General features: G+C 46.6%; 2 protein-coding genes and 1 pseudogene across 9 annotated transcripts; all 3 read left to right on the forward strand.

The window, feature by feature from the left end:
* The first annotated feature begins 18123 nt into the window (after positions 1–18123).
* Positions 18124–21115, forward strand: LOC140734083 (uncharacterized; annotated as a pseudogene).
* Positions 21116–38435: 17320 nt separating this feature from the next.
* On the forward strand, positions 38436–56664 carry gla (galactosidase, alpha). 8 transcript variants are annotated; one of them, XM_073058509.1, is made up of 9 exons: positions 38436–38644; positions 41509–41683; positions 42129–42306; positions 42602–42693; positions 52481–52642; positions 52769–52966; positions 53905–54940; positions 55043–55552; positions 55604–56664. In XM_073058509.1, the coding sequence occupies exons 1-7, from the start codon at positions 38469–38471 to the stop codon at positions 54229–54231; spliced, it is 1308 nt and encodes a 435-aa protein (XP_072914610.1). In that variant the 5' UTR covers positions 38436–38468; the 3' UTR covers positions 54232–54940; positions 55043–55552; positions 55604–56664. The 8 variants fall into 8 exon arrangements, with proteins under 8 accessions (XP_072914610.1, XP_072914611.1, XP_072914613.1 ...); XM_073058510.1 differs by having other exon boundaries at positions 55655–56664; XM_073058512.1 differs by having other exon boundaries at positions 55706–56664.
* LOC140734490 (uncharacterized) lies at positions 54710–56664 on the forward strand. The gene is made up of 2 exons (XM_073058514.1): positions 54710–54991; positions 55094–56664. Exons 1-2 carry the CDS (start codon positions 54710–54712, stop codon positions 55877–55879), a joined length of 1068 nt encoding a protein of 355 aa, XP_072914615.1. The 3' UTR covers positions 55880–56664.
* Positions 56665–72089: the final 15425 nt, after the last annotated feature.

The raw sequence follows: 72089 nt of genomic DNA on the forward strand, positions 1-72089 counted from the left end.
ACAGTTACATCCCTACAACATCGTGTCACAAAGAGCTGGTCCCGACACAGTTACACCCCTACAATATCGTGTCACAAAGAGCTGGTCCCGACACAGTTACATCCCTACAATATCGTGTCACAAAGAGCTGGGTCTGACACAGTTACACCCCTACAATATTGTGTCACAAAGAGCTGGCTCTGACACAGTTACATCCCTACAATATCGTGTCACAAAGAGCTGGTCCCGACACAGTTACACCCCTACAACATCGTGTCACAAAGAGCTGGTCCCGACACAGTTACACCCCTACAATATCGTGTCACAAAGAGCTGGTCCCGACACAGTTACATCCCTACAATATCATGTCACAAAGAGCTGGCTCTGACACAGTTACACCCCTACAATATCGTGTCACAAAGAGCTGGCTCTGACACAGTTACACCCCTACAACATCGTGTCACAAAGAGCTGGTCCCGACACAGTTACACCCCTACAATATCGTGTCACAAAGAGCTGGTCCTGACACAGTTACATCCCTACAATATCATGTCACAAAGAGCTGGCTCTGACACAGTTACATCCCTACAATATCGTGTCACAAAGAGCTGGTCCCGACACAGTTACATCCCTACAACATCGTGTCACAAAGAGCTGGTCCCGACACAGTTACACCCCTACAATATCGTGTCACAAAGAGCTGGTCCCGACACAGTTACACCCCTACAATATCGTGTCACAAAGAGCTGGTCCCGACACAGTTACACCCCTACAACATCGTGTCACAAAGAGCTGGTCCCGACACAGTTACACCCCTACAACTTCGTGTCACAAAGAGCTGGTCCCGACACAGTTACATCCCTGCAACATCGTGTCACAAAGAGCTGGTTCTGACACAGTTACATCCCTACAACATCGTGTCACAAAGAGCTGGTCCCGACACAGTTACACCCCTACAATATCGTGTCACAAAGAGCTGGTTCTGACACAGTTACACCCCTACAATATCGTGTCACAAAGAGCTGGTTCTGACACAGTTACACCCCTACAATATCGTGTCACAAAGAGCTGGTCCCGACACAGTTACATCCCTACAACATCGTGTCACAAAGAGCTGGTTCTGACACAGTTACACCCCTACAACATCGTGTCACAAAGAGCTGGTCCCGACACAGTTACACCCCTACAATATCGTGTCACAAAGAGCTGGTCCCGACACAGTTACACCCCTACAATATCGTGTCACAAAGAGCTGGTCCCGACACAGTTACATCCCTACAACATCGTGTCACAAAGAGCTGGTCCCGACACAGTTACACCCCTACAATATCATGTCACAAAGAGCTGGTCCCGACACAGTTACATCCCTACAACATCGTGTCACAAAGAGCTGGTCCCGACACAGTTACATCCCTACAACATCGTGTCACAAAGAGCTGGTCCCGACACAGTTACACCCCTACAACATCGTGTCACAAAGAGCTGGTCCCGACACAGTTACATCCCTACAACATCGTGTCACAAAGAGCTGGTGCTGACACAGTTACATCCCTACAACATCGTGTCACAAAGAGCTGGTCCCGACACAGTTACACCCCTACAATATCGTGTCACAAAGAGCTGGTCCCGACACAGTTACACCCCTACAATATCGTGTCACAAAGAGCTGGTTCTGACACAGTTACACCCCTACAATATCGTGTCACAAAGAGCTGGTTCTGACACAGTTACATCCCTACAACTTCGTGTCACAAAGAGCTGGTCCCCACACAGTTACACCCCTACAATATCGTGTCACAAAGAGCTGGTCCCGACACAGTTACATCCCTACAACTTCGTGTCACAAAGAGCTGGTCCCGACACAGTTACATCCCTACAATATCGTGTCACAAAGAGCTGGTCCCGACACAGTTACATCCCTACAATATCGTGTCACAAAGAGCTGGTCCCGACACAGTTACACCCCTACAATATCATGTCACAAAGAGCTGGTCCCGACACAGTTACACCCCTACAATATCGTGTCACAAAGAGCTGGTCCCAACACAGTTACACCCCTACAATATCGTGTCACAAAGAGCTGGTCCCGACACAGTTACATCCCTACAATATCATGTCACAAAGAGCTGGTCCCGACACAGTTACATCCCTACAACATCGTGTCACAAAGAGCTGGTCCCAACACAGGTACATCCCTACAACATCGTGTCACAAAGAGCTGGTCCCAACACAGTTACATCCCTACAACATCGTGTCACAAAGAGCTGGTCCCGACACAGTTACACCCCTACAATATCGTGTCACAAAGAGCTGGTCCCGACACAGTTACACCCCTACAATATCGTGTCACAAAGAGCTGGTTCTGACACAGTTACATCCCTACAACATCGTGTCACAAAGAGCTGGTCCCGACACAGTTACACCCCTACAATATCGTGTCACAAAGAGCTGGTTCTGACACAGTTACATCCCTACAACATCGTGTCACAAAGAGCTGGTCCTGACACAGTTACACCCCTACAATATCATGTCACAAAGAGCTGGTCCCGACACAGTTACACCCCTACAATATCGTGTCACAAAGAGCTGGCCCCGACACAGTTACATCCCTACAACATCGTGTCACAAAGAGCTGGTCCCGACACAGTTACACCCCTACAACATCGTGTCACAAAGAGCTGGTCCCGACACAGTTACACCCCTACAATATCGTGTCACAAAGAGCTGGTCCCGACACAGTTACACCCCTACAATATCATGTCACAAAGAGCTGGCTCTGACACAGTTACATCCCTACAACATCGTGTCACAAAGAGCTGGTCCCGACACAGTTACATCCCTACAACATCGTGTCACAAAGAGCTGGTTCTGACACAGTTACATCCCTACAATATCGTGTCACAAAGAGCTGGTTCTGACACAGTTACATCCCTACAACATCGTGTCACAAAGAGCTGGACCCGACACAGTTACACCCCTACAATATCGTGTCACAAAGAGCTGGTCCCGACACAGTTACACCCCTACAATATCGTGTCACAAAGAGCTGGTTCTGACACAGTTACATCCCTACAACATCGTGTCACAAAGAGCTGGTCCCAACACAGTTACACCCCTACAATATCGTGTCACAAAGAGCTGGTTCTGACACAGTTACATCCCTACAATATCGTGTCACAAAGAGCTGATCCCGACACAGTTACACCCCTACAACATCGTGTCACAAAGAGCTGGTTCTGACACAGTTACACCCCTACAATATCATGTCACAAAGAGCTGGTCCCGACACAGTTACACCCCTACAATATCGTGTCACAAAGAGCTGGTCCCGACAGAGTTACATCCCTACAATATCGTGTCACAAAGAGCTGGTTCTGACACAGTTACATCCCTACAATATCGTGTCACAAAGAGCTGGTTCTGACACAGTTACATCCCTACAACATCGTGTCACAAAGAGCTGGTCCCGACACAGTTACACCCCTACAATATCGTGTCACAAAGAGCTGGTTCTGACACAGTTACATTCCTACAACATCGTGTCACAAAGAGCTGGTCCCTACACAGTTACACCCCTACAATATCGTGTCACAAAGAGCTGGTTCTGACACAGTTACATCCCTACAACATCGTGTCACAAAGAGCTGGTCCCGACACAGTTACACCCCTACAATATCGTGTCACAAAGAGCTGGTTCTGACACAGTTACATCCCTACAACATCGTGTCACAAAGAGCTGGTCCCGACACAGTTACACCCCTACAATATCGTGTCACAAAGAGCTGGTCCCGACACAGTTACACCCCTGCAATATCGTGTCACAAAGAGCTGGTCCCGACACAGTTACACCCCTACAATATCATGTCACAAAGAGCTGGTTCTGACACAGTTACACCCCTACAACATCGTGTCACAAAGAGCTGGGTCTGACACAGTTACACCCCTACAATATCATGTCACAAAGAGCTGGTCCCGACACAGTTACACCCCTACAATATCGTGTCACAAAGAGCTGGTTCTGACACAGTTACACCCCTACAATATCGTGTCACAAAGAGCTGGTCCCGACACAGTTACACCCCTACAATATCGTGTCACAAAGAGCTGGTCCCGACACAGTTACACCCCTACAATATCGTGTCACAAAGAGCTGGTCCCGACACAGTTAGATCCCTACAATATCGTGTCACAAAGAGCTGGTCCCGACACAGTTACACCCCTGCAATATCGTGTCACAAAGAGCTGGTCCCGACACAGTTACACCCCTACAATATCATGTCACAAAGAGCTGGTTCTGACACAGTTACACCCCTACAACATCGTGTCACAAAGAGCTGGTCCCGACACAGTTACACCCCTACAATATCGTGTCACAAAGATCTGGTCCTGGCACAGTTACATCCTGACCTCAGCACGTGTCATTTCATCTTATTGAATGCCGGCACTGCACTTTCTCTGTATTTCCAACGTTTTGCATTCTGTCATTGCTTTTCCCTGTACTGATGTGATGAATGAACAGATGGAATGTAAAACTGTATCTTGGCACATGTGACAATATAAAGCAAATCTATCAAGACGGGAAGAATGAGCAAGTTATCTGTTGTTGGAGAATTCTGCAGCCTGCAGTAATGCTCGTTTTAATAGCTTAGCTCACTCTCTGTTTTTATATCCTTCCTCCTCCCATCTCTCTTCCCTCCGGCTGTGCTTCAGTCACTCTCACCCAGACACAGGAGTCACTTTTGCTCGCAGTGCTCAGGAGGTGCTGCACCTCCGGACGATCAGGGTAAGAGGACTGTGTGCAGGATATGAGCAGAGGTAGAGTCTATTCTGTCATCCAATTGCATCGTACTTTGCTGCATCAGAGCCAGTCTCCCACAAGTCTATCAGCCTCAGGCATGGGAGCTCCAACTATCCCTGTGCAATCACAGACATATCCAGGCTTCCAGCTGTCTCTGCAGATACGCCTCCTGACGTCACCCTCATTCCTTAACCACAGGCCATCCCGTCCTTTGGACCCACTGCCTCACAATTCCAGAAACCCAGCTTCAATGTTTCCATTTAATATCAGAGAATGTATACAGTATACAACCTGAAATTCTTACTCTTCACAGACATCCACGTAACAAAAAAAAACCCACAAAGAATGAATGATAGAAAACATTCGAACCTCAAAGCCCCTCCCAACCCCTCCCAGCACAGGCAGCAGCAAAGCAATAACCCTCCCCTTCTTGCTCCCGCAAAACTCCCACTACCCACCATGGAAGCAATGGCAAATGCCCCAGACACCATGATCTAGAATCTGTCAAAAACTACTGTTCAACCCAAAGCACCAACAGATTCAGCAGCCCCTCAGTGCAAGTGGTGGCAATAATATCTTACATTGCAGCAGTTTCTTATAAAAATCAGAGAAAGAGGTCACTGAGCAATGTGGCTGTGGAAGTTGAAGAGCAACAACAGTTACTGTAGAAAGAGCTTCGCTGAATAAAGAACAGTGTAGCAGTGATAAAAAATCAATGAAAGTGAGTCTGTTCCTTACCTTGTTCATAATCTCCTGGGAAGAGGTGCATCAATCCTTCAGGCACTACAATAGCAAGTCATCATGTGACACGGAGCTCCTACTCCATGTCCCTGCTCCAAAAATCAATTATATATATATATATATATATCCCCAATTCAGATAAGAACAATCTGATTAAAAAAAATATCTTCCCCTTTTTCTATAGAATAAACAGTGCAAAACCCTCTACATTCTTAAACACGGGAAAGTCTGCAGGTACTGGCAATCTAAAGCAACACACACAAATTGCTGTAGGAACTCAGCGGGTCAGGCAGTAGCAATGGAAATGAATAAACAGTCGACATTTTGGCCGAGACCCTTCATCAGGGCTGGAAAGGAAGGGGGAAGATGACTAAGTGAAAAGGTGGGAGGAGGGGAAGGAGGAGGATGACTAGAAGGTGGTAGGTGAAGCCAGGTGGGTAGGAAAGGTAAAGGACTGGAGAGGAAGGAATCTGATAGGAGAGGAGAGTGGACCATTGGATAAAAGAAAGGAGGAAAAAATCCAGTGGGGTGATAAGCAAGTGAGAAGAAGTTAGAGGCCATATAGGGAAATAGAAGAAGAGGGGAGTGGGAGGGAAAAAATGTGTTTACTGAAAGGAGAAATCAATGTTCATGCCATCAGATTGGAGGCTCCCCAGACAGAATATAAAGTTTTGCTCCTCCACCCTGAGGATGGTCTCATCTTGGCACAAGAGGAGTCCATGGACCAACATGTCAGAATGGGAACATTCGTAGTGTTATTTTGTCAGTACAGTCAGCAGAGTTAACAGATTTTTACAAACAAAATATTGCAATTGATGTGACTCCTGAGATGATCATTTTTTCTTTTTCAAAAACTTTGAAAAATAAACTTTATTCATAGTAAAATATATAGCGTACAGAAAGAAAACATACAGTGCAAATGCCTTTAGATTGTTCATGTCACTGGGTCAGTACATTCAGTAGTGTTAACACATTAGTGTCCACAGCACTGTTGACACGTGACTTTCAGGGTGATAGACCCTTTCTACTTAGCCCCTCCATGTCCAGGCTCTGTCAATAAGGATCCCACAGAGCCTTTGCATTGGCTACACCGAGCTTCAGTGCATCCCTCTGCACATCCTCGTGCAGCCTGGACTACGCCAGTAAGCGGCATTCCCTTATTGACACCCTGTACTGGAAGACCATCAGAGTTCAGGCAGACCAAAGAGTATCTGTGACTGAGCTGATGACCCTCCAGCAGCTCTTGATGTCTCTGTGTGTGTCCTTGGGAAAAATATGTATATCAGAGTCCTCTGTTACATAGCTGCTCAGGATGAACCGAGACAAGGATCCCTACTTCCTTTTCTACGCTCTGTCTCCTCCTCAATGCAATCATCTGCAGGGCAGTGTGCACTGAGTGATATTCTGACTGCTCAGGAAGGCTCTGACCAGCCAAGTCAGCTCCTGGTGCTTGTCCGTGAGTCCCGGCATTGAGGAGCTCTGCAGATGATTTGGATAATCTGCTCTGGAAAACTCCCTGACAGTCCTTTTCCTGCCATTTCCATGCTGACCACTGCCTGATGAGCTTCTGATCAGAGGGAAGAACTTTTCCATGCAGGACCACATCCAGCTGACTGGGATGTTGCGCAGCACCAGGGCCAAACCCATTCTTCGCAATAACAGGGAAAGAACGTAATGCACTTGGTGCCTATCTACTTCAGATCCACGCACAGCCGCACATCAGAACGTGGGCAATGGTGGGTACATTTTTGCCCTATTGTCCACAGAGTTGTTCACCAGCAACCATCGGACTCATTCCTTCTCGAATGCCCAGATGAACCAGAAGATGGTACGGGTGATTTTGAAAAGAGCAGTGGTGTTTGGGCCACACCTGCATCAAGTACCGCAGCCCAAGAACACCTCACGCCTTATGATCAGATATTGAGAAGGTGCACCTTTCACAGTCTCAATTTTTGCTTAGCTTTTCTTGTCTACTGTAGCCAATTCTTGTTACATTCCTCAGCCGCTCAGAACCATATCCCCAGCACCTTCATGCAGTCAGACCTGATGATGAAAGGGTCATTAGATCGAGGACCAGTCGCTGAGGAGTCTGATTTCACTCTTCCCCCAATGGCAACCCAGAGTGGTCGCCGATACTGATCAGTTAGTGAAGTGACGATGAATCTCAACAGATGTTGCTGCTCAGGTACAGGGAGATTCTCTATTGTCTGGCCACATCACCCCTCTTTTGCTCTGTTCCTTCCTGTTGGATTCAGCAAAGGTTCTATGGAACAAGTAAAAAGATAGAAGACAACCCAACCCTGCCTTAGTCCACAATTGAGAAGTTATCATCAATTGAGGAGGAAGTTATCACCAGTTGCAGAGGAAGTTATCATCAATTGTGGAGGAAGTTATCATCAATTGAGGAGGAAGTTATCATCAATTGCAGAGGAAGTTATCAGGTTCCCACCCATTGATTTTAGATTCAGATTCAGATTCAGTTTATTGTCATTTAGAAACCACAAATGCAATGCAGTTAAAAAATGAGACAACGTTCCTCCAGAATGATATCACAAAAGCACATGACAAAACAAACTACACCAGAAAATCCACATAACGTTTGGCAATCTCTAATCCAGAGTCTGGAGAGGCTGCCGTGTATTAATATCGCGCTACCATCTTAGCACCTTCCCCAGAAAGGAGCTCCAAATCCACCAGAGAAAACAAGACCAAAAACTGTTCTACAGATTTAATTCCTGATTTCCCTGCTAAAACCCATTTTGGAGAGCACATCCATCATGTACATTTGGGATATGCAGGTAAAGGCCTTTCCTGGTGCAGGGCGGTCAGGAAGGTATCCACTCTCTGTCCTGCATGTAGGCTTTGGTATCTCTGAGCAGTGCAAGGTTGCCAAATACAGCATTGGTTTGGATAGGAAGTTAACCTGTTCAGAATAGATTTGACCCAGATAGCAATGGCTTTGGACAGGATCTTATAATCCACATTCAACAGTGAGATGGGTTTCCAGTTCCTGAGGTCATCCCTCTCCCCTTTCTTCTTGATGAGAGTGAAGACACCTTACCTCATGGATTCCAACATGCTGCTAGCCAGCAGCATAGCAATGTATACGGCCAGGAATTTAGGACCATCCACCACACAGAGCTGAGTACAACTCAATCTGTAGGCCATCCCTTATTGGGGTTTTATTCAAGCCTAAGGAATGGATGGAGTCAGTCATCTCCTCCGAGGTCAATGCTTGGTCGAGAACCCAACACCCCTCTTGTTGTTGTCAAAGATGTTGTGATACAGGACAGGAATTTCTGGGATCTGCACCATCCTGTGTCCTTTCTGTCATACAATAGGGCATAGACAGATCTGCAGATCATCAATGTGATCAATGAACGGAGATGTACTCTGCATGGAATTTTTTAAGGCCTTTGACAAGGTCTCTCATAGTAGGTTTATCGGGAATATTAAGAAGCACGGGATTTTGGTTACTTGTCTGGATTCAGAAATAGCATGTTCATTAAAAGAGGGTAGCAGTCCAGGGGTCTTACTCCGGCTCAGGGTCCTGGCTAGTCATGTACCATAAGGATCCTCACTGAAACCTCTAAATGGTTTGCATGAGAATGTGGATTGGTGGGCTAGTAAGTAGCAGATGACACAAAGTTTGTGGCCTTATGGATCATGTAGGTTGCTAAAGGATATAGTGGGACATAGATCATTTGGAGACCAGGGAAAAGGCAGATAGATTTTAATAGTGCCACTCTTTGCGAGATCAAATGTAGAGGGAAGTCACAGGACCCTCAACTTCACTGATGTAAAGATGGATCACATGTCCAAGTCCATGAAAGTGGTTGTACCAGTCAATAGAGTGGTAAAGGAAGCACATGGGAGGCTTGTCTTTATCAGTGGAAACACTGAGTAGGTCAGGAATTGGTGTCCGGATAAGATGGCATTACCGACCGTGTGTGACAGCTTCCTGGTAGTTGAAAAGTAAGAAGTCCAAATAAAAACGTCACTAAAATATCTTTCCCAAAGTAAATTGTGTTAAATTATTGCCACAAACAGTGAAGGGGGAGTGATGGGGAGGCAAGTTTGGGGGATGAATCATTGTAGATAGAGTTCCGATGTCCGTACAGCTGGCCTGGGTGCAAGGCTGGATTGCACTGGGTGCCAGAAGGAGAAGTTGGAACCCAGGCAGAGGAAATTTGACTTCAATGCTCGGACAACTGGCCCAGGTGTGAGGTAGAATCACTCTGGAGCCAAGCTGATTTGAAGAAGTTGAGAGTGGCTTCAGGCTGGATGACGAAATGTGGGCCCAGAGTGAGTTGCTGGGCAGCTTGGTGTTAGCCTGGGACCCATCTTTGCAACATTGTCCAGGTCCTAGTGTGAGGTACCTTATGCCATTTAGACAATTTAAACACCAGCCCACATCCAAGGGGAGAGCCAATTTTGCTTGCTCTTTGCAATCCTCAGTCCTCTCTCCAGAGTGTCTGGGTCTTTCACTGTTCCATTGTTAATCACCGGCCCATAGATTGAAAAGACAGGGTGTCGGTCGGGATGAGAGCCAATTTCACTCATTCTCCGCAGTTGTCATCTCCATGGTGCTGAGGCTATGAAGACTGGCCCAACTGCTGTGCTCCATGCCCGCTAGTATGATGAACTGAGAAGCGAGGCTTTGGGCCTACTCCGGCGTTCCACCCTGAGGATCAATTTTGGTTTGGAATGCTGTTGTTCACTTCAATTGTTTGCATGAATTTATTTTGCTTTCTCTTGTTGATCTTTTATTTTTATTTTATATCTTTTCTTTAATTGGGTTCTTTCAAGTTTCTTGCTTTGTGGTTTCCTGCAAGCAGACAAAACTCAAAGGTTGTACAATTTATACATACTTTGACAATAAATGTACTTGAATCTTGAATTTAGGTTGCATCTTCATAAAGCTCTGGTTGGGCCATATTTGGACTATTGCATTCAATTTACTCAGAACACAAACAAAGGAAGAGAGGGGAAACACCCACAGCCCTGTTGTTACGTTCAGTTTATAGTATCTGCTGTCCGTAGAGGAAGGATCTGACCGCGGGAGGCCACTCACAGCCAAACAAGCAAGATCTTGGTGCTTGTGAGCTCTGGCCATGGAACATTTTGAAAGCTGGTTTGGGCAGTCCGCTCAGGAAACCACTCCACTATATCAATAGTCTCCCAGTGCCACTGTTTATCTGTAGGATGCTGCACACTGACCACTGTCTGGTGGGCAGATGGAAGTATCGTCCACAAAGGGAAGGTGATGCAGCAGGCTGGGATGTAGCGCGGTACAAGGGCCAAGGTTTATCTTCCACAACACGAGAGACAGGTACCGGCACTCGGTGCCCGCGTGCTTTGGATCCACACACAAGGGGGGTCATCAGGATGAGGGCAATGTTGGATACACTTTTACCTTTATTCTTTGGGGTCTTGTGCACCATGCCCCATCAGGCTCAATCCATCCTGGACCCCCAGATCAAATGGAAAGCATCCCAGGTGATTACTGAGGCAAAGGAGTAAGTAAAAGGCCACATCTGCACCAAGTACGGCAGCTCTGAGAGCAGATTGTACCTGAACAAGTTCTTCCCAGTTATTGACAAAATGCCTTTTCCACAGACTCAGTTTTTCACTTAACCTTCCCAATCCCCTCCAGCCAATTCTTGTTAAATCCCCAGCACCTTCCATTTTTTACAATAGACTCCACACATAAGTGTGGACACTATGCAATCTCTCTCCAATTCCTGCATTTACAGTCAATATAGTAAGTCGTGTTCCACTACATTTCTTAAAACCAATAGCACTGTAGTCACTCTTGTACCCAACATCGCCACCCTTCACCCTTCTGAGCAGGCTCCCAAGCAATAACGGGCAGCTCTTTGGGCCTTTGGAATCCTGCATGAGCTTACACTTGCACATCAAGGTGATTGCCTTCGAGACGCCAGTTTGTTTTCCAACCGTTTTAGCGGGACTCAATTCACAACTGGGCCTTTTCATGTAGCACGTTTTCATGGATATCAAAAATGGTTAACACTCCGTCGATCAGATTGGAAAGGGTGGGCTTGCCACAGGTGCCAGTGGGAAGGACGAAACTCTCGGGCTGGGAATTATTTTCCTATTTTACTTTGTTAATTTGGTTTGTGGGGCAAATGATTAACATCTCTAAGCGGGAACCGTGACCCGGGCATTGTGGGGAGAAGGTCGCATTTCCGGGGCATTGTGGGGAGAAGGTCGCTCTTCCAGCGTATTGTGGGGAGAAGGTCACCGTTCCAGGGCATTATGGGGAGAGCGCCTCCGCTCCAGAGGACTGTGGGGAGCAGGTCACCGTTCTGCTCTGCCTATGACTCATGTCCTTTTGTCGCTCTCCACTGATCTCCCGGACTCTTATCCCTGCGAACAGAACAAGAGTTACACAACCGGGGACAGAGTTTGAGTTCTGACGGCGGGGTGAAAGGGGAGAGAGTGGGGCGGGGTTGATGGGGGGTAAATGTAGTGCGATCCTGTTGCAGGCGAGTAGAGTTTGTGTAATGTGGGAGGAAGGAGATTTAAAGGGTGCCTGAACATTGGGAGTGTTGGATATCTGAAATACTGCCAGAGGAGGTTCTAGAATCAGATGCAATCATCACATTTAGGTGGCACTGACATATAAATCATTTCAGTGTTGTAATGTAACCCAGAATATCCTATTGACTTGCTGTCCTTATATTCAGCTTTACAGGAGCATTTTACATCATGTGTCCGTGTTACCACTTCATAGGGGATCAACCAGAAAGTGTCAGCATTTCCAAGGCACCACCAGGCTTGTGCCGGTACCTGACCGGGCAGCCATGGGAAAGTGGTCAATGTTCACAGCGTGTCAGTATCTACAGGTGCTCCTTTGGCGCTAGTCGTGTTCACAGAGAACTCCCATTGTGTGTCCCCAGGAGTATGTCAGTATTTGATGGGCTGTGTCATTATTTACAGAAGCTCCTGGAGAGAGTGTATGCATTTTCAGAGGACCTGACGACTGTGTTGGTCCCTGGGAATGTGTCAATATTTAAACAGTCCCTGAGACAGAGTCACTATTTACAGGATGTCCCCAGTAGAATCAGAAACGATTTATTATCATACTGGATTACATGAAATTTGTTCTAGCAGTTTTGTTTGTTTATGGAAATCCTACAAATCTCAAAACAAATATAAATAGTGTGATAATGAGTTTATGTTCGGTATTCTGATGGCATGGTGGAAAATCTATTCTGATTCACTGAGTGTGTGTCTTCAGGATCCTATGCCTCATCCGTGATGGAGAAAATGGCATGTCCCGGATGGTGAGCGTTACTGAAGGAAGATGCATTGAAGCTACCCTCAGGTCACAGAGGGTATGTCAGTATTTACAGGGGCAGCTCCAGGACCATTCCAGTTTTTATCTGAGGTCACTGGGAATGGTGTGCCAGTAGTTTCAGGGAATTACCCAGAATATGTCAGTATTACGGAAGTGAGCAATAGAACAACACACAAAATGCTGGAGGAACTCAGCAGCATCTACATATTATTGTTCAAAGTTCAAGCTAAATTTATTATCAAAGTACATATCGGTCAACATCTACCATCCTGAGATTTATTTTCTTGTGGCCATTCACAGTAAATACATAGAAACACAATGGAAAGATTGCACACGAACCAAGATGACAACTATTGTGCAAATACAGTATTACTCAAATGTTATTGAAATATTAAATACGCAACACCTTTTCTTCAATCTACGCTTTCAGCAGGGATAGCTACCTCTTCCCTTGTCCATCTGTCTCTCCCTATTACTCTCCGTCCTGGCACATATTCCTACAAGCAAAAGAAATGCCACCCTGCCCATTCACCTCCACTCAGGGCCCCAAACAGTCCTTCCAGGTGAGCCAGCACTTCACCTGCACATCAGTAGTGGTTGTCTACTGTATCCAGTGCTCCCGATGCAGCCTCCTCTACACTAGTAAATTGGAGGATTGCTTTGTCGAGCACCTCCGCTCCATCTGCCGAAAGTGGAATTCCCTAGTGGTCAACCATTTTAATTCTATCTCCATTCCCACACGTCAGCCCATGACCTCCTCTTTTGCCATAATGAGGCCACTCTCAGGGTGGAGGAGAAACACCTCATATTCCATGTGGGTAGCCTCCAACCTGATGGCAGGAGCATCTCCCACCCAACGCTGAACTGATCCCACAAACTATCGACTCATTTTCAAGGACTCAAATTAGGACATATACAAAGAGCATGTCAGCAGACAAAAACAAATGGATTACTCAGTGAGGAGATAAAAGTCAAATTAGTTTCAAAAAGAGCATTAATCTGCATGTTATTTATGAAAACTCTGATAATGATGGAAGCGACAGAGGACTGCGAGGCCTTGAGATTTATCTGAATCAGGTTTATTATCACCGGCAGGTGATGTGAAATTTGTTAATTTAGCAGCAGCAGTTCAATGCAATACATAATCTAGCAGAGAGAGAAAAAATAATAATAATAAATGAACAAGTAAATCAATTACATATATTGAATAGATTTTTTTTTAAATGCAAAACAGAAATACTGTATATTTTTTAAAAAGTGAGGTAGTGTCCCAGGATTCAATGTCCATTTTGGAATTGGATGGCAGAGGGGAAAAAGCTATTCCTGAATCGCTGAGTGTGTGCCTTCAGGCTTCTGTATCTCCTACCTGATGGTAACAATGAGAAAAGGCATGCCCTGGGTGCTGGAGGTCTTTAATAATGGACGCTGCCTTTCTGAGACACCGCTCCCTAAAGATGTCCTGGGAACTTTGTAGGCTAGTACCCAAGATGGAGCTGACTAGATTTACAACCTTCTGCAGCTTCCTTCGGTCCTGTGCAGTAGCCCCTCCCTCCATACCAGACAGTGATGCAGCCTGTCAGAATGCTCTCCATGGTACAACTATAGAAGTTTTTGAGTGCATTTGTTGACATTCCAAATCTCTTCAAACTCCTAATAAAGTATAGCCTTCTTTATGACGACATCCATTGGCAAACCACTTCTGTCTTGGTGGTATTGATGGTCAGCCCCATCCTGTTGTACGCTCTCACCACCACAGCAAGGACAGTCTGAAGATTCTCCGGAGTATGGGCCACAAGAGCACAGACATCTGCATACTGCAGCTCCAGGACCCACTCTCGACAGAGTTTGGTGGATGCGTGGAACCTCCTGATGTCAAAGAGGTTGCCATCTAATCTGACTGTTATTTATGATGCCACTGCCACACCGCTGCTATCCTCAATCTCATTGTGGAGAAGCTTGGTAACATCATGTCGATCGTGCTCCTGTTCTTCCTAAACCCACACTGCGATTCCGGCAGAATTGACTCAGTGATGTTGCTGATGAGCCTCTGAAGCATCACCTTAGCCAGGACCTTCCCAGCCACAGAAAGGAGTGATGTGCCCCTACTATTGCCGCAGTACCAACAAGACAGAAGTGGTTTGCCAATGGAGTATGAGTGTCCCACCCACCCTATCTGCCTTCACTGTTGGTGATGAAAAGCTGTCAGCGGTGCCACCTTTCAAATATCTGGGGAGCATTCTCTCTGAGGATAGCAGCATTGACAACGACACGCAGAGCTGCATTAAACAGGCATCAGCTGCCTTTGGGAGACTTCAGCGTAGAGTCTTTCAGGACAGGAGCCTTCGGCCCTCCACAAAGGTCACTGTATACCAAGCGGTCTGTGTCACCACCTTCCTTTATAGCTGTGAAGCTTGGGTAACCTACAGCCGTCACATCAAGTCCTTAGAGCGCTTCCGCATCAGCTGCCTTCAGCACATCCTGGGAATTACCTGGCGTGAGCAGGTGCCTCACACTGAAATACTTGTAAAGACCAACTGCAGAAGTATTGAGGCCATGATCACCCAGTGTCAGCTGCAGTGGTTGGGGCACGTGATAAGGATGCCCCCGTGTCGGCTACCCCGCAGAGTGCTATACGGCCAGCTACATCATGGTTGACGCTCAGCTGGAGGGCCGAAGAGGTATTATAAGGATCAGATGAAGAACGCTTTAAGGAAGTGCAAGATCAGACCAGAGGACCTGGAGGACGTTGCTGCTGACCGTATCACTTGGCGACAGCTGTGTAGGGATGGGGTTTGTATTCTGGAGATGGAAAGAACAAACAGAAGAGAGCCAGGAGAAATGCAGCCATGGTTGCCATCACTACCACCACTACCACATATACATGTCCCACCTGCAATAGAGCTTGTGGGTCCAGGATAGGACTGTATAGTCATCAAAGATCTCACCGTTAAAGGAGTGGATGTCGTCATCAGATTCCGATGGACAACCGAAGGAGAGGATAACTACATCGATATGTTGGAACCAGGTTAGATCCTCAGAGATCTTGACATCCAGGAACTTGAAACTCCTCACTCTCTCCACTTCTGATCCCTCATTGAGGACTGGTATGTGTTCTTTCGTCTTACCCTTCCTAAAGTCCACAATCAGCTCTTTCGTCTTACTGACGTTGAGTGCCAGGCTGTTGCTGCGGCACCACTCCACTAGTTGGCATATCTCACTCCTGTACGCCCTCTCGTCACCACCTGAGATTCTACCAACAATGGTTGTATCATCAGCAAATTATAATGTGAACGCTAACAAGATACAAGCAACATTGCTTACACCAGAAGTGAACGTCAAATTTATTAAAATGGAATCGGTCACTGACTCACCTGCTTCAGTCATTCTGCAAAATGAGGCTGTGTTCTGGCAAAGGTGTACTTCGTGAGGCCTTTAAAAGTAAAATTTGGTGAGTAAAAGCTTGTATGTGTCTGTCAGAATAACAGGTGAAGATAACAAGTGTCTGGAACCTTGGTTTTCAAGAGGTATTAAGGTCCCGATTAAGGGGGAAATAAAAGGAGGTACATAACAGGTACAGACAGGTTGGAACAAATGAGGTACTTGTGAAATGAAAAAGAACACTTAAGAAAGAAATCAGGAAGGCGTGAGGTTGCCCAAGCAGACAAGGTGAAGGAGAGTCCTAAGGGATTCTACAGATATGTTAAGAGTGAAAGGAATTCAAGAGACAAAATTGGTTCTCTGGAAGATCAGAATGTTATTCTGTGTGTGGAGCCAAAAGAGATGAGGCGATTGTAAATGTTTTTTTTAACATCTGTATTTAGTCAGGAGATGGACACAGAGTCTATGGAAGTGAGGCAAAGCAGTAGCAAGGTCATGGACCCTATACAGATTACAGAGGAGGAGGTGTTTGCTGTCTTAAGGTAAATTAGAGTGGATAAATCTCCAGGGCCTGACAAGGTGTTCCCTCAGATCCTGCGGGAGACAAGTGCAGAAATTGCTGGGGCCCTGGCAGAGATCGTTAAATCATCCTTAGCAACAGGTGAGGTACTGGAGGATAGTTAATGTTGTTCCTCTGTTTAAGAAAGGCTTTAAGAATAAACCAGGAAATTATAGGCTGGTGAGTTATTGGAAGGTATTCTAAGGGACTTGATATATGAGTATTTGGATGGACGTGGACTGATCAGGGATAGTCAACGTGGCCTCATGCATGCTAAGTTATGTCTAACCAGTCTTGTAGAGTTTTTCAAGGAAGTTACCAGAAAGAAAGGCAGTGGATGTTGTCTACATGGACTTTAGCAAGGCATTTGACAAGTTCTTGCACGGAAGGTTGGTCAAGAAGGTTCAATCAGTTGGCATTCAGGATGAGATAGTAAATTGGATTAGACACTGGCTTTGTGGGAGAAGCCAGAGAGTGGTAGTAGAGGGTTGCCTCACTGACTGGAGCCTGTAACCAGTGGTGTGCCACAGGGAGCAGTGCCGGGTCCTTTGTTGTTTGTCATTTATATCAAAGAACTGGATGATAATGTGGTTAACTGGGTCAGCAAATTTGCAGACAACACCAAGGTGGGGGGTGTAGTGGACAGCGAGGGAGGCTATCAAAGCTTGCAGTGGGATCTGGACCAGCTAAAAAATGGCAGATGGAATTTATTGCAGACAAGTGTGAGTGTTGCACTTCGGTAGGACTGACCAGGGTAGGTTTTACACATGAGAGGTACGGCACTGAGGAGTGCAGTAGAACAGAAGGATCTGGGAATTCAGGTGCATAATTCACTGAAAGTGGTGTCACAAGTAGATTGGGTCGTAAAGAAAGCTTTTGGCACATTGGCCTTCATAAATCAATGTATTGAGTACAGGAGATGAGATGTTATTTTACAGTTGCATAAGATATTAGAGAGACCTAATTTGGAATTCTGTGTGCAGTCTGAGTCATTTATATACAGGGAAGATATAAATAATGTTGAAAGAGTACAGAGGAAGTTTACAGGTCTGGAGGATCTGAGTGAAAGAGGAGCTGTTGTGCCTTTTCCACCACACAGCTGGTGTGTACAGACCTCGTGAGGTCCTCAGTGCATGTGGCAAAATCTGCAAGAACGATCGCGGCTTGAAGATCCACCAAGCGAGGATGAAGAGTCCGGTGGGAGCAGGAGCAGCTCAACGCGCAGGTGTCCAACCTGGTGAGACGAAGGAGGAGCCAGGTCCGGAATCACCCCATAGTGCCCGGAACCTCCAAGTGTTGCAAACTGACCCCTCTAACATCAAGTCCAACAAGAGGTGGATCAAATGGCCTGCAGCTAACATGACGTCACTGTGGAAACAGTTTGACAAAGATGTTAACCAAATTCTGGAGGCAACAGCGAAGGGAGCTGCAAGCCATGACAACAATCATTGTCAGCTTCGCAGCTGAACGGTTCAGAGAAGAGGAGAAGAAAGGCTCCAGAACACTTTACTCAAAGAACCAAAGAGCGTTGAGGATCCACAACATCAGGCAGGAGATGAAAGCGCTGAAGTCCCAGTACAAGGAGGCAGGAGAAGAGGAGCGCATCGGCTTGGCCCAACTGATGTGCATACTACGAAAGAAGATCAGGGTTCTCTGCTGGGCAGACTGGCATCGGAGACGGCATCGTGAAAGGGCCCAAAAACGTGCAGCCTTTATCACCAACCCCTTCAAGTTCACCGAGGAGTTTCTGGGGCAGAAGCGCAGCGGGAAACTGGCCTGTTCGCAGGAAGACACAGACCAACATCTGAAGAAGGTATACAGTGATCCTGAAAGACAGCAGGAGCTGGGAGAGTGCAACATCCTAATAGGCCCGCCTGAACCGGATGTGCAGTTCGACATGTCAGAGCTGCAGCTAAAGGAAGTCAGAGAGGTAGTCCACAAAGCAAGGGCAAGCTCGGCTCCAGGACCGAGCAGCACTTTGTAAAAAGTGTACAAGAACTGCCCCAAGCTCCTGCTGTGTCTGTGGAAGGTCCTGCGAGTCTTCTGGAGAAGGGGGAAGATACCAGATCAGTGGAGAGTGGCTGAAGGGGTGTGGATCCCGAAGGAGGAAAACGCCACCCAGATAGACCAGTTCCGCATCATCTCCCTGCTGTGTGTCGAGGCGAAGATCTTCTTCAGCCCCGTTTCCAATCGGCTGCACACCTACCTAGCAGAGAACACCTATATCGATACATCAGTCCAGAAGGGTGGCATTTCAGGGATGCTGGGCTGTCTGGAGCACACCGGTGTGGTGACACAGATCATCAGGGAGGCCAGAGAGAACAAGGGCAACCTGTCAGTGTTGTGGCTCGAACTGGCAAATGCATATGGCTCCATTCCGCACAAGCTGGTGCAGCTCACACTGACCAAGCATCACGTCCCCAGCAGAATCAGAGACCTTATCGCTGACTATTACAGCAACTTCAGGACGAGGGTCTCTTCAGGAGCAATTACATCAAGCTGGCACAGGGTGGAGATTGGCATCATCACAGGGTGCACTATCTCAGTGACACTGTTCTCCCTAGCCATGAACATGCTCACCAAGTCTGCTGAAACAGAGTGCAGAGGGCCCAGAATGAATTCCACTCAACGGCAACCACACATCAGGGTATTCATGGATGACCTCACAGTCACCACAGAATCAGCCCCAGACTGCCAGTGGAATCTGCAGGGGCTCGAAAAGCTGGTGGAGTGGGCCCGGATGCGTTTCAAACCAGACAAATCAAGATCAATGGTGCTGAGCAAAGGCAAGGTGGAAAACAAGTTCCAGTTCAGCATCGCAGGTTCAGCCATCCCAACCATCACAAAAAAGCCAGTCAAGAGCTTAGGTAAGGTGTTTGACAGCTCTCTAAGGGACACGACATCCATTCAGGTGACCTGCACCAAGTTGGATGGCTGGCTGAAATCCGTGGACAAGTCTGACCTACCTGGGAAGTTCAAAGCCTGGGTGTATCAGCATGGCATTCTTCCCAGAATCCTGTGGCCCCTCCTTGTGTATGCAGTTCTGATCTCGACAGTCGAACCCTTAGAGAGGAGGGTCAGCAACACCTCAGAAGATGGCTGGGGCTGCCGAGGGGCCTGAGCAGCATTGCCCTCTATGGACACCACAATAAACTGCAACGGCCCTTCAAATCCCTGGAGGAGGAATTCAAAGTAACAAGAGCCAGAGAAGTGATTCAGTACAGGGACTCAAGTGATCCGAAGGTGGCTAGAGCAGGGGTCCAAGTGAGGACTGGCAGAAAGTGGAGGGCAGAGGAAGCTGATCAGGAAGCAGAGGAAAGGCTGCGTCACAGGAGGCTGGTGGGAGTCGTCACACGAGGCCGAGCTGGGCTAGGATCCTTTCCAACTCCCCAGATGGACACCATCAGAGGGAAGTAAAGGTGCCATCTAGTTCAGGAGGAGGTGAGAGCAGCAGTGGAGGAGACGAGAACCTGCAAGGCGGTGGGAATGAAGCAACAGGGAGTTTGGACAAGATGGGAGAATGCAGTGGAGAGGAAAGTGACCTGGGCTGAGCTTTCGAAAGCCGAGCTTTTCGAAAACTGCATCCAATTTCTCATTCAGGCAGTGAATTATGTGCTTCCAAGCCCATCAAACCTGCACACGTGGGGCAAAGCAGAGTCATCAGCGTGCCCACTGTGTTCCAAGCGAGAAACCCTGGAGCACATCCTCAGCGGCTGCACAAGGGCACTTGGTGAGGGACGGTACCGATGGAGGCATGATCAGGTCCTGAAGACCATCGCTGAAGCCATCAGCACAAGAGTGGAGGGGACGAAGCGGTCCCAACCCTCCAAGCAGGCCATTGCCTTTGTCAGAGCTGGGGAGCAGCCAATACCCACCAAAAGAACATCTGCAGGTATCCTGACCTCTGCAAGGGACTGGCAGCTGTTGGTGGACCTCGAAAGGTAGCTGAAGTTCCCCAACCATATCACAGCCACCATCCTGCAACCAGACATTGTCGTTGTGTCTGAGTCTACGAAGCAGGTGGTGATGCTGGAGCTGACAGTCCCATGGGAAGATCACTTGGAAGAGGCCTTTGAAAGGAAGCTATCGAAGTATGCAGGACTGGTCAGCGACTGCCAGCAGGCTGGATGGAGAGCGAGGTGTCTCCCAGTGGAAGTTGGTTGTAGGGGATTCGTAGCCTGTTCTTTAGCCAGAGCCTTCAGCAATTTGGGCATTGAGGGAGAGAGGAAGAGGAGAGCCATCCGCAGTACCACCGATGCGGCAGAGAGGGCCTCAAGGTGGCTGTGGCTCAAGAGAGGGGAGCCATGGAGTCATGTGTAGCTAGCCATCTGGACACAAGCTGGGGTCTGATCAGCCCCGGCTGGGTCACCTGGAGAAGGAAGTATGATGTTGAAAGACCCGAAACACCCGATGATTCCAGGAACATCACTGATGATGTGTCCAGAGGCATCAGTAGATGTATGCAAGGGGGAAAGGTGAAAAGTTTAAGGGGAACATGAGGGGTAACTTCTTCACTCAGAGAGTTGTGAGAGTGTGGAATGAGCTGCCAGCACAAGTGGTCCATGCAAGCTCGATTTCAAAGTTTAAGAGAAGTTTGGATAACTACATGGATAGTAGGGGTATGGAGAGCTAAAGTCCTGGTGCAGGTCGTTGGGAGTAGGCAGAATGGTTCGGCATGACTAGATGGGCCAAAAGGCCTGCTTCTGTACTTCTCTATGACTCTTGGACATGCACTCTATCTAAGCCTTTCAATATCAGTAGATTTCAATGAGATCCCCCTGCATTCTTCTAAATTCTAGTGAGTACAGGCCCAAAGCTGCCAAACGCTCCTCATATGTTAACCCCTTCATTCCTGGAATCATTCTTGTGAACCTTCTCTGGATTCTGTCCAATGACAATACATCCTTTCTGACATATGGGGCCCAAAACTGTTGACAATACTCCAAGTGCAGCCTGACTAGTGTCTTATTAAGGCTCAGCATTATCTCCTTGTTTTTATATTCTACTTCCTTCGAAATAAATGCCAACATTTCATTTGCCTTCCTTACTACAGACTCATCCTGTATATTAATGTTCTGAGAGGCTTGTATGAATACTCCTAAGTCCCTCTGCACCTCTGAAGTTTGAATTTTCCCCCCATTTAGATAATAGTCTGCACTATTGTTCCTTTTTCCAAAATGCATTATCATAAATTTCCCAGAACTGTATTTCATCTGCCGCTATTTTGCCCATTCTTCCAGTTTGTCTAAGTCGTTCTGCAATCACATTGCTTCCTCAGCACTACCTATCCCTCTACCTGTCTTCGTATCATCCACAAACTTTGCCAAAAAGCCATTAATTCCATTATCCAAATCATTGACAAACAATGTGAAAAGCAGCAGTCCCAATACTACACCTGAGGAACACCAACCAGAATAGGCCTCCTTTCTTCCCACTCGCTATCTCCTGCCTGTCAGCCATTCCTCTATCCATGCCAGTATTTCCTGTAATGCATAGATTGTTAAGCAACCTCATGTGTGGCTCCTTCTCAAATGCCTTCTGAAAATCCAAGTAAATGACATCCACTATCTCTCCTTTGTCTGCCCTGCTTGTTACCTTCCTCGAAGAACTCTAACACGTTTGTCAAGCAAGATTTCCCCTTAAGCAAACATCGCTGACTTTGGCCTATTTTAACGTATGCCTCCAAATAACCCAACCCTCATCCTTAACAATACAATCAGTCACAGTGAATACGTGCAACCGGCAGTCAGAATCAAACCGGAGTTCTCAGGCAGTGGCTCATCCCTCTGTGCCCGCTGATATATGCCACTTTCAACTAACCCAGTCCTTTCCCAATGATCCTCTTCTGAATCTGAAACTCTTCTCCCACCTACTCCAATCCTTCAGCCAGTTATTTTTGCACCACCTCATTCTATTCCTATATTCAATCCCAAGATTACTACTCTTGAGGTCCTGCTTCTCAGCTTCCTTCCTAACCCCCTGTATTCTGCTTTCAGGATCTTCTCCCTCTTTCTACCTATGTTGTTGGTACCAATATGTACCACGACCTCTGGCTGCTCACCCTCCCATTTCAGGACATTGTGAACACATTCAGAAACATTATGAACCCTGACAGCTGGGAGGCAATCTACCATCTGTGTTTCTTTGTTGTGCCCACAGAATTGTCTAACTGTCCCCCTGACTATAGAGTCCCCTATTAGTGCTGCCATCCTCTTCAGTTCCCTACTCTTCTGAGCCACAGGGCCAGACTCAGTGCCAGAGGCACGGCTACTGTTGCTTCCTCCAGGAAGGTCGTCCCCAGCTGTACTCAAAATGGAGTACTTATTATTAAATACTAAGCAGGGTAGACAAAGGAGAATCAGTGGATATTGAAAAAAGATCTAGTGCTTTCCCAGTCTATATAACGAATAAATTCTCCTCGGGCTTCCAGCCGGGTCTACAGATATTGCTTACTTGGTCTGCAGAAGGCCTTTGAGAAGGTACCACACATGAGACTGCTTAACAAAGTAAGAGCCCATGGTATCACAGGGAAGATACTAGCATGGATAAAGCTGTGGCTGATTAGCAGGAGGCAAAGAGTGGGAATACAGGGAGCCTTTTCTGGTTGGCTGCCGGTGACGAGTGGCGTTCCACGGGGTTCTATGTTGGACCACTTCCTTTTACATTGTACGTCAACAACTTGGATGATGGAACTGACAACTTGGTGGCCAAGTGTGTGGACAATACAAAGATAGGTGGAGAGGCAGGTTGTGCTGAGGAAGTGGGGAGTCTGCTGAAAGGATTAGACAGATTGGTAGAATGGGCAAAGAAGTGGCAGATGGAATATAGAGCAGGAAAGTGTATTATCATGCTCCTTGGTTGTAGGAATAAAGGCGTAGACTACTTTCTAAATGGGGAGACAATTCAAAAATGTTGCCGTCTCAGCAAAATTTAAAACTTGGAGTCTTTGTGCAGGATTCCCTAAAGGTTAACTCGTAGGTTGAGTCGGTGGTGAGGAAGACAAATGCAATGTTAGTGTTTATTTTGAGAGGACTAGAATATAAGAGCAAGGCTTTATACGGCATTGGTCGGACTTCACTTGGGAGTATTGTGAGCAGTTTTGAGCCCCTTATCTAAGAAAAAATGTGCTGGCCTTGGAGAAGGTCCAGAGGAAGTTCACGACAGTGATTCTGGAAATGAAATGTTTAACGTATGAGGAGCATTTGATGGCTCTAGGATTTTATTTGCTGGAACTTAGAAGAATGAGTGAGAATCTCATTGAAACCTATTGAATAGTGAAAGGCCTAGATAGAGTGGATGTGGAGAGGGTGTTTCCTACAGTGGGTGAGTCTAGAACTAGAGGGCACAGCCTTAGAAAGGAAATATGTCCGTTTAGAACAGAGATGAGGAGGAATTTCTTTAGCCGGAGGGTGGTAAATCTGTGGAATTCATTGCTACAAACTGCTATGGAGGCCACATCATTGAGTGTACATAAAATGGAGGTTGGTAGGTTCTTGATTAGTCAGGGTGTCAAAGGTTATGGGAAAAAGGCAGGAGAATGGGGTTGAGAGGGAAAATAAATCATCCATGATGGAATGATAGAGCAGACTTGAAGGGATGAATGGCCTAGTTCTTCTCCTATGTTTTTTGGTCTTAAATGTACTATAATGGACCTTTTTGGCTCTAATGGTGTTCTTGTAAAAAATATACACAAAAATATACACAATTTATATTTAACTCTGTTTTTCTTGTGGTAGCTGCTTGATATAGCAGCCGCAGAGAGATGTGGACAGACCTCAGCCCATCGTGGAAACTGGCTCGCAGTCCATGGACTCTGTCTATGTATCTGACTGCCAGACCCACTCACCCCTGACTTTCTCTCTCCTCTCCGATCCCACTGTTACAAGTCAATTGGACTGTCTCTAGTACAATAGGATGGACTCTAGGCTTCCGAGTTTACCTTGTTATGGCTTTGCATCTTGTTGTCTGGCTGCACTGACCTTCTCTGTAACTGTAACACATTCATTCTGCATTCTCTTATTGTTTTCCCTTGTAATCCCTTAACGCACTGACGTCTTGAAATTATTTGGCAGGCACAACATAGTTGTTCACTGTACCTGTGATAACATTAAACGAATTTTACAGATTACGTGCCAGTGATACTACTGCAAGCAGGATTTTCATTACACCTGTGTATACGTCTGCTTATGTATTTGACAATAAACTCGACTTTGAAATATATCTAATGACCCAGCCTCCACCATGCTCAGTTGTGCAGAGTTTCAGATACACCATTCTCTTAGAGAAGAAATTGCTACACACACATAAGTTTTAAATTCAGGGCTCTTTCCTGCACACATTGCTCCTTGTGATTCTCCCATTGACAGAAGTACGTCAACATCTACCCAGTCACGCCCCTTTAAAATATTCTGTTTGAATAAGATCATCACTCATTCTACTAAACTCCAAGATCCAAACTGTGTTGCTACTCTTGTTAGGAATTAGTCTAGTGAATCATTTCTGACTGTTCTCCACTATTATGATATTCTCTTGTAAAGGGACCAAAGTCCTGAACAATATTCCACGTATGGCCTCACCATCACCCTGTACAACTGAAACAAATCCTCCCTATTCTTCAACTCCAATCCTATGCAATAAAGACCAGAACACCTTCTTGAGTAGTACTAAATACTTGTAAAAACTAGTCTCTGCTAACTTTTTGTGACGTACGTACTGGAACACCGAAGCCCCCGAGAGGATATTTCACAATGCAGAGCATCCCCAGTGGGAAGACCATGACAGATTGCCAGAGGTGACAGCGGGACAGAGGTCCGGTTCCAAGTCCGGACCACGGCAGCAGCTGAGAAGGTCCTGAATTTTCAGTGCTCTCGAATATCGCTTGCTTGGTGTTTGGTGGCATTGTAATTCAGTGGTCACTTAATCGCAAAGTCTGGCTCCAGGGTTGATTAGTTACTCTGAGAGTAAATCCAAAAAGACAACAACATTATTGTGTCAGCGCGAGGCTTCCAAATCACACATTAACAGCACACACAAAATGCTGGAGGAACTCAGCAGGCCAGGTAGCACCTATGGAAATGAGTAAACAGTCGACATTTCGGGCTGGGACCCTTCATCAGTGGTGGTTTAGGCACAATACTGATCCCTGAGATAACGCTGTACACCTTGTGACCAACCTTGTGCACTGCTGGATTCCTGTTTGCTAAATCACTCTCTCTCTCTCTCACACACACTCACAAGGATTGACTGCACATCTCCAGGTCTCTTCTCTAATTCCACAGAGGCTGACGTGCTGAATCCCCTGGTATCCTCTTTCCAGTGCTGAGTGAGAGCTCGACCCTTTGTTGCAGTTTCAGCCCCAGGCAGCCTGTGTTTATATAGCACCTTTAACAGGGTGAAAACTGAGCCTGCAGTTAGCTACAGGGGTGAGAGAAGAATAGTGTTTAAGAGAACACAAGGTCAAGTTTAAGAAAGGGGTGTCCGAGATGAGAAGCTCTGTGGCTGGAGGTGTAAAAACAACTCTGTAGCAATGAAATTCTCTTGAGGCTGATTTTGGACAGTGATGTGCCTTGAAGGATAGGACAGCAGGTACAGAGTACTGGGACACAATGTGTGAGTGCATTGAAGGGTAATTTGTGATCTGGATTGCCAACAATGGAGCTAGACTTTCATGAGATATATTTCTAATTTTGCTGAACATTTCAAACAGAACAGCCCATGACTTGAATGGAAGATCCAATGACGAGATGGAGTTTTGAATTTCTCCCCCTGTCCCACACCAGCACTAACTGTACCCCACGACAAGCTGCTCTATCAAAGAGGGACTGTATCAGGTTAAAAGCCAACAAAGCTTTAAACTGCTTAACCACACAATCCTCAATTTCCAGATAGAAGTCTTTATCCAAGCCATCATGTGAGCTAATCCCCAAGTACACAAAAACAATAAAGCAGCCCCAGGCACGAGGGAGAGTGGTTGGGGGTGCGTTGAACGGGAGGCAGAGCTAACTCCTGGAGAAGGACATTGTGAGTTCAGATTGCGACCTATTTACTCCCAATTGAATGAAGTTTGATAGTCTGAGAGATAATTCTTGGGCAAGGGTGAAGGTCCAGAGAACAAAGGTGTGTGATGGGAGACAGAGTGCTGATTAGTCAGAATCTCACTGAATTTTAGTGCAGTTTGAGGGACTGGAGTGTTTTTTTCTTGGATTCCCCGCTCTGAGAAGAATGAACTCCAATCGTGGTTCAGACGGCGATGATCAAATGGCCCTGAACTGAATACATGGCTAGTGGGGGCAGGTGAGCACTGAGCAAGTGGGCTGCCAGGGAGAACTCAGCATCTGTGGAGAGAAATGGATAATCAATGCTTTTGATAAAGACTCTACTCTACACCGATGAAATATATAGAAGAAGGGTCGGTCATCGATCAGTCCAGGGGAAGGAATTTGTCCATTTCCCTCCACAGCTCAAAGTTCAAGGTGAACTTATTATCAAAGTATGTGTATGTTGCCTGAGATTCATTTTCTTTCAGGCATTCACAGGAAAAGATAGAATAAAATTTTTATGGAAAACCATAAACAGATAACCAATGCGCCTGTACAAAAAGGACGGGTTGCACTTGAATCCCAGGGGTCCAATATCCTGGTGAGGAGGTTTGCTAAGGCTAATGGGGAGGCTTTACACTAGATTTGCAGGGGGGTGGGAACCGAAGTGAAGAGGAAAAGGATGGGGCAGTGGGTGCACAAGTAGAGACAGCTTGTAGGGAGTTTATGAGGAAGGACAGGCAGATGATGGAGCAAAGATGCACTCAGCCTGATGATTTGAGATGTGTCTATTTTAATGTAAGGAGTATCATGAACTTAGAGCGTGGATCAATTTGTGGAACTGTGACATTGTGGTCATTACAGAGACGTGGATATTTCAGGGGCAGGAGTGGCTGCTGAGTGTACCAGGCTTTAGATGTTTCAAAAAGGACAGAGAGGGAGGCAAAAGAGGTGGGGTCTGGCATTGCTAATTAGGGATAGTGTCACAGCTGCAGAAAAGGAGGAAGTCATGAAGGGATTGTGTACTGATTCATTGTGGGTGGAAGTTAGAAACAGGAAAGGGGCAATAACTTCACTGGGTGTTTTTAGACCCCCCCCCCCAATAGTAACAGGGACCTCGAAGAGCAGATAGACAGGCAGATTTTGGAATGGTGCAAAAATAATAGGGTTGTTGGGAGATTTTAACTTTCCTAATATTGACTGGCATCTCCTTACACCAAAGGGTTTAGATGGGAGGAGTTTGTTAGCTGTGTTCTGGAAGGTTTCCTGACACAATATGTAGATAAGCCAACTAGAGGAGAGGCTGTACTTGATCAGGTATTGGGAAATGAACCTGGTCAGGTGTCAGATCTCTTGGTGGGAGAGCATTTTGGAGGTAGTGACCACAACTCAATCTCCTTCACCAAAGTGCTGGAGAGGGATAGGAGCAGACAATTTGGAAAAGCATTTATTTGGGGTAGGGGGAAATATTAGGCAGGAATTTATTAGCATAAATTGTGGGCAGATGTTCTCAGGGAAATGCACGGCAGAAATGTGGCAAATGTTCAGGGAATATTTGCATGGAGTTCTGCATAGGTACGTTCCAATGAGGCAGGGAAAGGATGGTAGGGTTAAAGAACTATTGTGTACAAAGGATGTAGAAAATCTAGTTAAGAAGAAAAAAAAAGCTTACAAAAGGTTCAAGAAACTAGGTACTGTTAGAGCTCTAGAAAATTACAAGGTTGCCAGAAAGGAGCTTAAGAATGGAATTAGGAGAGCTAGAATGGGCTATGAGAAGACCTTGGTGAGCAGGATTAAGGAAAACCCCAAATATGTGAAGAGTAAGAGGATGAGCCGTGTGAGAATAGGACCAATCAGGTGCAATAATGGAAACTTGTGCATGGAGTCAGAGGAGGTAGCGGAGGTACTTAATGAATACTTTGCTTCAGTATTCACCAGTGCAAAGGACTTGACAATTGTGAGGATGACTTACAGCGAACTGAAATGCTTGAGCATATAGACATTAAGAAAGAGGGTGTGTTGGAACTTTTGAAAGGGATTAAGTTAGATAATTCACCGGGACCAGATAAGATATACACAAGGCTACTGTGGGAAGCGAGGGAAAAGATTGTTGAGCCTCTGACAATGATCTTCGCATTTTGATTAAAGATGGGAGAAGTACTGGAAGATTGGAGGGTTGCAAATGTTCTTCTCTTGTTTCTTGGAGAGATAACCCAGGAAATTATAGACCAGTGAGTCTTACCGCAGTGGTCAATAAGTTGATGGAGAAGATCCTGAGAGGCAGGATTTATGAAAATTTGGAGAGGTATAACCTGATTCAGGATTGTCAGCATGGCTTTGTCAAGGGTAGATTGTGCCTTACAAGCCTAATTGAGTTCTTTGAGGATGCAACAAAACACATTGATGAAGGTAGAGCAGTAGATGTAGTGTATCTGGATTTCAGCAAGGCATTCGATAAGGCCCCCCATACAAGGCTCATTCAGAAAGTAAGGAGGCATGGGATCCAAGGAGACCTTGCTTTGTGAATCCAGAATTGGCTTGCCTACATAAAGCAAAGGGTGGTTGTAGATGGGTCATATTCTGCATGGAGATCAGCGACCAGTGGTGTGCCTCAGGGATCTGTTCTGGGACCCCTCCTCTTTGTAATTTTTTAAAATGACCTGGATGAAGAAGTAGAAGGGTGGGTCAGTAAGCTTGCTGATGACACAAAGATTGGGGTTGTTGTGGATAGTCTGAAGGGTTGTCAGAGGTTACAGCAGGACATCGATGAGATACAGAACTGGGCTGAGAAATGGCAGATGTAATTCAACCCGGACAAGTGTGAAGTGGTTCATTTCAGTAGGTCAGATTTAAAGACAGAATATAGTATTACTGTAATGGTAAGATTCTTAGCAGTGTGGAGGATCTGAGAGATCTTGGGGTCCATGTCCATGGGACTCTCAAAGCTGCTGCGCAGGTTGACAGTGTTCTAAAGAAGGTGTATGGTGTGTTGGCCTTCATCAACCATGGGATTGAGTTCACAAGCCGTGTGGTAATGTTACAGCTATTTAAGACCCTGGTCAGACCCGATTTGGAGTACTGTGTTCAGTTCTGTTCACCTCATTACAGGAAGGATGTGGATACTATAGAGAGAGTACAAAGGAGACTTACAAGGATTGGGGAGCATGCCTTATTGGAATAGGTTGAGTGAACTTAGCCTTTTCTCCTTGGAGCAACAGAGGATGAGAGGTGACCTGATAGAGGTGTATAATATGATGAGGGGCATTGATTGTGTGGATAGCCGGAGGTTTTTTTCCTGGGGATGAAATGGCTAACATAAGGGGGCATAGTTTTGAGGTGCTTAGGAGTAGATACAAGGGGGATGTCAAGGGTACGTTTTTCACACCGAGAGTGGTGGGTGCGTGGAATCCACTGGCAGCGACGATGGTAGAGGCAGATGCAGTAGGGTATTTTAAGAGACTCTTAGATAGGTACATGGAGCTTAGAAAAATAGAGAACTATGTGATAGGGTAATTCCAGGCAGTTTCTAGGGTAGGGTACATGGTCAGCACAACATTGTGGGCCAAAGGGCCTGTAAAGGGCTGTAGATTTCTATGTTTTATGTTCTGTTTCCTCAAAAAATTCCAACAGATTTCTCCTTTAGCAAATTGGGCTGACTTCGGCTTATTTAATCATGTACCTTCAGTATCCTTAATAATGGACTCCTTCATCTACCTAACCACTGAGGTCAGACTAACTGGCCTATAATTTCCTTTCTCCTGCCTCCCTCCCTTCTTAAAGAGTGGAATGTCATTTGCAATTTTTCAGTCCTCCAGAATAAAACCAGAATCAAGTGTTTTCTGAAAGATCATTACTAATGCTTCCACAATTTCTTCAGCTACCTCTTGGGAATCCTGGGGAGCAGCCCATCTGGCCCAGGTGACTTATCTACCTTCAAACCTATCTGTTTCCCAATCACCTTCTCCCTCTCTTCTGCCCCTTGAGACTCTTGAACTTATGGCTTACTGCTTGTGCCCTCCACAGTAAAGACAGATGCAAAATACTTATTCAGTTCACCCGCCGTTTCTATGTTCCTCATTACTACCTTTCCAGTGTCATTTTCCGATGGTCCGATATCTTTCTTTTTCTCTTTATATATCTGGAAAAACTTTTAGTATCCTTTTCAAAATTGTTGGTTTGCCTACCTTCAGATTTCATTTTTGTTTCCTTATGCTTTTCTAGTCATTTTCTATGGGTTTTTAAATTTTACCAATCTTTGAACTTCCCACTAATTTTTATTTGTTCACCAGTTTGGACTACCCAGCATTCCCAACAACCCTGATTTAACCCTATCCTGATCACAGGACAATTTACAATGACCATTTAACATACCTGGTATATCCTTTGACTGTGGTGAGAAACTGGACGTACAGATTCCTTACAGTGAACTCTGACCTCCAACGCCCTGAGCTGTAATAGCATCATGCTAACCAATATGCTACCTTTGCCCCACTTTCTTTTAATTTCTGCTATATCTTATGCCCTTCCTTTTGTATTTATATTGTATTTGACCTCCCTTGTCAGCCACGGTTGCCTCATTCTACCTTTAGAGTACTTCATCTTTATGATCCTGCACCTTTCGAATTGTCCCCACGAAATTCAGCCATTACTGATCTGCCATCGCCCCTGGCTAACGTCCGCTTCCATACAACTTTGGCCAGCTCCTCTCTCATGCCTCTATAATTCCTTTTACTCTACTGTAACAATAATAGAGCTGCCTTTATCTTCTCCCTCTCAAACAGCAGGGTGAATTCTATATTATGATTACTGCCTCTTAAGGGTTCCTTTTCCATAAGCTCCCTAATCAAATCCGGTTCATTATACAATCCAAAATTGCCTTCCACTTAGTGGGCTGAGCCACAAGCTGCTCTACAGGCTATCTTGTAGGCATTCTACAAATTCCCTCTCTAGGGATCCAGCGCCAACCTACCTGCACACTGAAATCCTTCATGATTATCGTAACATTGCCTTTTTCACATGCCATTTCTGTCTCTTGTTGTAATTTGTCTCCCACTTCCTGGCTACTGTTCAGAAGCCAGTATACATTGCCCATCAGGGTCTTTTTACCCTTTCACTTTCTTAACTCTACCCACAAGGATTCTACATCTTCCGATCCTATGTCACCTCTTTCTGTGAAACGGCAGTCCAGACATCGGACTGCTTGCTGTGAGTTTGCATCTGTTTTATCTACCGTGTGAGTTCAGCCACGCCATATTGCTCGTTGTCTACATTCCGCCTTCCTGACACAGTCTCAATGCGGCGTGTGACATCATACACTCTACCGTCGTGGGACTCCAGACTCAACACCACAATGCGTTCCTTGCAGTATCAGGATACTTCAACCTTGTTTCTCCCTCAACAACCCTACCCACCTTCGATCAGTTTGTCAAGTGCCATACAAGAGGAACTAAAACACGTACCTCTTGTATGCAAACGTTAAAGATGCATACAGCTCCACAGCTCTCCACCCACTTGGAAGATCAGATCACAAACTGGTTCACTTTATCTCCTTGTAAACACCCAAGTTACAGCAACGGTTAGTTAGCACCAAGACTGTAAAGAAATGGTCTCCAGAGGCTATCAAGGCCTTGAAGGGCTGCTGTGAGATTACTGACTGGAATGTTCTTTGTGAACCACATGGGGAGGACACCAATGCACTTTCTGATTGCAACACTGGCTGCATCAACTTCTGTGCGGACACTGTAATACTATCAAGGACTGTTCGCTGCTTCTCTAACAACAAACCATGGGTCACCAGTGATCTAAAGGTTCTTCTCAACAACGATAAGACAGCCTTTAGATCAGGAGACAGGGAGGAATTGAAACGTGCAGAGGGAGATAAAGGAGAAGATGAAGGTGGCTAAAGAGGAGTACAGGAGAGAGCTGGAGAAAAACTTGGGCAGAGTGGCACACGGGAGGTGTGGAGAGGCATGAACAACATCACTGGCTTCAATCAGCTTGGCTGTAGAGTCTCGGAATGCAGCCGTGAATGGCTAATAAGTTAAACCAACTCTTCAATGGGTTTGACAATTGCCCTCCTGTTCATTTTCCCCTCAGCACCAACACCTCCCCTCCTCCCTCTATGTACCAGCTGCTTTCTTCACCTCCCCCAGCTCTCACCTCACACCAACTCCCCGGTCACCATAGACTCACCTTCACTACTGAGCAGGTGAGAAGGGCTCTGGGGAAACTCAGACATGGCAAAGTATTGGGACTGGATGGTGTGATAGTGGAGCAGTGATGACCCCCCCCCTCCTTTAGACTTATTAACCTCTGTCTAGCTCTGTTTACCACACCCTGCTATCGCAGACACCCTGTGCAGTAAGCCATCATTTCTTATCTGGACGGTGTGAATGGGCAACCGCTACTGTACAATATTAGGGGAATTCTTGTGCTGCCATCTTACCAGTGTGAGCATGTAAATCTTGTCATCTTTGACTTATAAATCTTGTCACCTTATTGTTAAAGTAACTTTTTAAAATTAATTCTTACTTCTCTTCCAATATTAGTATATCCGTGCACTTGTAATGCGACTGTGACATTGTAATTTCCTTCGGGATCAATAAAGTCTCCATCTATCTATCCACCTTTCTGATTTTATTTTTTTACCTACAGAGTCATCTTACACCCTCTGCCTACCTGCCCATCCTTTTGATACAATATTTATCTTTGGATGTTACGCTCCAAACTATGATCTTTCAGCCACAACTCAGTGATCCCACAACGTCATGCCTGCCGATCTCTAACTGTGCTACATGCCCCATACTGTGTGCACTCAATATAACACCTTCATTCCTGTATTTCAATATTGAAATATACTTAACATACTGTACCTGGTCAATTTTGTCTGCATGTTACGCTGAAACTCATCCCACTGACAACAATTATGTCGTATCATTTACCTGTCCTTCCTCACTGCCTCACTACACAGTGCATCAACTGCCCCATCCTCAGCCCTCTCACTCTGGTTCCTATCCCCCTGCCAAATCAGTTTAAACCCTCCCATACAATCTAGCAAACTTGCCTGTAAGGATGTTGGTCCCCCTCAGGTTCAGCTGTAATTTTTTGTACAAGTCATACCCTCCCCGGAAGAGGTCCCAATGATCCAGAAATCTGAAACTGTGCCATGCATTCACCTGCCAAATCATTCTATTCTTAGTTAAAGAGTTAAACTCCTATTTAAGGTGGAACTAGATAAATATTTGAAAGATCAAGGAATTGATGGTGGGGAACGGGTACAGGAGAGAAAATGAGGCCAGCATACAATGTTCCCTCTAAGGTGTGCACATGTGCACACAAAGGAATTTAAACTGCGCACAAGAGGTTGTCACCCTCCACTTCGTTGCCATGCTAAGTATATTTCAAGTTCGTACATAATCACATTTCCTTTTCCAGTTTCTGATGCAGTGTTGACAATGTGGAGTTTGCAATGATGTCTGCAGATTTTAGTACTGGCTTTTTATATTGTTTTTATTGAAGAAATTATCAATTCACTATGCTGAATTCCAAAGGATCAAAAGGTGTGAAGCACAAAAGAACTGCTAGTTCGTTTAAAGTGGAATGGCTCAGTGAAACAGTAGAAACTGCTCCACCGAAAGCTCATGAGGCCAGGAACGTGCAGAAATATTTATGTATAATACAGAAACTGGTGTTACCTGTGTGTACTGTCACGATGCAAAAGTTGCCGGAGAATTTACAAATAGGAAGAAGTGGAGTGATATTTAGAAATGACTTTTTAAAGCATCATTTAGCAATCAAATCACACGTGGACGGTGAGAAAGTCCTTCATTACCCACAACAGGCCTGCTACATATGTTCTGTGAGAGTGCAGAGGAATGAGAGCGAAAACGATCAAACCCAGGGAAGACCAACGTTCTTATTGACAGTGTTTTGCTAGCTATTAAAATGAATACCTCTATTTATAAAATTCAGTGCACGCATGCTGTTGTCACTGGGCATGATATTGCACAGCATGAGATTTTTGCACACCCTGGCCGTTACAAATTAGAGGGAATTTTGCCAGCATAGATGAGTCATGTTCATACCAAATGGTGGGGGAAGCTTGAGGGCCAACTGTTCTACTCCTGCTCCTATTCTCCTGCATTCAGCGAGTCTCATGATTGAGCTGATAATGACTACTTCCTGAAATCAGGTGGCGGCATCCATTAGTGATCCTGTGCTGATCTTGGAAGCTGAGGTCTGTCCCAGGCCTGTCCATAGTTGAGGCACTGGTCAGGAGTGATGATGTCACTAACATGACTCCAGGTGACGTGTTGCAGCTGATTTCAGGTAGGGCCCAAGACACCCTCCATGGACATCCCACTTCACCTGTTCATCGGGTTCCAGTGACTGGTCCTAAACAATGGTTATATGCCATTGGAACCCTACACAACCCTGAAGGAGCCTGCTCTCCTCTCTCCTGAAGTAGTTCTCTAGTATTACCTGCTCTACCATTCAATAAGATCATGGAAATCCGTGATGGCTTCAACACCACTTCCCTACTTTCCCCTTCCTGCAATTCTCTTCTAGGTCACATCTCTGGCAATCTACACCCTGAATATACCAGTGACTCTTTCTCCAGTGATCTGTGTGGTGCAGAGATTCACTACCCTCAAAGAGAAGAAATTCTTCCTCATCCCTTTCTCAAACAAATTACTCCTTATCCTGAAGTTCTGGAAAACCTCACTGGAAGAAAGATTATTTCAAAATACACCCATTCTACCTCCTCATAATCTTACGTGTTTCAATAAGTTGGGCCAATGGTATCTAAACGCAGAAGATCATCTCTCGTTCTTCTGTGCCTAGAGAACATTGGCCCAACTCACTCAAAGTTCCTTTAATACCTTCATCCCAGGAAGTGACCCGGTGAAGTTTCTCTGCACTTCTTCCATTGCAAGCACATTCCTTTGTTCAGAGACAAGCAGTACTTGGACTAGAAGTGTGAATATATTAGTACCATTCAAAGTTAGCAGCATGAGTGTTAGCATTTCAGATGAGCTGTCCTTGACCCAACACATAAGTACATTCATGAAAAAGGTGTGTCAGTACTGCTGCTTTCTTAGAAGCTTAAGGAGATGTCTCCAAACACTCTAAATAAATGTCTACAGTGTGTTGTTGGGTGGACCTTGACAGCCTGGTGCAGTGTTTCCAATACACAGGATCACAGAGACTGCAGGGAGGGGTGGACACAGTGTGATACTGCCCTCCCCACCATTGACAGTATCTACACAGCTACTACCATCAATGTCACCCTCCATCTGGTCTTTGCCCTCTTCTCACTGTCAATGTCAGGTAGAAGGTGGGAAGCCTGAAGTCCCAGATCTGTATCTGTAACCATCAGGGTCAGATTCTGCCACATCGTTCTGACCTTCCAACTCTGTAACAACTGCGTCCCCAGCACCGATCCCCCTGCCATGTGCTGACTGCTGATTTAAAAAGGGCCCATTATCCCAACTCTTTCCCGTTATTAGCCAATCTCTCCTCTGTGCCAGTAGCTTTCCTGTGTTACCTGAGTGTAGATTTTGTTTAACTTTATCTGCCTTTGGTTGCTGCATCTTCAGAACAGCTTTGGAAAGTTGTGGTAACTCTGTTTGGCACCTCCGGAAATGGGCGACAGATGCTTTTCACACTTGATTGATCCAGCTCCCCTTCTGCTCTTCTGCTATTCAATACTATCAGGGCTTTAAATTCTCCTTATTAGAAGACCCTAAGATAAAGAAGCATAATTAAGCCATTCGTCCCACCGAGTCTGCTACACCATTTCATCATAGCTGAACCATTTCCCTCTCAACCCCATCCTCCTGCCTTCTCCCCATAACCTTTTAATGGCCTGACTAGTCAAGAACCTGTCAACCTCCACCTTAACACCCAAAGACCTGGCCTCCACAGCCTGCTGTGGCAATGAATTCCACAGATTCCCCACCCAATGGCTGAAGAAATTCCTCCTCATCTCCATTCTAAATGGACGTCCATCTATACTGGTCCTAGACTCTACAGGAAGCACCCTCTCCACATCCACTATCTAGGCCTTTCAACATTTGATAGGTTTTAATGAGATCTCCCCTCCCCCATTCTTAAAAATTCCAGGAGCATAGCCATCAAGTGCTCCTCATTCCATAAACCTTTCACTCCCACTCTTTTAGAAAGTTATTTGTGCCTTAAAGAAGCATACCGGGAGTGTTAAATCACTCAGCTCTTATTTATACCCCAGTTCTGACTGGGCTGAGAGCTGTGTGATCATCTCCCCCATTGGAGAGAGTCCAGGCAATGGGACAGGAGAAGTGAATGAGGAAAGAGGAGGGTGTTACGTACCCCGTAACTGGGTCACTTACCAGCAAAGATAGAGATGTCCGTTGAAGTCTGATGGTACTATTTTTAACAGTATTTATTGGTAAAAATACACAAAAATAATATCAATGCAAACATACAGATAATATACGTTGTCAACACTAAATCTAAAAGTGCAGGTATAATAATAATCAATAAGAAATAAGCTCTATCGTTGTCTAGGAGATAATGTATTGTCCGATGGAAATATAAAAGTCACTTTAGTTCATTCAGGCTGCTGCCTTTGGTTGGAGTCAAAAGACAGATTTTTAGAACTTGCCAGCTTTTCCTTTTTATAATGTCGATCCTTCCAGAGTTCCGTTGGTGTTGGTTTCTCCTTTTTTAGCTAAGCCGTCTTCCGTGGTAAGGCCCCAATCCCGGCAAAGGGAAAGGACGCATGCGAGCCTCCCACCGGCTGTCACGGGACTTCCAGCGTCTCTCCTGGTGTGTCTGAGGGGTGTTCCCCAGACCCGCTTTTATCCTTACTCACGGGGTCTCAGATGTCAATCAGGTTGGGATGATGCAATCCCTCAACCAGCCCACTCTGGTCATTCCCTGAGGGCTTCAATGAATATTACAGTACTCAATACACAATTCCGTCTCCAAGAGACAATGGCCGTTTTCCGTGGCTTTGTCCTGCGGAGGGGCCAGGACATTCCAAAACCTTGAGGATTCTCTCTCATTTCCTGGGTCTCAGACCCGAAGTAATAGCGATCTTGCGATTCTTACAAAGGAGGGGGCTACTCTGTACCCTCCGGCCCCTCAGAGTTGGGGCACATTCGTAACAAGGGAAAGAGGTGAGAAGTGGCGAGAGGTTGGAGCAGAGAAAGGGAGGGTCGAGAGCAGGGGAGAGCTGGAGGAGGATGCGAGGACATGAGAGAGACTGCAGGGGAAAGGAGAAATAGGTGGAGGGTATAGGGCAGGAGGTGAAGAGGAAGAGTGGATGAGAGGGAATGGGAGAGAGCACGGGGCATGGAGGTAGGAGATAGGTGGACTGTGGGAGAAGAGGATAGAGAGCAGGAGAGAGGGGCAAGGGTGTTATTTTATCTCAACGGGTGAGGTGGAAGGAATCAGGAGATAGCGACGATGGCTCCTCCCCCTTGACACCAACTTCATAAAGTTACTGAACTCCAGCCCTTTCACAGACTCAGCCGTCTCCAATCAGCGATCCGGCGCCGCCCCCTGATCGCCGATTGGCTGTCTGAACTGGGGGCAGGCTCTGATTGATTCTTTTCACAGTCAGTCAGCCGGGCCCTCGCAGCTGACTGTCGCGGAAGTGCAGCGGCGATGGAGCGGAGGGGTTGTGGCTGGCTGCTCGGGTTTCTGATCGCCGGGTCGGCGCTGCTCCGGGGAACCCGGGGGCTGGAGAACGGGCTGGCCCGGACCCCGGTCATGGGCTGGCTGCACTGGGAGAGGTTCCTGTGTAATGTCGACTGCCGGAGCGATCCCCACAACTGCATCAGGTGAGGAGTGGGCTCGGAGAGGAAAGGCCAGCGGTGATTTTGACAGGGAGGTCTGTAACTAGAGGTATTCCGCAGGATCAGTAAATCACTGCGTCAAAGATAGAAGCGAGCTGATTCGGAAGCTTGAAGAAAACAAGTAGAGTTGTGGATAGTAAAACAAAAGTTGCAGGTACCGACAGAGAAATAATTCATGACTGAGCAGGAAAGGAAGTGATATATAGGATTAAATATATAAATCCCCAAACTTCTTCAACCTCAGGTGGTAAATGATACAGCCTTACGATGGAATGTGGGAAAAGTTGAGTTCAAATGCACAGGTTAATTAATGCGAGATATTTGTAATCCAAAGGCGAATGTTGTGAGAAGGCAATTACATCAATGTCCCACAGATTCCACGACAGCAATACAAAATAACAATAGCAGTAGGTTTTATCTCCAAAGTTGTTCCACTCCACACACGAGGTATCACCGACAGTGATCCTCAACGAATATCCTTTCAACACAAGTGGTACCACACCCAAATTCAGCTACGGCGCATCCCAAAGTAGTGGCCACAGGATACTCAAACCGAATCCTCATGTGGATTATCACCAACAGTATCTTATCACAAAGGGGAATCTCTTCAAGGGAACCACCACCCAGGCAAGGGTCAACACACCGGTAGATTCCACAAGGCTACCCCAATCACACACAATGTGATAGCCACTTCTCCACTTCCATGACATACAAAATAACTTCAACAGTGATTTACCACAGGGGTGCCTTTCTTCAGTGAGCTACCACACCCAGACAAAGGGTAAACACACACGTGGTATTCACAAAGGTTTCCCCTCACCAGAGAACCCACTCCTGTGGATTAACTACGTGACAATCACGCTTTCGTAGTTGAATGGAAACAAACTTCACTCTCACGGGCTACTTAGAGAGAGAGTCCAAACAGTGATCTCTTTGTCAGTAGGTTTCTTCTGTTTCAAACTTTGCTCTCCTCTCCTCTCTCTGCAAACTTGTTCTAGTTGCAGAACCTGAGAGTCATTTATCAATACTCTGGATCGATCTCAACTCACCCCATTTGGGCTACTGAAAGTTTAAACCAGCGACCGACTCACTGGTGTCTTCCATTGACCGAATCCATCTTGACTCTGAACATGTGTGTCTGTGTGTCCTTGTATATTCAAAACAAGCCACGAGAAACCATAAACATTCATTGTCCATCAAATATCTCTCCCCCTCCCTCTCTCCCTCTCTCCCCCTCTCACCCTCTCCCTCACCCCCAGACAGTGTCCAAAAGTCAATCTCATTCTCCTGGCATTTTAAAGTGACAGTCCACAGACAAAACGAACCCTAGGGATACATAACAGCCATGAACATCAGCTTGGCCGTTACTCCTTACAAAACTTGCAATGCTGAAGGAGGTGAAAAGGAACCCAAGTGCTTCTACAACATTTCTATAGGATTAAGATCAGGACTTTGATTTGGCCACTCCAAAACATGAATTTTCTTCTTTTTAAACCATTCTGTTGTTGATTTACTCTTGTCTTTCGGATTATTGTCTTGTTTCATTATCAAACTTCTATTAAGCTTCAGGTGACAGACTGCTACCCTGACATTCTCCTGTAAAATGTCTTGATACAATTGTGAATTCATTGCTCCCTCAGTGACTGCAAGCTGTCCAAGCTCTGAGGAAGCAAAGCAGCCCCAAATACTCCTTCCTGCGTGCTTCACAGTTGGGATGAGGTTTTGGTGTTGGTGTGCAGTGCCCTTTTTCCTCCAAACATAGCAATGTGGATTTCTGCCAAAAGTTCAACTTCCATCTCACCTGTCCACAGAACATTTCCCGGGAAGTGTTGGAGAAAATCCAGGTGGTCTTTTGCAAACTTGAGACATGCAGCAATTTTTTTGTTTGAAGAGCAGTGGTCCTCTGTGGTGTTCTTCCATGGACACCATTCTCATTCAGTGTTCTTCTTATGTTGGACTCGTGAACAGGGACTTTAGCAAGTTCTAGAGATTTCTATAGGCCTTTTGCTGTTACCCTTGGGTTCTTTTTCACCTCTTCAGCATTGCACCTTGTGCTCTTGGTGTGATCTTTGCACGATGCCCACTCCTAGGGAGGGCAGTTTCCTCCATTTGTGGACACTTTCTCTTACTGTGGACTGACGAACACTCAGCCTTTGAGAAATGCTTTTGTAGCCTTTTTCCAGCTTGATGCATCTCTACAGTTCTTCCTCTGAAAGTTGGTACACATAAACAGATCTTTCTTGAGAAGAGCAGGCTCTGTCAGTAACCTGACCTTCTGGTTCTCTCCAACCTGCACCTCTGATCTCATCCCGTTGATTGGAACACCTGACTCCAAGCAGCTTTCATGGAAGGCATTACCCCAGAGGTTCACAAACTTTCCCAACAAATACGTGTAATATTGCATCATCCTTTCTCAATAAATAACTGAACAAGTATAATGTTTTTTGTGTTATATATTTAATTGGGTTCTCTTTATCCAGTTTTTGGACTTGTGTGAATATCTGATCATATTTTAGATCATATTTATGCAGAATTAGAGAATATTCTGCAGGGTTATCAAACTTTCTAGCACCACTGTAACTAAGTTAGTTGGCTTACATAAATCTTCTCTTCTGTTCTATTGGAAGTATTTCTGAAACCTTTGGGAATGCTCCTAACAGTTCTCACCAGGTACGGTGACTTTTTACCAAAAGTGGCAACGCAATGCTGGCTTGCAGCTCTGCCCAAGCTTTGTGAGGAGCATAAGCGCCACGTTCACTGCAGGGTTCACTGCAACTTTCCACAGTGCCAGGTAACGGACTGTGTGAGTGACCTACTGAGTTTGTCTTGCATCCCTCTCTCTGCTGCAGCGAGCAACTCTACATGCAGATGGCTGACATCATGGCAGCGGAGGGCTGGAAGGATGCTGGCTACGAATACGTCTGTATCGATGACTGCTGGCTGGCAGCCAGGAGGGACAGTAACAATCGCCTGCAGCCCGACCCCTTGCGCTTCCCCAGCGGGATAAAACACCTGGCTGACTATGTGAGTACCAATGGTGGGCTAACCCTACAATGCTGCCCCTCTACCCCTTTTCTAGCCTGCCCATGAGGTTTTGAATCAGAGAGAGATACAACAGGGAAACATGCCCTTTGACCCTCAGTCTAAAAGGACCACTGACCATCAACCACCTACTTAAATTAATCCTACCTGAATCCCATTTCGTCCTCTCCGCATTCCCATGAACTCAGATTCTGCCCCTCACCTACACACAATGTACAATGGCAATTGACCCTCTAATCCACCTGTCTTTGGGATGTGGGAGAAAAGGGCATGTGGTCGCAGGGAGAACGTGCAAACTGCACACAGATGGCACCCAGGGTTGGATAGAACCCATGCCCCTGGCGCTGTAGGGCGCCAACTCAACTAGCTGTGCGACCGTGCTGCTCCCCTGCTTGGTGTTGACCCTGCCCCCTTTCTCCCGAGGCAGGTGCACTCTAAAGGCCTGAAGCTGGGCATCTATCAGGATGTGGGCACCCATACCTGTGCCGGGTATCCGGGCAGTTTTGGCTTTTACGAGCTGGATGCTAAGACCTTTGCTGAGTGGGGCGTGGACCTGCTGAAGTTTGATGGCTGCAATTTCATTAACATAGACCTGCTGATCGAAGGTGAGTTGGGGGGAGGGGGGCCAATGTGGAATGGTGTCCCTGCTGGGAGATTCAGTACGTTAGGGATGATTGGTGTGACTCCTGGAAACCTGTGCCTGCTGTCTCATGTCTAAATTGAGTAACGAGGTTCTGGGGTTAACTCATCCCTTGCCGTCCTGGGCTCTGGTGTAGACAGCCACTCGTCTGTAGCGCTGAGGGATTACTAGCCCAACGGAACGTGGCCATGGTGTCACTGTAACGGGAGGTAGAGGGGCATCTCGGGTTTAACCTGGTTTCTTGTCCTCTGTATTTTCAGGTTACAAGAACATGTCTCTGGCCTTGAATCGGACGGGCCGAGGTATTGTATACTCCTGTGAGTGGCCTTTATACCTCCAGCCTTTTCAGCAGGTAGGGCCTGCCAGCCAGGCTTCCCGCTTTCTCACTCCCTTGCCCTCCCACTGCACCGAAGTAGGCAGCTTACTCTGTCAGGGATCAGGGCCACAGGCCCTGACTGCACCCACTGTCACTCATCCTGGAACAGAAAGACGCTGGTTGTCCCGCCGGTCTGCAAGGTGGAAAATGTTCATGGCCGGACACTTCTCTGAGTTTCCCTTGATGTTCTGATTGTCACACAGCTGTCTGGTGGGCCATTAGTGCGAGGCTAATAGGCCATACTGTTGACCAATGACGCCTGCAGTGAGTGAGGGGCAGAAGGCACCAGATTTACCCTTACCCTCACCCTCTATGACCACTCCTTCCCCAATATTTGGTCTTAACAGTCCACCCACAACACCCTTGCAGATGGAATGTAATCCCATGAGAGCATCTTGGGAGGTTAAGTGGGAGTAGAATGTACACAGCAAATGGCAGGGTCCTAGGGAGTGTCGATGAACAAAGAGACCTTAGAAGTGGCAACATCGGTGCTCAGGGTGGTGAAGAATGTTTATGCGTCGTTACCTTCATAGGTGAGAGTAGAGAATGTAAAAATAGGAAAGCTATGTTTCAATGTTACAAAACAATTATTAGATCACTCCTAGAATAGCCATGCTCCAGGAAGGATGTGGTTGTGAAGGAATGAGTTCAGAGGAGATTGGCCAGGATGTTGCCTGGATGCCTGCGTGGTCACAGGGAGAACATGCAACCTCCACATAGACAGCAGCTGAGGGTAGGACTGAACCCTGGTCTCTGGTGCTATGAGGCCGTGGCTCCATCTCTTGTGCTGCCCGCTGTGCCAAGTATCAATAGCTGAGAAGTTCTGAGAGTCCCAGCTGCCCTATGTAGTGCAGATATTTGGGATGGTGGCGGAAGAATTTCAGGATCTTGTGAGCAATGTGATTCTTTTGACTGGTCAATGCAAGGAAGGCAGTTCCTCTCCTGCATCGCTGAATCCACTGTCACGAACCCCGGTTTCAACACCTGGAACGGTACGTGATGTACTGGGAATCTGTGACTTTGTTTCTGTGAGTGTCATGCGATGACCTACCCCAACAGTATAAAGGGAGCAGCGCAGATTGCTCCGGAGAGTCGAGTATGGATTCAGTCAGTGAAAGACACCAGTGAGTCGGTCGCTGGTTTAAGCTTTCAGTAACCCGAAGGGGTGAGTTGAGATCGATCCAGAGTATGACTCTCACAGTTGCTACAGCTAGAGGCAGCTGCAGAGAAGAGCAGAGAGAAAAGGTTTGAAACAGAAGAAACCTAGTGACAAAGAGATCACCATCTGGACTCTCTCCAAGTAGCCTGTGATTCCATTCGAATATGAGCGTGTGATTGTCACATAGTTAATCCACAGGAGTGGGTTCTCTGGTGAGGGAAAACCTTTGTGAGTACCACGCGTGTGCTAACCTTTGTCTGGGTGTGGTAATTCAATGAAGGCAACCCTGTGGCAAATCACTGCTGGAGTTACTTCATATGTCGTGGAACTGGATAATTCAAATGTGGGTTTTTGGCACCCACTTTGGCAAGGTCTCGGGTTTGTGGTGACCAGTCCTGGAAAAGGGACTTCTCCTGTCAGTTACATGGTGAAATTCTCACTTTTTATGGACTCTTTGTAGACTCTTTGAAACAGACCGCATCGTGACCTCGCTTCCACTGTAAAGGTACGGTGGCCGCTTTGTGAGATCAGCGCTCGAGAGGTACTGTGTGTCTCTGCTGAATCACCTTTGGAATGGTACGGTGGCCGTTTTTGGCGTATCTCTGCAAGATTCGCTTCTTCGCTGTACAGTCTTATCCGTGAATTCCGCATGCGCGAATTCAACCAACCGCGAATCGAGAAAACTCAGAAGTGCGCTTCCAGCACTTGTTGTTCGAGCATGTTCAGACTTTTTTTTCTTGTCATTTAACAATGCAGTATAACAACTATCTTACATAGCACTTACATTGTATCAGGTATTATAAGTAATCTAGAGATGATTTAAAGTATACAGGAGGATGTGCGTGGTTTATCATGGATCGGGATCGAAAAAAATCGGATGTTCTCTTACTAAGTAAGTCAGAACAGGTACATCTGGTATTATTTAGCGTCAGTTAGTCAAATGTTTGTCTTCATATATAGTATATATTTTACCTTTCTATGCATATAAAACACTTAAGAACGTATGTTTCAGCCCTGGGCAGATTGCTCCCGAGTGCGCTGTCCACCATGTCGGGTCAATGTGGAGGATCAAAAACCCAAAACCCCAAAACCCAATAATTAAACCTCTGCGTTGCTTAGTAATAATTGTAGCTTTCATCGGGGCAGGGCCTTTCTCACTGTATCCTTTAAAATTGTTCCGATCGTTGACTGACATAGCCTAACGCTTTTCCAATGACCGATGGCGTTTCACCTCTTTCCGATCATTTATTATTTGCACTTTATTTTCAATCATTATCGTGATTATTTTCATGAACAGAAACACTGTGGATTGAGATCTCTGCCGCTGGGTCCTAATGTCCACCGTATTAACAGGTTAAATAAGGTCTGGGATTCTGCTGGGTCCTAAGGTCCACCACATTGAGACAGGTTGAATAAGGGACTTGAGCATCGGCCAAATTTGGTATCCGTGAGGGGTCCCAGAACCAATCCCTCGTGGATATGAAGGGCCGACTGTATTTTGAATCTCCATCTTCAAGATCGTCTTTTCACTAGACTTCGAATCCAAAAGTCTCTCCTCTCAGTTACCCCGTGAATCCCTGAAACTTTCTGAACTGTCATTCTGAGACTGTGCTTCAGTAAGACTCTGTTAAGAATTGTTTCTAAGTTTAACCGTTTGGGAGCTATAGACACATAGCGCTGTTATCTTCCGTGTTGTTAGTCGCTTGTTTAATTTTCTATGTTTCTGCTTGACTGTTAATAAATTCTGTTGTTTTCCGATAATATCCTGACTCCATCCCACATCTATTAGTGCTGGTTCCTTGTAACTCCACAAACCTTTGAATTAAGTCAAACCTCTTCAACATTAATGCAAGATTGTGGAATCAGTTCAGTGATGAGGTGAGTGAAGTTAGCCTCCCTGGTTCAGGAGCCAGATGGTTGAAGGGTTCCTAACTGTTGTTGTGGGACCTAAGTTTCCTATACTTTCTTCCCAATGGTAGCAGCAAGGAGATAACAGGGCCGAGATGGTGGGGGCCGTTGACGATGGACGCTGCTTTCTTGTGGCAGTGTTCCTTGTCGATTTGCTCAATGGTGGGCAGGGATTTTCCTGTGATGGACTGGGCTGTATGCACTACCTTCTGCAGACCTTTCCATTCATGGGCATTAATGTTTCTCTATCCAGCTGTGATGCATCTGGTCAGGGTACTCTCCACTGTTCATCTTCAGAAATCTGTCAAAGTTTTAGATGACATGCTGAATCTGTGCAAACTTCGAACAAAGCAGAGGTGCAGCTGTGCTTTCTTTGTAATGGCACTTACGTCCAGGTCCCTGGTCCCAGGACAGATCCTCTGAAAATATGAGACAAGGAATTAAAGTTACTGGCTGTCTCCATCTCTGATCCCCCGATGAGGACTGGCTCCTAGACTTCTAGCTTCCTCCTCCTGCAGTCAATAATCAGCTCTTTGGTTTCACTGACATTGACTGAGAGATTGTCGTGGCACCACTCAGCCAGATTTTCAATTTCCCTCCTGTATGCTGAATCGTCACCACCTTTGATTCAGCCGATGACTGTGGTGTTGTCGGCAAACTTAAGTATGCTGCAGATCAGTGTCCAGTCCAACTTGGTTCCAGTTGACAACTGCAGCCCATCCATTCTGCATTGATATTTCACTAATGATTTAAAAATACAGTTTGTTCCTTTGAGCTGTTGGACCTTTTAATCATTTTTTGGGATCTGCCCAACATTTATTGCCCTTGAGGAGGTGGGGGTGAGCCAGCTTCTTGAGAACTGCAGGCCCCTGGTGAAGGTGCTCCTGTGGAGGCGATGTTGGGGGGACAGGAATTCCAGAAGTTGGATCCAGTGATAATGAAGGGCTGTTTCTGTATCTCCAAGTCAGGTGGGGTGTGATGCAAAGGGGAACCTGAAGGTGGCAGTGCTTCTAAGTAGCTGCCTCAGTGGGAGAATAGGAGAGGCTGTTGTGTAGGTGGTGTACACTGCAGCCTCTGTGTACCAGTGTGGAGGCAGTGAATGCGTAGGGTAATGGAGTTCTGCCTTAGCCTGAACGATGATGATCTCTTGAGAGTTGAAGGGCATCCAGGCAAGTCCATCACATCCTGCTTTGTGATCTGTAGATAGTGGAAGCGTTTCAAGGTGTCAGGAAGGAGTCACTTAGGCCAGTGTACCTCCTCTCTGGACTGCCCTTGTAGCCATTGTATCTATGTGTGTGGTTGAGTTGATTTTTTTTTTGTAATTGGTGCCCCTCCCTCCCCAAGCATACTGATGGTGGTACTTAGGAACAGTAATGTAAGTGCTTGAGAAATAGGAGTAGGAGTAGGCCAGTTGGCCCATCAAGCCTATGCTACCATTCAATATGATCATGATTACTCTGCCCCAAGTCTCGTCTGCTTGTCAGTACCAGAGTCCCACAGTCGTCAGCTCCATTGAGTGTCAAAGGTAAATGGTTAGATTGGTCAAGATTGGTAAGGAGATGGTCCTTACCACCAGGCTCATGTGGCATTGATGTTGTTTGTCAGTCATCAGCCCGAATCTGCATGTTGACTTTGTTTTCCAGTGTGCAGATGTGGGCTGCTTCATTTGGCAAGGAGTTACAAGTGGAGTTAAGGGATCGTGCATCATTGTTGAATATCTCCACATCTGATTAGCAATTGCTGATGTAGCTGGTCCCAGGACACTGGTGCCTGAGTGAAATCCTGGGAATCACTCAGGCTCAATCTCCAACCATTTTTCCAGGTATAACTCCAGCCACTGGAACAATTTCCCCTGGGATGCACAGTGACTTCAGCTTTACCAAACTCAGTCAAACACTGCCTTGGTGTTGAAGCCAAGTCTCTCTCATCTCTGCTCTCACATTTCCCTGTCTGGTCCAGGTTTGAGGTCTATTTCCCAGTGGTCCTGGTGAAACCCAAGCTTGGCTCTGCTGAGCAGGTTATTGTTGAATACATGCTGTCTTGTAGAGCTGTTGATGACGCCTCCCCCCCAACCCCCATCACTCTGCTGACAACCGAGCATTGGCTGTACTGCAATTAGCCAACTGGCTGTGCTTTGTCTTTGAGGCTTACCTGGGCGATCCCCTGCATGAAATTCTGCTCATGTTGTATCCACGGAAACAGCTTGGCTAACTCGAGGGCATGGACTTTAGTGCCACCACTGGGGTACACTGGTCCCATAGCGTCTGCTGTACACCAGCTGCCCTCACTTGCTTTGACCTCTAAATTGATACCTTGGTGTAATATTAATTAATCATTTAACATCGGTACTGGGGGGAATGTGATAACTTAGCAGTCTAAAAACCAAGGAAGGGGCAGAAAGGTGGCAAAAGTGAGTGGGAAATTGGATACTTGGGCTGCTTTTACACTCCAACAAAAGGCAACTAAGAAAACTATAAGAAGGGAAAAGATGAAATATGAAGCAATAATACCAAAAGTTTTTTCAGTTATATCAAGAGTAATAGGGAGGTGAGAGTTAATGTTGGACCACTGGAAAATGAGGCTGGTGAGGTAGTAATGGGGTCAAAGAAATGGCAGATGAACTTTATGGGTACTTTGCTTCTGTCTTCACTGTGGATGACAGTAGCCAGAGGTCCCTGAGTGTCAGGGGGCAGGAGTGAGTCCATTTCCAATACAAAGGGAAAAGGGCTAGCCAAACTGAAAGGTCTTAAGGTGGATATGTCACCTAGACCAGATGGACTACATCCCAAAGTCCTGAAAGAGGTTGCTGAAGAGATAGCAGATGCATTGGCCATGATCTTTCAAGAATTGCTTGATTCTGGCATGGTTCCAGAGGACTGGAAAATTGCAAATGTCACTCCACTCTTTAAGAAGGGAGGAGGACAAAAGAAAGGAAATTATAAGCCAGTTAGCCTATCCACAGTGGTTGGGGAAGAATTGGAGTCTGTTATTAAGGATGAGATTTCGGGTACTTGGAGACTAATGATGAAATAAGCCAAAGTCAGCATGGTTTCTGTAAAGGAAACCTTGTTTGACAAATCTGTTAGAGTAACAAGCAGGGTGAACAAAGGAGAGGAAGTGGATGTCAATTACTTGGATTTGTTTCAAGGGGAATAGAATATAAAAGCAAGGAGATAATGTTGAGCTTTTATAAGACACCAGTCAGGCCGCACTTGGAATATTGTCAACAGATTTGGGCCCCATATCTCAGAAAGGATATGTTGTCATTGGAAAGAGTCCAGAGGAGGTTCATGAGGATGATTCCGGGAATGAAGGGGTTAACATATGAGGAGCGTTTGGCGGCTTTGGACCTGTACTCATTGGAATTCAGAATGCTGAAAGAACTAGATAGGGTGGATGTAAAGAGGAGGTTTCCTATGGTGAGGAGTATCCAGATCTAGAGGGCACAGCCTCAGAATTGAGGGATGACCCTTTAGAACAGAGGTAAGGAGGAATGTTTTTACCCAGAGAGTGGTGAATCTGCAGAATGCTCTGCCACAGGCTGTGGTAGAGGCCAAGACTGTGGGTATATTTAAAGCGGAAGTTGATAGTTTCCTGATTGGTCAGGGCATCAAAGGACATGGGGAGAAGGCAGCTGTATGGGGTTGAGTGGGATCCGGGATCAGCCATGATGGAATGACAGAGCAGACTCGATGGGCTGAATGGCCTAATTCTGCTTCTGTGTCTTACGGCCTTAAAACAAAATCAGTGGATTAAGCAAAATCAGCATGGGTTTGTGTAAGAGAATTGTGTGATGAACTTAGTGGAGGTTTTTGGGATTGCTCTTGAGATATCAAATAGAATAGGCTGAAGACTGGCTTCCTTGACAGTGGTGAAGGCAGAATTAATTCCTTCTGATGGTAATACCAACTCCCAGAATCCTACTGGAGATAGACATGGTGAACAATTGGTTGTCATCCTTAAATTTTATACATCATGTTCAGTTCAGCTGGGAAATGGGTGCAAATATAATCCCACTATAATATTTTAAATTAAAAAAATCAAAGCAATGAGAGAAACTGGTCTACAGACCAGGTAGCCTAACATTAGTAGAGGAGGAGGGGGAATGGGATGACATAATTAGAAAATTCGGTGGATTAGCACGGATATGTGTAAGAGAAGTGTTTGATGAATTTAGTGGTGGTTTTTGAGGTGGAACACTAGATGGCCATGCACTGGTGAGCTCGCTCCCTGCTGGGCTTGGACGAGCAGCTCCCTCACGTTTCCAGAGAACCAGGTTCAATCCAAAGCTCCGGGGCTGTCTGGGTGAAGTTTACATTCTCTCCTGACCACGTACTTTCCCCTAAGTGCTCCAGTTCCCTCCCACATCCCAAAGACGTTCAGGCTGGTGGTGTGTGGGGGGGGGGGGGGGGGTTAATGGGTTGCTGCAAATTGCCCCCCGTGTGTGAGTACAGAGTAGAATCTGAGGGAGACGGAATTGAATGGGAACGTGGAGAGAATTTTTAAAACTGGTGTCAGTGTAGGATTAATGTAAATAGGTGGTTGATAGTCAGCCTGGAGTTGATGGGCCACTTGGCCTATTTCCATGCCGTATCTCACTATATACAGTGAGGTCACGACCTGACCTTTGACCGGGGTGTGTTTATCACCTAACCTTGCTGCATTTTGTCTGGCGTGACTGATGGTATAAAACCTTTTGGCAAAAGAGCAGACAGCATCAGCCAGCAGGAAGGGTTAACAGTCCAGGCCGTGGCCTTCCAGCACGGGGAGAGCATGCAACCTCCACACAGACAGCAGCTGAGGACAGGACTGAACCCTGGCCGTGGCTGCTCCTGTTGAGCAGAACCCTGTGCAGGAGACAGTCGGCTCCGGAAAGACTAGCGCCCAGACTGACCATCTGCTCCGGAGAGACCGGCACGCAGACTGACCGTCTGCTCCGGAGAGACTGGACGCACAGGAGACGGTCTGCTCCGGAGAGACCGGCACGCAGACTGACCATCTGCTCCGGAGAGACTGGACGCACAGGAGACGGTCTGCTCCGGAGAGACCGGCACGCAGACTGACCGTCTGCTCCGGAGAGACTGGCACGCAGACTGACCGTCTGCTCCGGAGAGACTGAACGCACAGGAGATGGTCTGCTCCGGAGAGACCGGCACGCAGACTGACCGTCTGCTCCGGAGAGACTGGCACGCAGACTGACCGTCTGCTCCGGAGAGACCGGCACGCAGACTGACCGTCTGCTCCGGAGAGACCGGCACGCAGACTGACCGTCTGCTCCGGAGAGATTGGACGCACAGGAGACGGTCTGCTCCGGAGAGACTGGCACGCAGACTAACCACCTGCTCCGGAGAGACTGGACGCACAGGAGACCATCTGCTCCGGGGAGACTGGACTCACAGGAGACCGTCTGCTCCGGAGAGACTGGACGCACAGGAGATGGTCTGCTCTGGAGAGACTGGACGCACAGGAGACGGTCTGCTCTGGAGAGACTGGGTGCACAGGAGACAGTCTGCTCCGGGGAGACTGGACGCACAGGAGACGGTCTGCTCTGGAGAGATGGGTGCACAGGAGACAGTCTGCTCCGGAGAGACTGGACGCACAGGAGACGGTCTGCTCTGGAGAGACTGGGTGCACAGGAGACAGTCTGCTCCAGAGAGACTAGCGGGCAGGCAGATCGTCTGCTCCGGAGAGACTGGACGCACAGGAGACGGTCTGCTCTGGAGAGACTGGCACGCAGACTGACCGTCTGCTCCGGAGAGACTGGCACGCAGACTGACCGTCTGCTCCGGAGAGACTGGACGCACAGGAGACGGTCTGCTCTGGAGAGACTGGCACGCAGACTGACCGTCTGCTCCGGAGAGACTGGCACGCAGACTGACCGTCTGCTCCGGAGAGACTAGCGGGCAGGCAGATCGTCTGCTCCTGAGAGACTGGACACACAGGAGACGGTCTGCTCCAGAGAGACTGGGTGCACAGGAGACGGTCTGCTCCGGAGAGACTGGCGCCCAGGCAGACCGTCTGCTCCGGAGAGACTGGACGCACAGGAGACGGTCTGCTCCGGAGAGACTGGCGCCCAGGCAGACCGTCTGCTCCGGAGAGACTGGACGCACAGGAGACGGTCTGCTCCTGAGAGACTGGCACGTAGACTGACCGTCTGCTCCGGAGAGACTGGACGCACAGGAGACCGTCTGCTCCGGAGAGACTGGACGCACAGGAGACCGTCTGCTCCGGAGAGACTGGACGCACAGGAGACCGTCTGCTCCGGAGAGTCTGGACGCACAGGAGACCGTCTGCTCCAGGGAGACTGGACGCACAGGAGACCGTCTGCTCCAGGGAGACTGGACGCACAGGAGACGGTCTGCTCCGGAGAGACTGGCGCCCAGGCAGACAGTCTGCTCCGGAGAGACTGGACGCACAGGAGACGGTCTGCTCCGGAGAGACTGGACGCACAGGAGACGGTCTGCTCCGGAGAGAGTGGACGCAGACCGACCATCTGCTCCGGAGAGACTGGACGCAGATGGACCGTCAGTTGCAAAGCCATGACGAGATGGATTGTGAGGTCGAGAGTTCATCTTTTGGTACAAGAGACACCAGGTCAGGAAGAGAGTGGACACAGGAAGGGAGCAAAGTGTGTGAAATGAGGTGGGGTGCAAATGCGAGGGTCTGATTTTGCTGGTAATTCTCTCCCTTTTCCAGCCCAATTACACGGACATCAAGAATCACTGCAACCAGTGGAGGAACTACATTGATATCAGTGACTCGTGGAGCTCACTGAAAAGCATCATTAGTTGGACAGCCACACACCAGAATGTGATTCAGTCTGTGGCAGGACCTGGTGGCTGGAACGACCCAGACATGGTGAGTACGTGGCCAACGGTGATCCCAGGTAAAGACGCTGTTGTCAATGGGTGACTGACCTCGGGCTGGTGGAGGTGCCCCCATCCGCCCCTGTGTGGTATCTGACTTCTCTCTTTGCTTGGACAGCTTGTCATTGGTAACTTTGGGCTGAGCAGGAACCAGCAGGTGACCCAGATGGCACTGTGGGCTATCATGGCAGCCCCTCTGCTGATGTCAAATGACCTTCGCAACCTCAACCCCGAGTCCAAGGCACTGCTTCAGAACCGGTTTGTCATCGCCATTAACCAGGACCCTCTGGGAATCCAAGGTCATCACGTGACCAAGGTGAGTGCCAGACCTCCCCTTCCTTTCCATGGGTTTGTATCAAGTCCCTCTCCCCAGTCTGCCAGTGGCTGGCTAGATAGTTGTAATTATCAAGACCCTTTTTGGGGAAACTTGGGTTTGTGCTGAGGAACTAGACTCTGCTGTGAACATCTTATCTTGTTTGCAATCATCATTCAGTCATAGCTGCCCAAGGGTGGGGGGGGAATGGAGGACGAGGTCAGAGAGTAGGCGAGTGAAAATCTTGAAATGGAATGAGGGCTAGCTGATCGAGTGGTCTCTCTGAGTCATACAGCTCAGGAAGAGGCTCTTCAGACCATCATGTTCATGCCACACTCATTATAGTTATCACATTTGTCTGCAATAGGTCTTTGTCCTGCTATCTTGGCCTATTCAAGGTATCGACTAAATGGACCTTCAACCCAGACTTTTGTATCTGACTCATCACCACCATTCCATATATCAACCACTCTCTGTGTACAGTGTTCCTCAGATCCCCTTTCAACCTCCTTCCCCTCCTCCCCCTCCCTCCCACTCCTGTCCACCCCTCCTCCTTTCTCTCACTCTTTCTCCCTCAGCCTTCTGCACTCCCTGATAAACAGGCCCACCCCATTCAATCTCTTCCCACAAATTCCTTCAGAGCTGCTGTACTTCCTCTTCCCCCCCTCCAGTGTAAACACACCTTGCCTATAGGTGAGTCATCCAGAACGCTAAACAATGGTCCAAGGCAGACCTACCCAATATAACATCACAGCTCTTGCATTCTAGACTCTGATTTACAGTGATTTCCATTTTGAAAACTTTGCTTCTGAGATGACGGTTTTATCTGTGATGGAGAACTGCAATACGTGGGGTTTGGATACGAGTCGCTCCCTTTCTCCAGCACTGTCAATGGTAGAAGCACCTGAGAGTTCTCTGACTGTTTCACGTTCTCTTTTCAGCAAGGCAACTTTGATCTGTGGTCGCGGCCGCTGGCGGGCGGGGGCTTTGCTTACGCCATCATCAACTGGGCAGAGATCGGTGGCCCAGAGAAGTTCCCCATTGTCATGTTCGGACTGGACGAAGGCAAAGCTTGCAAGGAGAAATGCCTGGTCACAGAGATCCTACCCGACATCCGGTTCCGGGGAATCAAGAGCCCGTCATCTGTGGTGGACTTCTGGGTGAACCCCACCGGCACTGTCCTCTTCACCGTTTTCCCCCATAGCTCGAAGCCGTCACTCAAGGTGCAATCGCCGCGGAGCCGTCACAGACACAGAGCGAGGTTGTGAAGATGACTGCCCTACAGCAGCAGTAACAAACGTTGTCTCTTCTCACACCGTGACCTGGCCAAGTCTTTATTAATCGTGTAGAATTTGATACGAGAATGCATTCATTGTGTACGGGATACAGAATCGAGAGTGTTGGTGCTGGGGACAGGGTTTTGGAATGGTTTTGAGTTGCAGGGATGGTCCCATAGAGTCATATAGCAATGAAACAGGCCATTCAGCCCTAGTCATCCATGCTAACCATTCCTAGTTGTTCCTTTTTCCGGCACGTGATCCATAGCCTTCTATGTCTAGCTGATTCAAGTGTTCATCAAGACTTTAATGTTGATAATCACTCACCCACTCTCTTAGGCAAGCACCCTGGGTACTCATCTCTCTCTCTCTCTCCAGGTGAAGAAGGCTCACGTTAGCTCATCTTTGAAACTCTTATTCCTTATGCCAAACTACATCCTCTGCTTTTATCTACCTCTGCTGTGGAAAAATGTTTCCTGCAGTCATTTTCAGTGAGGTTTCCCTAAGGAAAGGTCGGCTGCAACAGCTCCCGGTCACTTTCAGTGAGGTTTCCCTACGGAAAGGTCAGCTGCAACAGCTCCCGGTCACTTTCAGTGAGGTTTCCCTACGGAAAGGTCGGCTGCAACAGCTCCCGGTCACTTTCAGTGAGGTTTCCCTACGGAAAGGTCGGCTGCAACAGCTCCCGGTCACTTTCAGTGAGGTTTCCCTACGGAAAGGTCGGCTGCAACAGCTCCCGGTCATTTTCAGTGAGGTTTCCCTACGGAAAGGTCGGCTGCAACAGCTCCCGGTCATTTTCAGTGAGGTTTCCCTACGGAAAGGTCGGCTGCAACAGCTCCCGGTCACTTTCAGTGAGGTTTCCCTACGGAAAGGTCAGCTGCAACAGCTCCCGGTCACTTTCAGTGAGGTTTCCCTACGGAAAGGTCAGCTGCAACAGCTCCCGGTCACTTTCAGTGAGGTTTCCCTACGGAAAGGTCAGCTGCAACAGCTCCCGGTCACTTTCAGTGAGGTTTCCTTACGGAAAGGTCAGCTGCAACAGCTCCCGGTCACTTTCAGTGAGGTTTCCCTACGGAAAGGTCAGCTGCAACAGCTCCCGGTCACTTTCAGTGAGGTTTCCTTACGGAAAGGTCAGCTGCAACAGCTCCCGGTCACTTTCAGTGAGGTTTCCCTACGGAAAGGTCAGCTGCAACAGCTCCCGGTCACTTTCAGTGAGGTTTCCCTACGGAAAGGTCAGCTGCAACAGCTCCCGGTCACTTTCAGTGAGGTTTCCCTACGGAAAGGTCAGCTGCAACAGCTCCCGGTCACTTTCAGTGAGGTTTCCCTAAGGAAAGGTCAGCTGCAACAGCTCCCGGTCATTTTCAGTGAGGTTTCCCTACGGAAAGGTCGGCTTCAACAGCTCCCGGTCACTTTCAGTGAGGTTTCCCTACGGAAAGGTCGGCTTCAACAGCTCCCGGTCACTTTCAGTGAGGTTTCCCTACGGAAAGGTCGGCTGCAACAGCTCCCGGTCACCTTCCCAGCGGAAAGGTGCAGCGCCTGCTTCTCCTGCAGTCTGGGTTTTGTAACTGGAACGGAACTCTGCCTCTCGTTCTATCAATACCAACCTCACCCCGAACGTCCTGCTTCCCAAGAGGTCAGGTGCTGACCCTTGATGTTGGGAGGGTACGTGTGCGTGCATGTGTATGGGATCCTGTCCTCTTGTCCCCTGGTATTCCCCACTGGACGGTGTGTGGCTGGGAGTCTCTTTGTGCAATGATTTTTATCTTTATCCCTGAGCTGGTTCTGCTGACAGTTAGGGTCCAAGTATGCTTATCTATGTGTTTATGGCAGAGCTACTGTTAAACACAAAGGATTGCTCACCAGTCTCTGAGCAGACCAGGGCTGAACTATCACATTCTTTTTGCCCCATAGTCCTCTAGGTTGGGCTGTCAGCTTTGCAGGTTCCTGTGCAAGACTGACCCAATTAGTTCAACTGTCTTAACTCTTTTCCCAACCATCAGAAGCTGCCCGTCTGAGACAATATGGTTCAGTGGACAGAGCTCAATGCACGGAGATTCCCTGCGTTTCCCTTGTCAACCCCAGCTCCTGACTCCCACACCCACACCACAAGTGCTCCCTGGGTTCCTGCTGCCCCACAGAGTAGTTACTTACTGACAAGTGTGATTTTGTTTTCCAAAGATAATCAGTTGATTTTTGCCATAACTGATTTCTCTTTTATTGAGGAATATATTTTGCAATAGATCTATAATTGATTTGCAGTAACAAGGTGGGAAGAGATTAACAATTCTCACGTAAGGACATGAGCTAGAAGCAGGTGTAGGCCATTTGGCCGTGAAATCTGCTTCACAATTCAGTAAGCAGCAACTTGGGTTCTAGTCTTCTGTACAAAGCCAATTATCTATGATGTAATAAACTTTTTATTGAATTTTACATTCTTGTCTTGAGTTTTTATTTGTTTAAAAATGTTATCTCAGATAACCCATTCATCTTTACAGTGCAAGGAGAGGTTTCCTCACCCTCTTATGAGCCCCGGGAAAGCAGGGTAGCCTACCACTACTCTGGTTTTGTGTGGATTGAGGAGGTCCAGTGTGACAGCTGCAAACTCTTTCAAAGCTGGATGAGTAACTTATGAGATAGTGCAAACCTCATTTGATAAGCGGACTTTAAATTCTCAATACAATAGTACTCCACTAATCCAACACCGGTGCTGGGCTAGGTTCCCCATACTGTTTTGATATCATTTGCCAATAATGCGACAACACACTTTCAATCCAGTATTTTTAACGATGTTAAACGGAACAGCAGTATAATTTTCTAGTGAGCTCAGTGAGTTTCAAAGCAGTGCAGCAAAAAGCAGGTGAGCTTGAAAGTCGTGTAGGAACCAGAACCCAGCTGGAAATGTGATCACCAGGAACCGGGAGTGTCCAAGGGTACATGGGAATTGGCCAAATCAGGATTCCCAAACAATCAGCTTATTCTTTACCATAGAACACCAAGTACTCTTCAGAAATCTCTACCCACAGTGACTCACTCAAGTTCTGCTGGAGTCTCTGAATTCAGAGGCTTGTTCATTAACACAGTGGCCCAGGCCTTATCTGTCCTCTCTTCAATCCATAGAGCATGCATTCACATTCCATTCTGAAAACTGCCAAGTAGTCAAGACTAATTGGGACCATTTGATTAGGAGGTAGTGCTACACTGTGGCGCGACTGGCTTTTGAATGAGTCAAGACGTGGTTATCGTTTATTCCCCACACATGCATTAAGAGGGGTCCTGGCTGCATCCATCCACATCTGTGCTTTTATCATTGTGCATATGAGATCTCACTGTAGGAATTGATAAGTCCTTTAATTATTACCATTAAAAAGTTATAGAATGGAAATCCTACTAGAAGGCAAAAGCAGCAGAATACATTCTGTGCAAAAACGCCCCTGTGCTCTGGTGTCTTGGCTTTGTGTAACAGCAGCTTCCGTATTTCAAAGTGCTGCTGTCTCCACGTGCCCTGTTCAGACTGGTGCATTCGGTAATTTGAGACACCACATTTGAAATCCGAAATTCAAAGGCCCTTGATCTTAAATTTGGTTCATTCCCATTGACTTTTTTGAATTCAAAGACCATTACTCAGCCCTACCCTTAATTTACTGAGCCTGAGGCTCATCGATTTTGACAGTAATCTGATCTACCCCTTACCCAGTTCCTTAAATCAATACACACAACGCCGGATGTGACTAGGTCTGGTAGCATCAGTGGGAGACAACACAAGGGTGACAGTCATATCAAGCTCCCTTGTTTCAAACTTTTCAATGAAAGGTTTTATGTTTCAGAAGGAGGAATGAACAGAGGGAAACACCTGTGGAGCAAAGCAGGCCAAAGTTGGCAAGGTCACTGTATTGGTAAGTGTATGGGTGAGATGTGTGGGTCCGAAAGATGGGTGCAGCAAGGAAATGGTTAACAATTAGGAATTTGTGGGCCTGTCCTGTTTTGAAGATCTACCTGTGTGTTGGGCAAATTGACCCTTGATACTAGATAAGGGGAGAAAGAATGTGACTCTGGTCTACCTGATAACATGGCCTGAAAGCAAACCAAAAGTGCTGATTTGTGTAAAAGTAATTAATCACCTTGTCTCTAAAGAATGTTTTTTCACATTGTTTGATTGTAAGATTAATAGAATGTATTGTCCTTGAGGAGGCAGAGGCCAGTTGCTGAAGGTCATGTGACCAAGAGGTTAGGACATCGGATTGGATGCCTCGCCCCTAACAGCTGGACTGGGAGGTGGCGGTAGGGCTATAAAAGGCGGGCAGACCACTCGCCTGGGTCCCACCTTCAGGCCGAGCAGCTGAATCGGCACCAAGGACCTCCACCCTAGCCAGTCCACAGTCGATCGCCTGCCTCAGGGACCACGCAGACGTTGCTAAGTATACTCGGCGATGTTGACTACTAGGGGTTGCTTAAGTTAGCCCTACCTATTAGTGGTGTAGTAGTGTACAATATAAAGCATTTCTCGCAACTCTCTGTTTTTCTTCTCTGTATTAACAATAAAGTGAGTCTCGGAGGAACTACCAAGTCTGGGTCCATTTGCATTTGCTCGAGCGAAACCAAATAGTTGCAGCATCCACTTGTTACAGTTATTTGGGCATCAGTTTTTGTGGGACAGTCACAATTAAAAAACAAAACCAAAACTGAAACAAAATGATACAGAGACAATCGGAAATGAATGGAAACAGAAAGGCTTTGCCACATTTGCCCAAAACTGTTTTTAAAAAAAACCTCCGGGGATTTCCAGAAGTTCAGCAGCATCTGCAGTGTTTTGCTCCAAACATTTACAAACAGGTTTGGCGGCATAGCCTCAGGCGACTGGATAGTCCACTGCTAATTATGCCCCTAGTTACAGAGCACAGCTCTGGCTTCCCAATAAACAAATATGCAGAAAATGGAGCAGTGTGCATTACACAGGGGCTTCAGCAAGTCACCCTTCTGCACTTCTGTATCCTTTATCTCACCCACACACACATCTCTTATTGCCCCACACTTGGTGCTTCCCACAAACGTTTTTAGATTTTATATCTTCTTCTGCTTTTTCTCTAGCCCTCCATCCTTTTAAGGCCTTGTCTTTTTGGTAAATTAGGTTATTACTGTCACATGTACTGTCGCGCAGTGAAAAAACTTGCCTGGCCCTGGAAAACTTTCCATGGAGATGTTTATTACAATGATGCTGAAGTGGTGGTGTCCATCGTTTCTGATGAGGAGAGCTGTGTGGGAGTTTTAAAGTGCAAAAGCCATTGCACTGGGGCAGTTCCACCCTCTTACCCTCTGAAGTCTAGGTCCAGTGGTACGAACAAGCGTCACAAAGTGGGGTCGTCCTTGTTGCAGATGGATGACCTTCTGTGCCTTGTCCTGCCCTTCGCTCTCCACGGAGCGTTGCATAACCACCTTCCCTGCCATTGGATCTCTCTGTAAATCTCATCCGCCCAGTCTGCTGGAACGGACATCACATGCCAGGCCAGGCACGTCTCTATCTCACCGGGGTACAAGGCCACCGGCTACCCTCGCCTGGTTTAACCCGCTGTCGAAGCGGTGTACCGGGGTGTGGCTGCGATCACATGCGAAGCCACAGGTGAATGTCCATCGGGGACCAAAGTTGAGCGAGCTGCCCCAGAACGGACATGACAAACCCCTTCATCGGAGGTGCCACTCCCCCCCCCCTCCCCCCCACCCGGACATCACATACAAGGTAAAATATCAGTGCAGAATACTGTTCCAGGACAGAAGTACTGCAAGGTGCAAAATCATAATGAGGAAGATCATGAGGTGAAGAGTCCATCTTACCTTCCGAGAGAAGCATTCTGTCTTAAAACAGCAAGAACAATATGATTTCAGGTTTTTGTATTGTGGTATCTTTGAATACTTTACAGAGACAGTAGGAGGTGAAGACAGGAGTTGCTTCCTCCGAGTTTATACCTCACAGATGTGACTAAACACATTGATGAAGGAAGAGCAGTAGATGTAGTGTTTATGGATTTCAGCAAGGCATTTGATAAGGTACCACATGCAAGGCTTATTGTGAAAGTAAGGAGACATGGGATCCAAGGGGACATTGCTTTTTGGATCCAGAACTGGCTTGCCCACAGAAGGCACAGGGAGGTTGTAGATAGGTCATATTCTGCATGGAGGTCGGTGACCAGTGGTGTGCCTCAGGGATCTGTCGTGGGATCCCTACTCTTCGTGATTTTTATAAATAACCTGGATGAGAAAGTGGAGGGATGGGTTAGTAAGTTTGCTGATGACACAAAGTTTGGGGGTGTTGTGGATAGTGTGGAGGGCTGTCAGAGGTTACAACGGGACATCGAGGATGCAAAACTGGGCTGAGAAGTGGCAGATGGAGTTCAACGCAGGTAAGTGTGAAGTGGTTCATTTTGGTATGTCAAATATGATGGCAGAATGTAGTATTAATAGTAAGACTCTTGGCAGTGTGGAGGATCAGAGGGATCTTGGGGTCCAAGTCCATGGGACACTCAAAGCTGCTACACAGGTTGACTCTGTGGTTAAGAAGGCGTATGGTGCATTGGCCTTCATCAATCGTGGGACTGAATTTAGGAGCCGAGAGTTAATGTTGCAGCTATATAGGACTCTGGTCAAACCCCACTTGGAGTACTGTGCTCAGTTCTGGTCACCTCACTACAGGAAGGATGTAGAAACTATAGAAAGTGTGCAGAGAAGATTTACAAGGATGTTTCCTGGATTGGGGAGCATGCCTTATGAGAATAGGTTGAGTGAACTCGGCCTTTTCTCCTTCGAGCGACGGAGGATGAGAGGTGACCTGATCTAGGCGTATAAGATGATGAGAGGCATTGATCATGTGGATAGTCAGAGGCTTTTCCCCAGGGCTGAAATGGCTAGCACGAGAGGTTAAGATGCTTGGAAGTAGGTACTGAGGAGATGTCAGGGCTAAGTTGTTTTTATGCTGAGAGTGCTGAGTGCGTGGAATGGGCTGCCGGTGACAGTAGTGGAGGCTGTTATGATAGGGTATTTTAAGGGACTCCTAGATAGGTACATGGAGCTTAGAAAAATAGAGGGCTATGGGGAACCCTAGGTATTTCTAAGGTAAGGACATGTTTGGCACAGCTTTGTGGGCTGAAGGGCCTGTATAGTGCTGTAGGTTTTCTATGTTTCTATATGCAATATTTCTCCCGGACTCCACCCTCGTCCTGCACTCATTGCTTCACACTTTATCTAGCTCCTGCTTTCCCTTTATGTGAGGCTCTGCAGAACTGGAAATTTCGAGCAGCCGACACGTATTGTCGGAAAGTCTCAGCCAGTCAGTCAGCATCTATGGAGGGGATAGCAGTTGTCATTCTGGGCCAAGACCCTTCATCAGGACTGGAAAGTAAGGAGGCAGAGGGAGGGGGAGGGAAAGGAGAACAACCTGTTGGGTGATAGGTGAGAGCTGGTGAGGGGGGAGGGGGATGAAGTCCATAAGACCATCATTTAATAATGAACCTAATTTATGAACGTTGGTTCTAACGAAGGCAATCTCTTAGACCATAATACAACAACTGAATTAGGCCATATAGCCCATTGAGTCTGCTCTGCCATCCCATCATGACTGGTTTATTATCCCTCTCAACCCCATCACTCTATCTTCTCCCTATAACCTTTGACACCCTGACTAATTAAACACCTATCAACCACCACTTTAAATACACACAATGGTTTTGCCTCCACAGCCATCTCTGGCAATGAATTCCAGATTTACTTCCGTCTGGCTAAAGAAATTCCTCCTCATCTCTGTTCTAAATAGATTACCCTCTAGTCTGAGGCTGTGCTCACTTATCATAGACTCACCCATTATAGGAAACACCCTCTCGATCCAGGCCTTTCAACATTCAAGAAGGTTTCAATAAGATTCCCCCTCATTCTTCTGAGCTCCGTCGAGTACAGGGCCAGAGCCATTGAACATTCGCAATACAGTACGTTAACCCTTTCATTCCCATGGACCCTCTCCAATGCCAGCACATCCTTTCTTAGGTAAGGGGCCCAAAACTGTTCACAATACTCGAAGTTACGGAGAAAATCAGTGCAAACAGGCAACAAGGTGCAAAGCCATAACAAGGTAAATTGTCCATCTTTTTGCACTGGAGAACAGACCAATTGTCTTATAACAGTGGAATTGAAGTCTTTGAGTCTGATGGAGAGAAGAGAGAATGTTGGGGGTGGGTGAGGTCCGGCAATGAGATACATAGACAGAGTCCATGGACTGGAGGCCAGTTTCCGTGATGGGCCGATTGTGTCCACGTGCCTCTGCAGTTACTAAACCAAGCTATATGTACCAGTCCATACAGGCAGTTCAACACAAACCATGCACAGATTTTACAAGAACATCATTACGATGATCTACTCCTACTTGAACAAGCAGAGCAGCTCTGTGAGGATCATGCTTTTTGATTTCTCAAGTGCCTTCAATAACACACAGCCCTCATTGCACAGTTCGTGCAGCTTCAGAGCTGTGTGTCAGACATGGCTATGAGCAGCACTGGGGCCCCACAGGCGACTGTATTGGCTCCTTCCTGTTCACCCTGTACACCTCAGACTTTAGATACAACACTGAGTCATATCATCTGCAGAAATTCTCTGAGGGCTCAGCATAGTTGGGTGTATATAGTTGGGAGCTGGTTGTGGATTACAGGAGGAATGGAGACGGGCTAGCCCCTATTGACGTCAATGGATCTGGGGTTGAGAGGGTAAACAGCTTCAAGTTCCTCAGCATCCACTTCATGGAGGACCTCACGAGGTCTGTACACATCAGCTGTGTGGTGAAAAAGGCACAACAGCTCCTCTTTCACCTCGGACGGTTGAGGAAGCTTGGTATGGGCCCACAGATCCTAAGAACATTCTACAGGGGCTCAATTGCGAGCATCCTGACTGGCTGCATCACTGCCTGGTGTGGGAACTGTGCCTCCCTCAATCGCAGGACTCTCCAGAGAGTCGTGTCGACAGCCCAGCACATCTGTAGATGTGAACTTCCCACTACTCAGAAAATTTATGAGGACAGGTGTGTAAAAAGGGCCCATAGGATCATTGGGGACCCGAGCCATCCCAACCACAATCTATTCCACCAACTACCAACTAGGAAACAGTACCGCAGCATAAAAGCCAGGACCAACAGGCTCTGGGACAGCTCCTTCCACCAGGCCATCAGACTGATGAACTCACGCTGACTTGAGTACACTGTATATTACATTGACTGTTCTATTTATTGTAAATTATTATAAATTACTATGATTGCACATGGCACATTTAGATGGAGACATAACGTAAAGATTTTTACTCTTCATGTATGTAAGGGATGTAAAAAATAAAGTCAATTCAAATCAATTCAATAAAGGGAGGATGGGAGAATGAATACAGGGCCCTGGTGGAGGACTTTGTCAAATGGTGCAAGCTGAATCATCTGCAGCTCAACATCGGGAAGACAAAGGAGATGGTGAAGGACTTTATGAAGACCAAGCCCGCACTGCTGCCTATTACTATTGATGGTGAGGACGTGGATGTGGTGTGGTGCACCTGGATGACAGACTTGAGTGGATCACCAACACAGAGGCTGTGTACAAGAAGGGTTAGAGTCGCCTCTACTTCCTGAGGAGACTGAGGTCCTCTGGAGTATGCAGGCCTCTCCTTCACATGTTCTCCCAGTCAGTTGTCACCAGTTTAATCTTCTGTGCGGTGGTGTGCTGGGGCAATGGCATCAACACGGGTGATGCCAACAGGCTCAATAATCTGATTAGAATGGCTGGCTCTGTTATAGGAGTCAGACTGGACACACTGGAGGCTGTGGTAGAACAAAGGACCTAACAGAAAATCCTGGCAATTCTGGACAATGTTTCTCACCCTCTGCATGCCACCTTGGCTGAACAGAGGAACACTTTCAGTAACAGACTAAGACAACTGCGCTGCTCCAAAGAGCGCTATATGAGGTCATTCTTACCCTCAACTAGTAGGTTCTATAATGAGTCAACCTATAGCTGGGGAAGTGATGACCCCCCTCCTGTTTGATCGTGACAACTAATTTTTTCTATTCTTTCTACTTCTCTTCTAATATTTGTATGTCTGTGCACTTGTAATTCTACTGTTGCACTGTAATTTCCTTTATGATAAATAAAGTGTCTATTTATCTATCAGAACAAAAGAAAATGTCAACACACACAAAATGCTGGAGGAACTCAGCAGGCCAGGCAGCATCTGTGGGAAAAAGTACAGTCGACATCCCAGGATTTCCAGCATTTGCAGATTTTCTCTTGTTTGTGAAAAAAAAGTAAATTTTAGTGCACTTAAGACCATAACACATTTGAGCAGAATTAGGCCATTCAGCCGTGGAGTCTACTCTGCTATTCCACTATGACTGATTTATTATCCGGATCATTCAATAGGTTTCAGTGAGATCTTCCCTTTCTTCTAAACTCCAGTGAGTACAGCCTTCGAGCCATTAAATGCTCCTCATATGTTAACCCTTTCATTCCCAGAATCATTCTCGTGAACCTCCCCTGGACCCTTTCCAAAACCAGCATATCTTTTCTTCGATAAGGGTCCCAAAACTGCTCACACTACTCCCGAGTGCAGTCTGACCAATGACTTATCAATTCTCAGCATCACATCCTCACTCTTATATCTAGTCCTCTCAAAATGAATGCAAACATTGCACTCGTCTTCCTTACCGCCGACTCGACTTACAAGTTAACATTTAGGAAATCTTGCACGATGACTCCCAAGTCCCTCACAGCTCTGATTTTTGAACTTTCTCCCCATTTATAAAATAATGTACATCCTTATACCTTCTACCAAATTGCACGACCATACACTTCCCTACACAATGTTCCAACTGCCACTTCTTTGGCCATTCTCCCAACTGTCCCTCTGCAGACTCCCTGGTTCCTCAACACCTCCATCTGCCTCTGTATTGTCCACAACCTTAGCCATAAAGCCATCAATTCCGTCATCCAAATCATTTACATATAACCTGAAAAGAAGTGGTCACAAAACCAGCCCCTACAGAACACCACTAGTCACTGGCAGCCGACCAGAAAAGTTCCCGTTTATTCCCACTCTTTGTCTTTTTCCAGTCACCCATGTTAGTAGCTTCCCTGTAATACCACAAACTCTTGTTAAGCAGTCTCATGTGTGTCACCTTGTCAAAGGCTTTCTGAAAATCCAAGTAAACAACAGCCACTGACTCTCCTTTGTCTATCCTGCCTGTAATTTCCTCAAAGAATTCCAAAAGATTTGCCAGGCCAGATTTCCCCTTGAGGAAACCATGCTGACTTTGACCTATTTTATCATGTGCCTCCAAGGACCTGGAAACTTGATCCTTAATAATGGACTCCAACATCCTCCCAACCACTGAAGTCAGGCTAGCTGGCCTTTAATTCCCTTTCTGCTGCCTCCCTTCCTTCTTAAAGAGTGGAGTGACATTTGGAATTCTCCAGTTCAGAAGTGGGAAATGGTGGAATAGTAAACGGCTGAAGAAGCTGCGATCTAATAGGAGAGGACAATAGACCTTGAAAGAAAGAGGAGAGGAACCCATCACCTGCTAGATTGTCTCCTTCCACTCCCTTCCTTTTCAGTCCTAGTGAAGGGTCTTTACCCAAAATGTCAACTGCTTATTCCCTTCTGGAGATGCTTCCTGAGCTCCTCCAGCACTTTGCCTTTCTCTCTCAGTGAGATGCTATGTCTCCTGATTTCCATTTCCTCCCAATGCTCCAATTCCACTCTGGCCCACTGCCCAGTTCCCAGCCATGCCCCATCTGTCTAGGTGACCAGATGTCAGTGGTCCTAGCAACAAAGAATATCACTGCTAAACCAACGACTGGACAGTGGAAGAACCTTTCACCATATTTTAACTGATCAGCAGTAGGACAGACTGCTGGAGCTTGCTTCTGTCTTGTTAGAGGTTGGTTCATCCAGAACTGGGCTGCATAATGGATTAGAGCAGCCATCATTGGCCACACACAACCGGGAATACACATGTGGTGTGGAAGAGCGCAGCTCAGATAACAAGAGCAACGCCCTTCTCAGGAACGCATCAATGTGATTAGGTTACTGGACCATTCATCCAGAGGCCTAGAGTATTATGCACAGTTCTAATCGCCAACCTCTAGGATGCACATGACTAAGCCAGAGGGGGACCAAACGACATGGCCTGGAACTGTTTCCACCAGAACAGAGGGGCTTGGGGCTGACATTACGGTATAGAACGTGAAACAGTGCCCTTCGGGCCACAAACTACCAGTCTTTTCAACACTTATCTTATATGATCAATCCAATCCTTCCCTGCCAAATAGCCCCCCATCTTTCTTTCATTCATGTGTTTATTGAAAAGCCCCTCATGTATGTCTCCACTAGCAGACATAGCAGCGCATTCCATACACCCAACCCTCTGCATAAAGAACTTAAATCTGACATCCCCTTTATACTTTTCTCCAATTATCTTAAAATTATGGCTCCTCGGATTACCCATTTCCACCCTGGGACAAATATCTCTCTAGCTGTTCACTCCATCCCTGCTGTTTATCATTTATTACAGCTGTGTCAATTCACCTCTCATCCTCCTCCACTCCAAACTCACTCAATCCATCCTCACAAGACAAGCCCTCTAATCCAGGAGGCATCCTGGTAAACCTCTGCACCCACTCTAAAACTCAACATCAGCCAGACAAAGGAGATGGTGATGGACTTCAGGAAGACTAAGCCTGCATTGCTCCCTGTCACTATCGATGGTAAGAACGTGGATGTGGTGAGGACCTACAAGTACCCAGGTGTGCGCTGGAATGAGAGACTTGAGTGGATCACCAACACAGAGGCTGTGTACAAGAAGGGTCAGAGTCACCTCTACTTCCTAAGGAGACTGAGGTTCTTCAGAGTATGCAGGCCTCTCCTTCACATGTCCTACCAGTCAGTTGTCACCAGTACAATCTTCTATGCGGTGGTGTGTTTGGGCAATGGCAATAGGCTCAATAAACTGATTAGAAAGGCTGGCCCTGTTATAAGAGTCAAACTGGACACACTGGAGGCTGTGGTAGAACAAAGGACCCAACAGAAAATCCTGGCAATTCTGGACAATGTTTCTCACCCTCTGCATGCCACCTTGGCTGAACAGAGGAGCACTTTCAGTAACAGACTAAGACAACTGTGCTGCTCCAAAGAGCGCTATATGAGGTCATTCTTACCCTTGGCCATTAGGCTCTATAGAGACAACCTATAGCTGGGGAAGTAATGACCCCCTCCTGTTAGACATTAACCTCCGTTTACCACACCCTGCTATTGCAGACACCCAGTGCAATAAACCATCACTTCTTATCTGGGCAATGTGAATATGCACCCATTACTGTATAATATTGCAGAAATTCTTGCACTATCATCCCATCAGTGTGAATTGTAATCTTTGACTAGTAAATCTTGTACATTTCATTTTTAAAGTAACTTTTTTAAAAAAATATTTCTTACTTCTCTAATATTTGTATACCTGTGCACTTGTAATGCTACTGTGACACTGTCATTTTCTTTGTGATCAATAAAGCATCCACATCCTTCTTACAGTATAATGAGGCAACATTACTCCATGTCTGGTCCAAAAAGTCGTTTATAGCTGCAACTCTTGAACACAATCTTCCAACTAATGAAGGTCAACGTACTAGATGTCTTCTTAATCAATCGATCAAATAGTGCAGCACCTTTAAGGGATCTAGGTAATTGGACCCCAAGATCCATTTCTCCACACTGCTCTGAACCCTGCACTCTGCCTTCAAGTTCGGCCTTTCAAAGTGCATCACTTCACACTTTTCCAGATTTAATTCCTTCTGCCACTTCTCAGCCCAGTTCTGCATGCTATCAATGTTTCATTGTAACCTGTGTCAATCTTCTACCCTTTACACACCACCAACTTTCATGCCACCTGCAGACTTACTAACCCACCCTTCCACTTCCTCATCCGAGTCACTTGTGAAATCCATAGACAGCAGGGGTCCCAGAACAGATCCCTGCAGACCACCCGCGATCACTATCCTCCAGGCTGTGTAAACTACCACCCTCTGCCGTCTGTGGGCAAGCCAATTCTGAATCCACACAGCCAGGTTTACCTGCACCCTACACCTCCTGACTTTCTGAGTGAGCCTACTGTGGCAAGCTTTGTCAAATCTTAATCAGATTTTTCTGTCCAAAAGCTCATAAGTCCTGCTTCTAAGAATCCTCTCCAATAGTTTGCCCACCTCTGATGTCACTCATTGGTCTGAAATTTCCAGGATTATCCCCATTACATTTCTTGAACAAAGGAATAAGTTTCCACACTCCAATTTTCTGGTATTATTCATGAGGGCAGTGGGGAAGCAAAGATCATCGCTATGGGGCTGTACTAACCTGGGATGTATCATGTCTGGCATCAGGAACATATCGATCCTAACGTTTTTCATAAATTGCAGGATATTGCCTTTGATGCTGTCATATAGCAGTACACAAGCCTGTTTTACACTCTCCTCACATTCATCAAGGTCCCTCTCAATGGTGACAACTGAAGCAAATTATTCAATAAAGACCTCCCTTAACTCCGAATCCAGGCCTGTTTCCCCGTTTGGGTGTGATTGGTCCTACCCTCAACTCTAGTCACCCTCTTGTTCTTCACATGTGTAGAATGCCTTGGGGTTTCCCTTAATGTTAATGCCTTAGCAGGGACTTGCTGGAGGTTCTGGATAGGTTTGTCCCATTGATCAGGGAAAGGATGTAGGGTGAGGGAACTATGATTGACTATAGATGTGGAGTATCTAGTCAAGAGGAAGAAAGAAGCGTACTAAAGAGGCAGCTATCAGACAGGCCTCTAGAGGGTTACAAGGTTGCTGGGAAGAAGTGCAAGAAAGGGGTTAAAGAGATACAGGTGACATGAAGAGGTCTTGGCATTAACAGAATTAGGCCATTTGGCCCACAATTTCATCATAGCTGACCACTTCCCTCTCAGCCCCAATCTCCTGCTTTCTCCACATATCTCTTCATGCCCTGACTCTATCAATCTCTGCCTTAAATACACCCAATGACTTGGCAACAACAGCTGCCTGTGGCAACTAATTCTACAAATTCACCATTCTTGCTAAAGAAATTCCTCATCTCTTTTCTAAGAATGGAGGGCATTCCTAAGCCTTTGTCCTCTGGTCTTAGACTCCCCCACTGTAGGAAACATCCCCCCCCAACCCACTCTATTGAGGCCTTTCAACATTTGGTAAGTTTCAATGAGATCACCCCTCATTCTTCTAAATTCCAGTGAGTACAGCCCCAGAACCAAACACTCCTCAAATGGTAGCATTTCAATTCTGCAAACATTTTTGACAGCAACACACACATTGCACCAGAGGAACTCAGCAGGCCGGGCAGCATCTATGGAAAAGAGTACAGTCGACACTTCAGGCCGAAAACTTTTCGCAGACTTTGTGATTGGATTGTTTTTGTGAGCCTCCTTTGAAACCTCTCCAATGTCAGCACATCCTTTCTTAGATAAAGCACCCACAACTGCTCACAATAGTCCATGAAACCTCACCAGTGCTTTATAAAGCCTCAGCATTACATCCTTGCTTTTATATTCTCATTCTCTTGAAATGAATGACAACATCACATTTGCCTTCCTCACCACTGACTTAACCTGCAAATTAACTTCCAGGGAATCCTGCATGAGGTCTCCCAAGTCCCTTTGTACCTCATATTTCTGAATTTTTTCCTCTCCTTTTAGAAAGTCATCCATGCTTTTATTTCTTCTACCAAAGAGCATGGTCATACATTACCTAACACAGTATTCCATCTGTCACTTCTTTGCTCATTCTCTCAATCCGTCTAAGACCTTCTGTAGCCTCTCTGCTTCCTGACCCTCCACCTATCTTCATATTGTCCTCAGATTTCACCACAAAGCCATCGATTCTGTCATCCAAGTCACTGATATAACACAAGAAGCATTCCTGACACAGTCCCAGGTGGAACACCATTAGCCACTGGCAGCCAACCAGAGAAAGTTCTTTTTATTCCCACTCTTTACCTCCTGCCAGTCAGCTCATACTCTCTCTATGCCAGTATCTTTTCTGTAATACCATGGCCTTTTAACTTGTAAAGTGGCCTCATGTGTGACATCTTGTCAAAAGCCTTATAAAAATCAAAGTACTGTACAGAACATCCACTGATTCTCCTTTATCTTGCTTGTTATTTCTTCAACAGATTTGTCAGAAACCATGTTGACTTCAGCCTATTCTACACATAACCCCAAGAACCCTGAAACTACATCATTAACTATCAACTCCAGCATCAACATGGAGGTCAGACTAACTGGCCTGTAGTTTTCTTTCTTCAGCCCCTCTCCCATCTTGAAGAGTGAAGTGACATTTGCCACTTTCCATTTCTCCAGAAACATACTAGACCTATTGATTGTTGAAAGATCATTAATTATGCCACAATTTCTTCAGCAACCTCTTTCAGAACTATGGTGTAGACCATTTGGTCCAGGTAATTCACCTACCTTCAGACCTTTCAGTTTCCCAAGAACCATCTCCCTAGTAATAGCAGCCACACTCACTTCTGCTCTGGCACCCAAACTTCCAGCACACCACTAGTATCTTCTACAACAAAGACTGATATAAAATACTTCTTCTGTTCATCCATTTCCTTGTCTCCCATTACTAACTCTCTAGCACCATTTTCCAGTAGTCTCATATCTACTCTTGCCTTTTTCACACTTTATATATCTGAAGAAACTTTTGGTATTCTCTTTAATATTATTAGCAAGCTTACCTTCATATTCCATCTTTATGACTTCTGCTTTGCTGTAATCCCTGCTATTGTTTCCTTCCAATCAATTCTGGCCAGCTCCTCTCTCATGCCTCTATAATTGGACTCCACTGTAATACTGATACACCCGACTTTAACTTCTCATTCTCAAATTGCAGGGTGAACTCCATCATATTATGACTCCAAGGGTTCCTCCCTAATCAATTCCGGTTCATTGCACAACACCAAACCCACAATAGCCTTTCCCCTTGTTGTGATGGAAATGAGAAAGATTCTTTGGGTCTCAAAGGCAAGAGCTCTGGACACATAGTTTTAATAATAAGGAGTTTATTTACAAGGGGGAGAAAAAGCTTGGGAACAACACAAGTGGCTACAATATTTTCACAAACGCGCTTAGGATAGAGGAGCGTGGGAAAAGTCAGGTCTGCGGTACAATACACGGGAAAACAGTGTGGGGACAGAGTACAGGTACACATACGAGCAAGGGAAAAGTAACTACAATACCTGCCCCCCTTGACCTTGGGTAGGCACGGCTCCTTGCTAAAGGGGCAACAATAAATGCTCCCACAACCTGAGTCAATGCACACCTTACCATGTGTCTCCAGTGCTGTTCTGCAGTCTTCAGCCTGGATTGAAGCAGGGTGGTCCCTCAAGGCTGGCAAAAGAGAGTGAGCTAAATACATGTAGCACCCTTTATAGGTCAGGGGGCTGGGGGGTCCAGCCCAGGTGATTCACTGGGGGCTAACAGCTTGGTGCTAGATGGACTAATCCAATTAAGGTGGCCAATGGTTAAGTGTGCATTGATTAGTTGGGAGGGGCGAAATGTTGACTGGCAGGTGGTGTGACCTCCGACCAGGTGAGGGCAGTGCTGTCACGTGACAAGCACAGCTCCCTGGATACACCCCTATGGGCTCAGCCACCAGTTGCTCTAAAAAGCCATCTTGTAGGCATTCTACAAATTCCTTTGAGATCCAGCACCAACCTGGTTTTCCCGATTTACTTGCATATTGAAATCTCCCATGACTATTGTAACATTGTCCTTTTGACATGCCTTT

Source organism: Hemitrygon akajei, chromosome 10 (genome assembly GCF_048418815.1).
Source record: "Hemitrygon akajei chromosome 10, sHemAka1.3, whole genome shotgun sequence".
NCBI classification, from domain to species: Eukaryota; Metazoa; Chordata; class Chondrichthyes; order Myliobatiformes; family Dasyatidae; genus Hemitrygon; species Hemitrygon akajei.

What these genes read in the sequence shown, in the direction of transcription:
- gla (XM_073058506.1), top strand. Translation starts at nt 38,469, where the DNA reads ATGGAGCGGAGGGGTTGTGGCTGGCTGCTCGGGTTTCTGATCGCCGGG. An exon ending in GATCCCCACAACTGCATCAG is followed by an intron (nt 38,645 to 41,508) that starts GTGAGGAGTGGG and finishes TCTCTGCTGCAG; the next exon opens with CGAGCAACTCTACATGCAGA. An exon ending in GCTGGAACGACCCAGACATG is followed by an intron (nt 52,643 to 52,768) that starts GTGAGTACGTGG and finishes TTGCTTGGACAG; the next exon opens with CTTGTCATTGGTAACTTTGG.
- LOC140734490 (XM_073058514.1), top strand. Translation starts at nt 54,710, where the DNA reads ATGTTTCCTGCAGTCATTTTCAGTGAGGTTTCCCTAAGGAAAGGTCGG. An exon ending in TCCCGGTCATTTTCAGTGAG is followed by an intron (nt 54,992 to 55,093) that starts GTTTCCCTACGG and finishes ACTTTCAGTGAG; the next exon opens with GTTTCCCTACGGAAAGGTCA.